Source organism: Durio zibethinus, chromosome 4, assembly GCF_047325235.1.
Source record: "Durio zibethinus cultivar Kanyao isolate XHJ-2024 chromosome 4, ASM4732523v1, whole genome shotgun sequence".
Classification (NCBI taxonomy): Eukaryota; Viridiplantae; Streptophyta; class Magnoliopsida; order Malvales; family Malvaceae; genus Durio; species Durio zibethinus.
In genome coordinates this window covers 12,390,201-12,462,289 of record NC_143165.1, presented here as the reverse complement: position 1 = coordinate 12,462,289, position 72,089 = coordinate 12,390,201, and the positions used below count along the sequence as shown (strand labels likewise).

The following is a 72,089-nucleotide window of genomic DNA, read 5'->3' as shown; positions in this document are numbered from 1 at the left end:
TAGGATTTTTCGGACTTTGGACTTCAAGGATTTTGGATTTCGAGCGGTTTTGGATTTAATGGATTTTGGATTTTTAAGGGTTTTAAAAACCTAGGATTAAGAAATAGCGCTTAAGGTTTCGTTTTTAAGAAAATACGAACATCTCTAAAAATCCCCAACATCTAGGCGGATTTTTGAAGCAAGTTCGATTTTAATAATTTTTTGAAAATTAATTAAAAATTTCTTATGTTTATTTATTATTAACAATAATTCCCCAACATCTAGGCAGAATTATTGTTCTAGAAAAATATTTTTATTCCCTCCAACATCTAGGCAGGGAAAATTATTATTATTATTTTAAAGCATTTTAATATATTTTAATTATTATTTGTTTTTAATTTTATTATTATTAAAACGATTAAACAATTATTCTAACAAATTTATAAATTTATCATGCAAAAATATAAAAATATATTTAAAATAACAAAAAATAATAATAATAATAAAAAAAATTAGAAAAAAAAAATTTTTTTTTACCTAAACCGGACCGGTCAACGGGCCGGTCAACGCTGGTCCGGGCGGTCTGACCGGTTCGGCGGTTGGATCGGCGGTTCGGGCTATCTGACCGGTTCGGCGGTCGGATCGGCGGTCCGGGCGATCTGACCGGTTCAGTCCGGTCCACTGCGGTTCGTATGAACCGGTTCAAGGCTGGCTGGAACGGGTCGTTGGGTCGGGTTGCGCGGATCTCGGGTCGGGTTCGGGTCAACGTGCGGATCCTTCTTTGGTTAAAACGGCGTCGTTTTGGGTTTTATTGAAACGACGTCGTTTTGGCCAATGATAATTTATATAAAAGTCAAAATTATTTTTTTTTCCGTCATTTTTTTTGATCTTCAGAAAAAAAAAGAAGCCCTTTTTTTTTCTTCTCTCTTCTTCTTCAACCGCACACCGGCCGGCCGTCGGTATCGCCGTCGTTCGTCGGTCGTCGGTCGTCGTCTCCGATGGTCGGAAAAACCCCAAAATTCTCCCACGAACTCTTCTCGACTCCCTGAGCACAGATCTGACCTCTTTTTCACCGAAAACGGCCTTGATTCGCGTAGATCGGGTTTTGAAGTTTTCGGTTTTTCTTCTCTCTTTTTTTTTCGGTGAAACTGATGATTTCTTGGCTTTTGCAGGTGGCTCGCGCTGAGGTTCCTCGCCTACGGCGAGGACTGTGTTATTTTTTTGGTTTTTGTTTTCGTTTCTGTAGATTTTTTTTTTTGGCCGTTCTTTTTTGGTCCTCCCCCTCTTTTCCCTCTGGTTTGCAAGCTCTATTTATAGAGCTTGTTTGAGATTCAAATTTCAGATTTTCTGGGATTCGAAAATCATACCTACCGTCCGTGATTGGTGGCTTGTCAGAAGGCCAGTTGGGTAATTGGTCGGACCAGTTCGGCGCTGTACCAACCCCTTGACTTTTATCTTATTTTCATTTTTTTTTGTTTGTTTTGTTTGTTTTTGTTTTTTTGTTTGTTTTGTTAAATATTATTATTAAAAATCAAACGGTAGACCCGGACAAAACCGGTGTCTACAGCTGCCCCTCTTTGCACATTACTGAGAATCAGGAATAGGGCAAAGACAAAGACAACGATTTTGTCCGAAAGTGAATTCTCTTGGAAAAGCTCCTTTCAGCAGAGGCTCAACGACTTTAAAATCTCATCTTAAAAAGCTCATCTCAGCAGAGGCTCCACAACTTTAAAATTCTCATGAAAAAAGTTCCTCTCAGCAGAGGCTCAACAACTTTAAAATCTCATCTGGAAAAGCTCCTCTTCAACTGAGGCTCCACAACTTTAAAATTCTTTCTTGAAAAAGCTCCTCTGCTCTCAGCAAAGGCTCAACAACTTTAAAATTCTTTCTTGAAAAAGCTCCTCTCAACAGAGGCTCCACAACTTTAAAATTTCATTTTGGAAAAGCTCCTCTCAACAGAGGCTCCACAACTTTAAAATTCTTTCTTGAAAAAGCTCCTCTCAACAGAGGCTCCACAACTTTAAAATTCTTTCTTGAAAAAGCTCCTCTCAACAGAGGCTCAACAACTTTAAAATTCTTTCTTGAAAAAGCTCCTCTCAACAGAGGCTCAACAACTTTAAAATTTCTTCTTGAAAAAAGTTCCTCTCAGCAGAGGCTCAACAACTTTAAAATCTCATCTGGAAAAGCTCATCTTCAACTGAGGCTCCACAACTTTAAAATTCTCATCTGAAAAAGCTCCTCTGCTCTCAGCAGAGGCTCAACAACTTTAAAATTCTTTCTTGAAAAAGCTCCTCTCAACAGAGGCTCCACAACTTTAAAATTTCATTTTGGAAAAGCTCCTCTCAACAGAGGCTCCACAACTTTAAAATTCTTTCTTGAAAAAGCTCCTCTCAACAAAGGCTCAACAACTTTAAAATTCTTTCTTGAAAAAGCTCCTCTCAACAGAGGCTCAACAACTTTAAAATTTCTTCTTGAAAAAGCTCCTCTCAACAGAGGTTCCACAACTTTAAAATTTCTTCTTGAAAAAGCTCCTCTCAACAGAGGCTCTACAACTTTAAAATTCTCATTTCGGAAAAGCTCCTCTCAACAGAGGCTTCATAACTTTAAAATTTCATTTTGAAAAAGCTCCTCTCAACAGAGGCTCTACAACTTTAAAATTCTCATGAAAAAGCTCCTCTCAACAGAGGCTCCACAACTTTAAAATTCTTTCTTGAAAAAGCTCCTCTCAACAGAGGCTCTACAACTTTAAAATTCTCATTTCGAAAAAGCTCCTCTCAACAGAGGCTCCATAACTTTAAAATTCTTTCTTGAAAAAGCTCCTCTCAACAGAGGCTCAACAACTTTAAAAATCTCATTTGTTTTCAAATTTGAGTTTTCATCCTTGAACAAGTAAATTCCTCTCTTTTGAATTCCTTTGTTTGATCATTATCTTTACCAAAATCTTGTTTTTTTCATTAAGAAAAGGAAAATTTCTATCTTTGCTACAACTTCTCATGGATGCATGTACTGAGTGCTCATGATGCAATGCATGTAATGCAATCAAAATCATTCATTGTAGTAAAAAGGTTCTCAAAATCTCTCGCTTTCAGCTTCTTTTATCCAAATTCTTATATGACCAATCTGTCTTCAACATCTGACCATAATATTTTTTTTCTTCAAAAGTCTGCAACCTCAATGTCTTGTCATGCTTTTCTCATCCTTTTTCATTCGCCTTTGTCAACGTTAAAAGTAATGCTGAGATCTTTCATGTTTGTTTTTCTTTTCATCATTTTAAGTTCAAGACAAATAAAATGCAATCACACATTTCTCTGATGGATAAAAAATATCAAATAAGGATAAAGGAAAGGATAGGCATTATTTCAAATGAAGGATAATGTATTTCTTATGGCTGATAACAAGTGTATGTCAAAGTGTTTGAATTGAAATAAAGGTGTTAAAAGAATGATCACAAGATAATCATGAACAAAATATTCTCAGATTCTTTCTCTAAAACTAAATCAGATGACTTCCTTGATTATTCAGAGTTCATCAAACTACACTTGCCCCTGCATTGTGAGATCTTTTCTTGATGATGCTTTTACTTCACATCTAAGCCGCCTTTTCAGGTTTTCAACTTAGATAAGTCATCATTTTTTTCTTTTTTCTTTTTTTCTTTTTTTTTTAAGCAAAATATTTCTTCACAACATCTGAATTTATTGGGGCAGGCAAATCACCTCCGTCCATTTCTGTCAAAATCAATGCCCCGCCAGAAAAAGCCTTTTTCACCACATACGGGCCTTCCTAATTTGGTGTCCATTTCCCCCGATTATCATGTTGATTTGGAAGGAATCTTTTTAGCACTAAGTCTCCTTCCCTAAAGCAACGGGGACGAGTTTTCTTGTCATGTGCTCTCATCATCCTCTTTTGATATAATTGACCATGACAAAGTGCTGACAGTCTTTTCTCTTCGATAAGGTTTAACTGCTCGTAGCGATTTCGGACCCATTCTGCTTCCTCTAACTCCACTTCCATCAGGACTCTCAGTGAGGGAATTTCCACTTCGACTGGTAGCACAGCTTTCATACCATATACCAAAGAGAACGGTGTGGCTCCAGTAGACGTTCTGACTGATGTTCTATAAGCATGCAAGGAAAAAGATAACTTCTCATGCCAATCTTTGTAAGTTTCAGTCATTTTCTCCAGGATTCTCTTGATATTCTTATTCGCAGCCTCCACTGCCCCATTCATTTTTGGACGATATGGTGTCGAATTACGATGGCGGATCTTGAACTGAGTGCATACTTCATTCATCATTTTGTTGTTCAAGTTTTTGGCATTATCAGAAATAATTGTCTCCGGAAGCCCATATCTGCATATTATCTCTCTTTTCATGAACTTACATACCACAGATCGGGTCACGCTAGCATATGATGCAGCCTCTACCCATTTGGTGAAGTAATCAATCATCACAAAAATGAATCTATGCCCATTCGAAGCTTTTGGAGTGATGGGACCAATGACATCCATGCCCCACATTGAGAATGGCCAGGGAGGAGCTAAAACATGTAATGTTGATGGTGGAGCATGAATCTTGTCAGCATAAATCTGACATTTATGACATCTCCTAGCATAATCAATACAGTCACTCTCCATTGTCAACCAATAATAGCCAACCCTCATAATTTGTCTAGCCATCATATGACCATTTGCATGTGCCCCACAAACTCCATCATGCACTTCTTCAATAATCTTCTTTGCTTCAGCTGCATTTACACATCTTAAGAGCACTTGATCTCGACCTCTTTTGTAAAGGATATCTCCGTCAATGAAGAAATTCATAGCCAATCTTCTAATAGTCCTCTTATCATTTTCAGTTGCATGTTTTGGGTATTGCTGGCTTTTAATGTATTGCATGATATCATGATACCATGGCTTTCCATTAATTTCTTTTTCAACACTTGAGCAATGTGCTGGTACATCTTTCACATCCAGCTTAATGGGTTGGATTTCAGTATTTGCATCTATTTTGATCATTGCAGCTAGAGTAGCCAGTGCATCAGCAATTTGGTTTTCCTCTCTAGGTAGATGCTCAAACTGAACTTCTTTAAATTGCTTGACCAACTCAGAGATGTATTTATGGTATCGAATCAACTTAGAGTCTCTTGTTTCCCATTCACCTCGTAACTGATAGATGACTAAAGCTGAATCTCCAAACACATTTAACACTTTGATCTTCTTTTCAATTGCTGCTTGTAAACCCATAACACAGGCCTCATATTCAACCACATTGTTTGTGCAATTAAAATTCAATCTGGCTGTGATGGGGTAATAGTGTCCATCAGGAGATATCAAAATTGCCCCAATACCATGACCCAAAGCATTAGCAGCTCTATCAAAATACATCCTCCATGATTTTTCAACAGGTTTATTTTCTTCAATGGCCATCACATCCTCATCAGGAAAATCTAATTTCATTGGCTCATAATCTTCGACTGCACGATCAGCAAGGAATTCAGCTATTGCACTCCCTTTAATAGCTTTTTGAGTCACGTAAATGATATCATATTCTGAAAGCATAACTTGCCATCTTGCTATTCTTCCTGTCAATGAGGGCTTTTCGAAGATATACTTAATAGGATCCAACTTTGCTATGAGCCAAGTAGTGTGATAAAGCATGTATTGTCTAAGCCTTCGAGCTGTCCAGGTTAATGCACAACACATCTTCTCTAATGGTGAATACTTTGACTCATAATCAGTGAACTTCTTGCTCAAGTAGTAAATTGCTCGTTCTTTCTTATCAGTTTCATCTCTTTGCCCCAGCACACATCCCATTGAATTTTCATGCACTGTCAAGTACAAAATCAAAGGTTTTCCTGGCATTGGTGGCACCAACACAGGTGGATTTGACAAGTATTCTTTGATCTTATCAAAAGCTTCTTGGCATTCATCATTCCATTCTCCAGGATCATGTTTTCTGAGAAGCTTAAAAATAGGATCACACTTATAAGTGAGTTGAGAGATGAAGCGAGCAATATAATTTAATCTCCCTAAGAAACCTCGCACTTCTTTTGAGGTATGAGGAGGAGATAAGTTTTGAATGGCTTGTATCTTATCTGGATCAACTTCAATTCCTTTTTCACTGACTACAAAGCCCAATAATTTTCCTGATTTGGCTCCAAATGTACATTTGGCAGGATTCAACTTCAACTGAAACCTTCTCAACCTGTCGAACAGCTTTTTGAGACTGACTATATGATCCTTTCCTTCACGAGATTTTGCAATCATATCATCTACATACACTTCTATCTCTTTATGCATCATGTCATGAAAAAGAGTCACCATTGCTCTTTGATAAGTAGCACCAGCATTTTTCAACCCAAAAGGCATGACTTTGTAACAGAATGTTCCCCACATGGTCACAAATGTAGTTTTCTCCATATCATCTCGAGCCATCTTGATCTGATTATAGCCTGAGAAACCATCCATAAAGGAAAATGTGGAGTGCCTAGCAGTATTATCCACTAGAGTATCGATGTGAGGTAAAGGAAAGTTATCCTTAGGGCTTGCTCTATTCAAATCTCGATAATCAACACACATTCTCACTTTTCCATCTTTCTTAGGAACTGGCACTATGTTGGCTACCCATTCAGGATATTTTGCCACTTCTAAAAATCCAGCATCGAATTGTTTCTTCACTTCCTCTTTAATTTTCAGCAGCATCTCTGGTTTCATGCGCCTTAGCTTTTGCTGCATCGGCTTACATCCTGGTTTTAAAGGTAATTTGTGCTCTACAATATCAGTGCTGAGTCCTGGCATATCCTGGTAAGTCCATGCGAACACATCTACATATTCTCGTAGCAGCTCTTCTAGCTTCTGTCTTTCAGCTGGTAAAAGAGATGTACCAACTTTGACCTCTCTTTTATTCTCACCATCTCCCAAATTTACTGATTCAGTAATTTCTTGGTGGGGTTCAATTGGCTTATCTTCATGTTCTATTAATTTTAACAAATCAAGAGGCAGTGTATAGTTATCTGAATCTTCCTCACTATCAAGTTCATCAACATGAATTAAATTTTCAAAATCAAATCCGAGATTAATGCCATGATTATCCTCATGTTCATTGTTTGAGACCCTGCAAAAGGGTAATATGGAGAGAATATTGGCACACAAAAATGGAATGGCAAGAAAATGTAGGAAAGAAAAGGATGAAAGGTAAAACGAAGATAAAAATGACAGAAAAAATACGGATGCATCTTCTAAGTCTTTTATTAAAATGACAAACATAAACACACCATAAAAGATCTCCTAATACTCGAAGAAAGTAATTAGAGATTTTAAGTTTCACATTACTTTTCCAAAGTTTTAAAGGCAACAGGTAGCTCTGTAACTTTCCAATTATCCAACTCAAAATCTGAAGGACAAGGGTACACGAATAGCTCTTCACTTTGACTCTTTTTTTCTCCATCATCCACCATTTGAATGGCCAGCTCTGAAAATTTTTCCATGAATCCTGCACTTGGGGCTCTCGGTAAATCTGAATAAATGTATCCTCCCGAGTGAAAAGAATCATAAAGGTAAGGAATGACTATCGGCTCTGACTCCAGCTCATATCCCTTAAGATTAGCTATCCTCTTATCTCTTTTCTCATTCATCATTCTTACTCTGTCCCCTCTTGTTGGCTTATATCCCAAGCCAAACCTGTCTCTCTTTTCATATATGGCCGATGGCTTCGTAATTCCTTGTAGGTTCTTCCCAAGTCCGACTTCAGGTCGCCATCCCATCTTGGTAAGCTGTTTGACTACCATTTTAGTAGTCGCAGATAAGTGTGGTGAATATAATTTAGATCCTTCAGCTATATATGTTGCATTGGCAATCTCGAAAGATCTATAAGAACATTCTAAAGCTTCATCTGCTGATTCCACATAAGGAGTATTTATCGGTTGAGTTACCAATAAATCTTCTTCTCCTGCCACACATGTTAGCTTCCCTTCAACAATAAATTTAACTTTTTGATGTAATGAGGATGGGACAGCACCTGCCATATGGATCCACGGTCTACCCAATAAACAACTATATGAAGGAGAGATGTCCATAACTTGAAATTTCACGTTGAAAGTACATGGGCCAATCTGTAATGGCACTTCTATATCTCCCAACACTTCTCTTCTGGTTCCATCAAAGGCTCTCACTATCATATGACTAGGTTTCATATAAGATCCATCAACAGGGAGTTTTGCCAGAGTAGTCGCAGGTATAACATTGATGGATGAGCCATTATCAATCAAAACTTTAGCCATTATATGACTTTTACATTTCACAGTAATGTGAAGAGCCCTGGTACTTCCTCTACCTTCAGGAGGAATCTCTTCATCACTGAAAGAGATATAGTTTGAAATCGTCAGATTGCCAACAAGCTGTTCCACATATTCAACAGAAGCATTGTGAGACACATATGCTTGATTTAACACTTTCAGCAAAGCATTACGGTGTGACTCTGAACTGAGCAATAATGACAATAGCGAAATTCTAGCTGGCATCTTGTTAAGCTGTTCTACCACGCTATACTCGCTATGTTTTATTAACTTTAAAAATTCACCTGCTTCACTTTCAGATACTGACTTCTGCCATTCTTTTTCTAGGGTTGTGTCAAGATCACTATGACTTTCATTTTCTTCTCCTACCTTGGCTTTTTCCTTTCTAGCTTTTTCTAGAGCTTCTGGGGTATAACACCTCCCACTTCGAGTTATGCCTCCTACACCCATTATGTTGGCAGTATCTGGGTTGACTACGACATCATAATCGTACTTCCAAGGTACTGCTTTATCATTCTGATATGGAAAAGAGCCAGAAACTTTAATTGTCACCACTGGTCGAGAGACAGGTTTTTCTAGCTTCGATGTTGGCTTTTCATCATAATAGATAGTTACTGGTCTACGTCCAAACTTATACTTTGAATCAATGGTAGACACTTTCACCAACTCTTCTCTCTCTTGGTAAAACTCTATTCGACCTTCATCCATCAATTTTTGCACTTCTTGACGGAATTGGTGACAGTTTTCAATAGAATGCCCCAGAGCACCTCTGTGATAATGGCAGCTTTCAGTTGAGTTAACCGTTTCAGAGTAATTTTGAGGTTCTATCGACTTCAGCATGTCAGCTTTGACCAAGGTTTCAAACACTTTAGCCATATGAGTTTTGACCTCTTCTATTCTTCTTTTCACGTAACTTGTTTGCCCATCAATCAAAGCATTTATTGATGGTCTGGTATGATTTGGTAGAGGGTTTCCATTGACATTTGGAGTCCCTTGTTGGCTGGTATCAAAATTTAATACTCCTTCATTGATTAACCCCTGCACTTTATGCTTCAAAGCAATACAATGCTCAGTGGAATGACCTGGATTCCCATAATGATAATCACAATGTGCATTGGGGTCATACCATTTGGGAAACGGAGGTTTCAAAGGTTCAATAATAACAGGAGCAAGCAGATGTTTTTCAACAAGTCGAGGATACAAATCTGTGTACGTCATGGGAATTGGGTCAAAATGAGGTCTTTCTCGATTGTTATTATTCTGTGAGTTTCTTTGATTGCTGTTTGGGTAGGTTGGTCGAGTAAATGGTCGAGCTGGAGGTGCTGGGGTGTAATTGGATGGTTGAGGGCTAAAACTTGATCTGGGTAACGATTGTTGAGGGGCTCGGTAATGGTATGGTTGTTGAGAGATTTGGTTTATGGTAGAGTAGTAATGGGGGTGTGGGTTATATGAAACAAAAGGATGGTGTGGGGGATTTGTGTGAGTGACAACATGTGCCTCCTGCTCTTTCTTTCTTAATGTAGCTATCTTCTTTTCAGACCCTTCAATTTTACCACTTTTGATAGCATTTTCTATCATCTCCCCTGAAATTACCATGTCAGAGAAGTTTTTCGTGGCATTTCCCACCAATCTGTCATAATACGGGGCCTTCAGTGTATTGACGAATAGCACGGTTATCTCTTTTTCAGTCAGTGGTGGTTGTACTTGGGCTACTGCATCTCTCCATCGATGTGCGTATTCTTTGAAGGTTTCCGTCAACTTTTTCTCCATATTTTGTAATGACAGTCTATCAGGGGCTGTATCCAAGACGTGCTTATACTGAGCAAGAAAAACTTTGGCCAAGTTTTTCCATGAACTGATCTTATTTCGATCTAATTGCACGTACCATTTAGCTGCTGAACCAGTCAAACTATCCTGAAAACAGTGTATCAATAGTTTGTCATTATGGGTATAACCCGTCATCTTTCTACAAAACATGGTGATATGAGTAGATGGACACTTTGTCCCATCGTATTTTTCAAAATCTGGGGTCTTAAATTTTGGTGGGATAACCAAGTCAGGCACTAGGCTAAGCTCGTTGGCGTCAATAACCCCATAAGTGTCATTACCTTCAACCGCTTTAAGCCTCTCTTCAAGCTGGTCATATTTATCTTGAATTTTTGAATTTATAACAGGTTCTGACATTTTGTGAGACTTCTCTTGCTCAACAGGGTCGTCAAGATTTGGTACCATGATGGGATCGACTGGGATGGGTCCCGAATTGGCATTCAAGTGGGTCGGCTGCTGATTTGCAGAATGATTGACATAGGGGTACGGCTGCGCACTTGGTGGTGGTATGTGTATACCCCGAGGAACTTGAATCTGAACTTGAGGTGGAGTGAATCCCGGAGGGTATAATGGCTCTTCCATATTAACCTCATCTCCTGTCCTAGATACACCAGCGACTCCTTTTCCTTTCATTGATCCAATCAACAGTTGTCTTAATTCAGCCATTTGTGCTTCAATTCTTTGTTGTATTTCTATCACTCTTTCTTGTATCTCCTCCTGTACCTTTTCGACCCTTTCAAACCTAGCTGTATTCTCTTCTGCCATGGCTCGAGTCTGGGAACGAGTATTATATCTATGTGAAATTGACGGGTTGTGGTTCCTTGGCTTTGCTATCCTTGAACCTTAGTTTATCAACCACGAATTAGATCGCATGATATAATGTCGTTGATATTATTGTTAGTATAAAAATGCATGCATGAAATGAATGAAATGCAAATTAGGGTATTATCTTGGATGGATCGAAACAAAAAGAAACTTTCATTAACCATGGGAGTCTTTACACATCATCCAATCATTCTTGCATTAAAGCCATAAAAACATTTGATTTGAGCATATTGCTCCCTAGCTTCATGAAAAAAGTGCAATAATCTTTGACTGTGGCCTTGGGTTGGTACAATCTCTCGTTCCAGTGCTTTCGCCTTTTCAACCATGTTGCCTGCTTTTTGAACAGCCTTGTAGATTTGAGCAGTCAGGTGTTCGATGTATTGCTGCCTCCCTAAACTTTCTGCTCTCCACATCTCTCGAGCATCTACCTCCATATTACAAGTGCGAGCCCAATAATCTTCTCTATCTTGCCACTCAGTCAAAATCTCATTTATGTGCCTCTGATTGCTTGTCAATTGAAGCTCCAAACTCATTAATTCATGCTCTAAGGCTTTTTTCTTGCTTTGCAAATCAGAGTTCTTGCTTTGTTCCCTCATTAGCTCAGCTTTTAGCTTTTCACTTTCTCTTTGGTGCCTTGTTACCTTTTCAGAGGCCCCTGAAAGTTTTTCCTTCCATTCATGTTGCTCTTTGGTGAGTGTGAAGATCATTTCTTTGTTCTCTCGAGCTCTGTTCTTCCAATATTCCACCATGTCTCGTAGTTCTTCCACATCCTTCTTGGATCCCTTCAAAGGTCTACTATCCAACCTTAATTTCTTATTTTCTTGATGCAAATCTTGCAGATCCTCTTTCAATACTTTTCGTTCTTTAGTCAACTTCTGTACTACATCATTTTTCATCATCAAATCATATCTTAATTGGTTAACTTGATCCATCATAGCCACCCTTTCTTTCTTTAACCTTTTCTTTTCAATCTCAAACTCTCGTTGAGCGATCTCAAGAGTCGACATTACCGATACTGAAACAGGAGCCAACAACTTCTCTGAAACATCAGCTGGTAGAGGTCTAATTTCGTTAACTCTTTTCATCCTCCACGCAAGGTAACCTTCAGCAACATTATCAGCGAGTCTAGCTGGGCTCATTCGGTTGACCTACTTCCATGCTTTGATGATTTCACGAACCCTTCTCATATAACCGGGTGTTCCATAATCAAACTCGAGTGAACCAAGCCTATGAGTCATAGGGATGAACTGTCGTGAATCATATTGTCTTTGAACCATAAGGGGCGCGTAACTCACTGCCCCCCATATTCCTAACAGAGGTACCCATGACTCGTCTCCACAACTATATAAGATAGCCATCGGAAGCATCCATGGTGCCCTCCATGTTACATCTTCGCTAGTGAGCTTTAAAAAGAATGCCAACCACTGACTTTTTGTCCAATCTTTTCTCCATTCTTTAGTCATAAACTCCTTGATAGGACTGAAATGCACGGAGAATGGTCGAAACGATGTCTTCTCTTTTCCCCAAAAATGGCTTCTGAGCCAGATAAATAGTAACTGAGCACACCCCATAAATCGTCCTTCACCCTTTCTTCGACAAAAATTAAGTGATCTAATAGTTTCTGTCAAAATAGTTGGTGAAGGGTTAATACCTTTATCTAATTGCTCAAAGAAATCAACCACTGATGCTTCTATATGTCCTAAAACCTTAGGGAATATCATCAATCCATAGATGGCCAAAGCAAACACATCCGACCCCTGATCGGTATCAATATACTTTCTTATGTACTCGAGCAGAAAAGCTGATGGAATGATGTCAACCCTATTTTTCTCTTTCTTGTGCTTGTCTATCTCTTCAACCTCCACTTGCATGATCTTGGCTAATTTTTTTCTATATCCAGTGGTCTTATGCTCTTTCCAATAGATCTTGTCTTGATTGGTAGACTCTATCCAGAGTAAAGAAGAATATTCTTCGATCGTGGGAGCCAAGTCTTCTTGGTTGAATACAAAGCATCGATAAGATGGATCCCAGAACTGTATTGCGGCTCTCATTAGCTGTTCATCAACCTTCACAGACATAAGCAGTGCCACATCCCCGTATTTCTTGGAAAAAGATTCTTTTTTCTCCATTCTCCACTGCTTCCAAATGGCTTCCAATTCTGATATATTATTCTGACTGAGATCCACATGTACTGACTGTAGTAGCACCGATATGTGACCCTCAACTAAGCAATCTCCTTCTTTCCTCTGAATACCTTCTGAATGGCTCTTGACCTCTAAGTAGCTCTTACACACAGATGACATCCTTTAGGTTTTTTGAAAGTTTTTTTTTTTTGATTGGTCCAAAACAATACCCTTTTAAAAATGGTACCTATATGATGCATGTAACAAAATTGAAGACAATAAAACAAATCAATAATGTAAATAAAACAAATAAATAAAACTGAGTAAATGAATGAACAAGCATAACAGAATATACATAGTGTCCTAATTTAGGTAATCTTTTCACAAAAGGGACAGTATGGCTCTATCCTAAAGTTGGACTTTACGGCTCATTATATGCTGGGTTAAGATTTGCATGTCTAAAGGTTCCCAGACTATTCCTCACATCATCGTCCATTATAGACTAGTAAGGCTCCCCGATCCTCACCCATTACAGGCTACTAACGGAACGGGTTCAATCTGAGTGAAAGTGTTTCGCTAGCAAATGCGGAGGTTATCACCTCACGAGAGCGTAGCTACTTCACTTCCTCCTAAAAGGACGGAGCCCGGGTATAGAGCTCATGTATGCAAGTGAATATGCAAAATGTGTGCAAGGTAATAAATCAAAAACCAAAATCAAAATGAAGTAATAACTAGCACATAATTTATTTCATTTATTAACATGACTGTTTTCAGGAAAAAAAAATTAAAATAAAAGAAATTACATTAAATATCAAATAAAATCAATTAAATCCAACCATTGTCAATAGCGCATAATTAAAATTTTGGCCTGACTCTCAAATAAGTCCCCAGTGGAGTCGCCAAGCTGTCGTAACGGTTTTGAGACCGCCAGACGTAAAAACGAGTTGTTTTAAAATTAAGAAAGAAAAAAAAAAAAAAGAAAAAAAGAGGGAGTCGCCACCAATCTTTATTAGGGTGTGATTGGCCACCCAAAAGTTTATCTTTTTAATAAAACTATAAAAACGGGTTGTTTAAAGTTTATCAAAAAGATATATTTCGGTCTACGAAAAATCAGGTTGGGTCCGGGAGTCGGTTACGCGTGGGGAAGGATTAGCACCCCCACAACGTCCATAAATTGGTACCATTCAACTATGCGCTATTTTCAATGTCGGATAAAAATGGTTTTAATTTGAAATTTAACATTAATTTCCTTTATTTAAAAAAAATATTCTTTTTTTTTTTGCTAAAATTTTTATTTAGGAATATTGAGAAAATCTTTAAGTTAAAGAATTATCTTAAAATTCTCCAACATCTAGGCAGAATTTAAAGTAACCCTTTTCGCTTAAGATTTAACACAACAATCCTTAAAATGAAATAACACTCTTTACAGAAAATTGTTGGTGACTCTCCAACATCTAGGCAGAGTACCATGAGTAAATTAAAGAGAGAATAATGCAGACAATTATTGATGATAATACGATAACGTATGTATGCTAATGAATATCATGTAAAATGAAATGCAATTTAAGAGTTGGATTCTTAAATATAATGAGATCACCCCGACTCTCCAACATCTAGGCAGAGCTTAGGTGCGACTGTTTATATTTAAGATCTCAATTTTATTATACTTTTTATTTATTAATCTTATTTTTAATAAAATGCAATTTAAGAGTTGGATTCTTAAATATAATGAGACCACCCCGACTCTCCAACATCTAGGCAGAGCTTAGGTGCGACTGTTTATATTTAAAATCTCAATTTTATTATACTTTTTTTATTTATTAATCTTATTATTAATATGAATTATGAACTCGTGTGAAAAGACTTAATGAAGTAAAATTTCCTAAATACCCCATCATCTAGGCGGCATTCGGGAACAAATTGCTTCCAATAAAATTTTCACACGTGTCCTTAGGATTTTTCGGACTTTGGACTTCAAGGATTTTGGATTTCGAGCGGTTTTGGATTTAATGGATTTTGGATTTTTAAGGGTTTTAAAAACCTAGGATTAAGAAATAGCGCTTAAGGTTTCGTTTTTAAGAAAATACGAACATCTCTAAAAATCCCCAACATCTAGGCGGATTTTTGAAGCAAGTTCGATTTTAATAATTTTTTGAAAATTAATTAAAAATTTCTTATGTTTATTTATTATTAACAATAATTCCCCAACATCTAGGCAGAATTATTGTTCTAGAAAAATATTTTTATTCCCTCCAACATCTAGGTAGGGAAAATTATTATTATTATTTTAAAGCATTTTAATATATTTTAATTATTATTTGTTTTTAATTTTATTATTATTAAAACGATTAAACAATTATTCTAACAAATTTATAAATTTATCATGCAAAAATATAAAAATATATTTAAAATAACAAAAAATAATAATAATAATAAAAAAAATTAGAAAAAAAAAATTTTTTTTTTACCTAAACCGGACCGGTCAACGGTCCGGTCAACGCTGGTCCGGGCGATCTGACCGGTTCGGCGGTTGGATCGGCGGTTCGGGCTATCTGACCGGTTCGGCGGTCGGATCGGCGGTCCGGGCGATCTGACCGGTTCAGTCCGGTCCACTGCGGTTCGTATGAACCGGTTCAAGGCTGGCTGGAACGGGTCATTGGGTCGGGTTGCGCGGATCTCGGGTCGGGTTCGGGTCAACGCGCGGATCCTTCTTTGGTTAAAACGGCTTCGTTTTGGGTTTTATTGAAACGACGTCGTTTTGGCCAATGATAATTTATATAAAAGTCAAAATTATTTTTTTTTCCGTCATTTTTTTTTATCTTCAGAAAAAAAAAGAAGCCCTTTTTTTTTCTTCTCTCTTCTTCTTCAAATGCACACCGGCCGGCCGTCGGTACCGCCGTCGTTCGCCGGTCGTCGATCGTCGTCTCCGATGGTCGGAAAAACCCCAAAATTCTCCCACGAACTCTTCTCGACTCCCTGAGCACAGATCTGACCTCCTTTTCACCGAAAACGGCCTTGATTCGCGTAGATCGGGTTTTGAAGTTTTCGGTTTTTCTTCTCTCTTTTTTTTTCGGTGAAACTGATGATTTCTTGGCTTTTGCAGGTGGCTCGGCGCTGAGGTTCCTCGCCTACGGCGAGGACTGTGTTATTTTTTTGGTTTTTGTTTTCGTTTCTGTAGATTTTTTTTTTTTGGCCGTTCTTTTTTGGTCCTCCCCCTCTTTTCCCTCTGGTTTGCAAGCTCTATTTATAGAGCTTGTTTGAGATTCAAATTTCAGATTTTCTGGGATTCGAAAATCATACCTACCGTCCGTGATTGGTGGCTTGTCAGAAGGCCGGTTGGGTAGTTGGTCGGACCAGTTCGGCGCCGTACCAACCCCTTGACTTTTATCTTATTTTCATTTTTTTTGTTTGTTTTGTTTGTTTTTGTTTTTTTGTTTGTTTTGTTAAATATTATTATTAAAAATCAAACGGTAGACCCGGACAAAACCGGTGTCTACAATAACTATCAAGTTTAATGATTAATTGATATTATGTTAAAAAGAGTAAATATTTACTTTCTGTTAAAATAAATGTTACAAATTACTACAATTTCTTATGTTTCAACATTCATATAAGATCCGTCTTTTTTTGTGTGTGTTAAGTGAAAAAGTTTCACACGTCCAATTTTACCACCCATCTCAATCTCCTGTACAAAAACATATGTTTTTTGATAGGATACATATCAACTGCAACTTATTCATGCATATCAAGCCTGTTAATCAAGTTCAAAAATTTTGAATAATTTTAATATCATGTTTTTATATTTTAGCCTTTTAACAACACAATAATCTTAAACAGACGCAAATAATAAAAGCATTTTGGCCTTTCACACATATCGATCATGGCAACCAAATTCAGTTATTTGGACAAGTTTAATATCATGGATTAAAGCCATTCAAATTGTTAAAAGCCATCCAAAAGTTTAATTTGTATTTTTACCTTTTAAAGGCAAAACTAGTCCCAAATAGACATAAACGATAACTTTTTCACCCATATCAACTGTAGAAACCAAGTTCAATCAATCAGACAAGTTTAATATCAAGTATTGAAGCTATCCAAATTGTTTAAATAGAACAATAACAAAAAATTTGTTATTTTATAATTTTTTCATACATATCATCTGTCTCAACTAAGTTTAAAACTTTCATAAGTTTAATATCATGTATTGAAACTATCAAAATTATTAAAACAATACAATAACTATTAATTTGCAAATTTACCTTTTAACGGCACAAAAAGTTCATTCATTAGAATAAGTTTAAAATCATAAACTTACTATTTCTTTTTGCTTTCTTGTAAAACTTTTTGATACACTTATGTGGTTATATTTCCATTGCCTTTTGCTACCAATCCCAGTCTGTTCTCTTTCCTATCATAAAAAATAATTAGGTGTATCATAAAAATACAAATATTACTAACTTAAAGCATAAAACACTTTTATTATTTCATTCTACTATACAAAGTTATAAATTAGTACCTTTCTTTTTCTTGAGAATCAAAATCTAACTAACTGTTCATATTGCCAGCTAATCATATTAGGGGGTAGATTTTTCATTGTCGTCTCTACAATTATATTTCGATTGAAATACTTATTCTTCAAATTATGCTTATAATCTTTCCATTTCTTTCCTAATGACTTAAGCACAAATGAAGTTGGTATTGGAAGTATAAAACTTAACTGTAATAATTCAAAAAAAAAGTTTTAATCAATAAACCTAATTTAAAATAATTAACTTTTTTTATATGCAATTAATTATACTAATACCTCAATAAAGTTTAAAGCATCGGCCTTTACTTTTGTTGGAACTTTATCCAATGTTTCATAATGAATAGGCAATTTCATTCCATTACAGGCAAGTATGCCTAGAAATCCAACCAACAGTTGTGCCTCTTCACCAATTGGTTGCCTATCAGAGTTTGCAGACACTACAAGATGTGCGTTCGGAGGTAGTGCAAACAATTCCTTCAAAATTGTTCAGCCTCTGGTCCTCCATTGACCATTGTTATCAATTGTAAAATTAAAAAATAAATTTGTAAAATGGTAATACTTTTATCATTATAATCGATTTCTAAATATGGGGTATATGCAAATTTAAAGCATAATCAATTGACGGGATACTATTTAAACTTAGACCTTTCGTATAACCAGATCTAATATTAGTTGAAGGGTTAGAAGTGACTGAGTTAGATCTGACAGTACGTTTATTCTCTTCCAAAGAATTCAGTCCATCGCCAATATCAATTGGTGCCACAAATGGTTCTGAACTAATATCTCTAATATGTATTCCTTTCAATTTACTCCTTTGCATTGTAGCTTATCTGCATCATAAAAGTGAATATATAAAAGATATTAGTTTAGAACATATATAAAGACATTGAGAATTTAAGAAATCATAACCTACGATACAAAAAAAACATATCAATTTAATTAAATCAAAAGATAATGTATGATTTGTAATACAATAAATATACAATAGCGAATGTGACATTAATTACATACAATCATTTACTACATTATGTCTTAAACACTTAAATTACAAAATATAGATGATCCATCATGGTTCATTAATGTCTTTATTAACATCTTCGCGGACCCACTGAACGTAGGTACTAGAGATATTTTCATCAAGTTTTGTTCAGCAAAAGGATAACATTCAATTTCATGTTTAACATCATCTCCTGTATCTAACCTCATATCAAATAAGTCTCCAGGTGTGTTTCGAAGAACAATAAACTAACCTAATTCTTTGGGATCTTCAAAATAAAAAACTTGTTTGACTTGAGATGAAAAAACATAAGGTTCATTATGAGTTGTTGTCCAGTGTGAATTAATCGAGAAAAATTCACAAGTGTAAATCCATACTAAATTTTCTTAATTCCCCTTGCACTACTCACATCAGCCCAATCACACCAAAATAAGATAACTTTCCACTTGCCATAATAATCCAACTCAATGATGTCATTAATCATGCCATAATAGTAACATTTTCCTCTAAAGGGTTTGTGTTCCTAGCACTAACATAGCTAGTAGTTAATGAAGTAACAACAATTTCTAAATTTTATGTACTGTTAAATCTCTCACGGGATTTAGTGTAAAATCTAAATCCATTAATGATGAAACCTTTGTATCATTTCACAATCCTGTTTAAACCTTGTGAAAGACACTTCACCTCTTCACTAACAAGCCTTCCACTCCAAACCTATAAAAGTGGAATAAATATATATATGTTATTAATGTTAGTTATACCATAAGCATTCTATTTAGATTTCTCATAAAGGGAAGTATGGCATTACTTACAGTTACTCCTAACCATTCATGAAAGTTTTTTTACAAACAACTTATTAAGCTCTCGAGGGTTTGATCGTCAATAATGTGCAAGAGCTCTCAAATTATTTCTATACTCACTATAGAGCATCATAATAAGTATTAACAATAAAAAAATACAATAAATTATGCTTAATGTAATGAATAATTTTCTTGCTAAAAAACTTACATGCAAAATGATTCAATAGAGTTATGATGAAAAATAACATATCAATGTACTTATGCCCAAGATTTATCATCTAACTCCACCATTTTAGCTTTGCCTATTGGTTGTCCAATACTTTGAAAAAGATAACTGTAGGCAGAGTCATGATGCTGCATACCAACATTTTTCGATGGTCTATTAAATCTCATTTCAGTATCTTCCAAATAATGAGAACAAAATGTCATACACTCTTCTGCTAAATATCTTTTAGCAATAAAACCTTTCAAATAGCATTTTGTTATGACAATAAGACTTTAACTTTCCCAAAAAACCATCTTATAAAACATTAATCATATATCTTTTTAACTAAAGTGGCATGATCATCAATAAAAACCTAATCAATCTATTAAACAATAATACATTTTGATAGGATACATTCATCAATAATAAATTGGCCCATCGACTTTTGCTTCATATATAAGGTGGATAACCAAATGCATCATAATAATGAAGAAATTTAGAGGGAAAATCGTTTCTAAATGGCAAAAAGTAATCATGGCTTGATCTTAAAGTTTTTCAAGCTCTTTCATATTCATACATTTCTCACATAAAGATTTAAATATATTACTCAATTTAATTACCATAAAAGTGACTTGCTTTGACATTGATGAATGTAAAGTAATTGAAAGTAAGTCTTGCATCAAAATGTGATAATCATGTGACTTCAATGAAGAAAGTTTTTGCTCTTTCAGATTCACACATCTCGATATATTTGATGCATAGCCATTTGAAACTTTGACATTTTTCAAAACCTTGCAAAACACATCTTTTTCAGCTTTAGAAATCCCAAAACAAGTAGCAGGCAATCAATATTTGCCATTAGGAAGCAACTTCGAATGAAGGTGAGGGTAAATCCCTATATCAACTAGATCAAGCCGAGTCTTTAAGTCATCCTTTGATCTTTTATTCACATTGAGAATTATTCTGATAAAATTTTCAAAAACATTCTTCTCTATGTGTATCAAATCAAGGTTATGGCATAATAAATTATATTCCCAATAAAGCAACTCAAAAAAGATACTTTTTTTTTCACAACTTAGACTTATTAGGGTCATCTTCTTCATCACTATCTTTATCACTTTGAACATCAAGATCAACAACGTCAGTATCAATATCACCAACTTGCGTAATATGAGGCCAAACATCTTCAAAGATGCTCCTTACTATTTTCCTTGATGGAGTTATTTTTTCATAAGTGAAATTGATATCTTTTAACTTTAACAAGATATTAGACCCATTAATGGGTAAATGTGATCTCTTCAACTTTTCAATTCCATCAAAAAGATGTTTTTAGAATCTAAATCAATGATAATCTCTAACCATCGATGATGTCCCATATAACAAAACTTCCTATCATTACATAACCACTTCGAACATGTCTGTGCAGTACAACATAGACAAGCATAATGACCTTTTGCACTCTAACTAGATAAATTTGCATATGCAAAAAAAAATCATTGATAGTCCATAATAAAACAACACGTATATTGAAGTTTTTTTTTTATGCATCATAAATCTCAACTCCTTCTCAGAATTGCTTTAACTCTTTAATAAAAGGTTGTAAGTAGATGTTTATATAATTACCCGAACTTTTTTTCCCAAGAATTATCATAGACAATATAAATGATTATTGCTTCATAGTAATCCATGGTGGCAAATTGTAAAGAATCAATACAACTAGCCAAGTACTATAAGAAGTACTCATAATTTTGAACGGGTTGAATCCATCAGATACTAGTCCATGCATAACATTTTGAGGATTAGATGCAAAGTCTGAAAACCTAGAATGAAATGATTTCCATGCCAAAAAATCTGTAAGATGCCTCAATGATCCATCATCTATCCACTTCTAATGATGCCACCTCATTAAATCTGTAGTTTTAGAAGACATGAAGAGTCATTGAAGTCTTGGTATTAATGAAAAATAGCATAAAATCTTAACAGGTTTCTTTTTTACATTGACCTTATCACCATCTTCATTCAACCTTTCATCAGGGTTTTTGTCCACCCAACGAGAAATACCACAAGCATGACAAGATTCTTGATTTTTTCTATCACTCCAATACAACATGCAATCATTGGGACAACTATGAATTTTCTCATATTTGAGACCTAAATCTTTGATCATTTTCTTTGATTCTTTACAACATTAAGGGATTTTTGCAAAAAAAAAATAATTTCTTTCATAAACTCTAATAATAAAGTCAGAAAGTTTCTCGTCCATCCACATAAGCATTTTAAGTGAAAAAGATGAACACAGAAAGATAACCTTAAATGCTTTGATCCCTCATAAAGTTCTTCATTCATATCTTCAAGCAACTTATAAAACTTTGATGCTTCTCCTCTAGGTTATTGGTCACCTACACTTATCCCAAGTTCACTAAATTCATTCATTTCAACATTGGACTAATTAAATCCATCATTTTAGGGAGAAAGATTACGAAAATACTGGTTATGAATATTAAAAGCATCTCACTATATGCCTTTAATGTCATCTACTATAAAAGGATCATGTTGGTGTTTGAGAGTCCTTGAAGTTAAAGAAACTCTAGTGGAAGACCTTGATGGTACAGACTTTCCATGAAAATACCAATTGACATATCCTGGGAGAAATCCAATACAAATTAAATGTTCAAAAACAACTTGACAAGCCAATCTATATTAGCACACTTCACACATGGGCATAATATCATATTATCTTCACTTGTATTCTTAAATGCAAAATTAAGAAAAATTTTCACTCAATCTCTGTACTTTTAACTTAATCTTGACTTTTGCATCCAACTCTTATCCATTTAGTACTTGTTACATTATCAAACCAAATGTATATAAATAATTTATATGAAAACAAACATGTAAAATACTTAAGTTTACTATATTTTAAAGAAAAGATAATAACAAGACTAGTACTTATAAAAAAATGAGAACTCCTTATTATGAAGTATTTTATCAACTACCTGATATTATGAATGTTAAAATTTGCTTCTAACGTAGATAGTACCCAAGAATTTTTTTAGTTGCGGTTGAAATAAGGTAAAACAGGTATAGAGAAAACCCCAAAAAAGAAGAAAATGAAAGGGAAAGGGAAATGGATGATGGGTTACAAAAGGATATTTGAAAAAGATAAGTTTTAGAGAAAATTATTTAAACCAAAAAGAAAATCGCCAATTGCAAAAGCTAAAGGAATAGACGAATTAAGTAAAAGCTAAAGTAAATAACTAATGAATAGTCAAAATAGGGTTCTAAAAGACAATGCTCGAATACTAAAAGCTGAAGGAGATGGAAAGTAAATTGTAGTTGATCTGGAAAAAGAAATAGTAAAATAATGAACATGAAGCTTGAAGTTAGTGATTGGATGTGCCAGGTTTGGGGACAATTTTGTTAGACCGAATTGTTAAAGCCGTTTACTAAGAAAAATGCCTTCAATAATTTCTTCCTAAATATGTTTTGAATATATTATAGGCATCTTTAACAGAATCATAATAGAATTGTTTGGGATTATTAAAGGCGTTTACACCTCAAAAACGCCTTAAAAAATTTCATCTAATTTTTATAGTGTATTTAATAAAGACATTTTTTACATAATACGCCTTCAATAATTCCTTCCTTTTTATTTATGAATATAAATGAAAGTAGTTTTCTACTAAAAACACCTTTAATAATTTCATTTTAAAAATTTTTTGAGATTATTAAAGGTGTCTTCCAATGCAAAACACCTTCAATATTCTACTACTTAAATTTTAAGATTGTTAGTGAAGGCGTTTGTTCTAAAAAAATGCCTTCACACATAAATTCCTTTTAATTTACATACATAGTTATTAAAGGCATCTTTTTAGAACAAATGACTACAACAATTTCCTTTAAAAAATTTTTAGAATTATAAAAGGTGTCTTTCAGTGCAAAACACCTTTAATATTCCACTACTCAAATTTTAATATGGTTAGTGAAGGCATTTATTCTAGAAAAATGCCTTCACACATAAATTCCTTTTAATTTACATACATAGTTATTGAAGACATTTTTTTAGAACAAATGCCTTCAATAATTTCCTCTTAAAAGTTTTAGGATTATTAAAGGTGTTTTCCAGTGAAAAATACCTTTAATATTACTGTACTCAAATTTTAAGATGGTTAGTGAAGGTATTTTTCTATAATAAACACCTTCACTAATTTCTTTTAATTTTTGTACATAATTATTGAAGGTATTTTTTTGAGAACAAATGCCTTCAATAATTTTCTCTTAAAATTTTTGGGATTATTAAAGGTGTGTTCTAGTGCAAAACACCTTCAATATTAAACTACTCAAATTTTTATACAGTTAGTGAAGGCATTTATTCTAAAAAAATACCTTCACACATAAATTCCTTTTAATTTACATACATAGTTATTGAAGGCCATTTTTTAGAACAAACGCCTTCAATAATTTTCTTTTAAAATTTTTTGAATTATTAAAGGCGTCTTCCAGTGAAAAACGCCTTCAATATTACTATACTCAAATTTTAAGATGGTTACTAAAGGCATTTTTTCTAGAATAAATGCTTTTACTAATTCTTTCTAATATTTGTATGTAAGTATTGAAGGCATTTTTTAAGAACAAATGCTTTCATAGTTTCGTCTTAAAATTTTTGAGATTATTAAAGGTGTTTTCTAGTGAAAAATGCCTTTAATATTCTACTACTCATATTTCAAGACGGTTAGTGAAGGCATTTATTTTAGAAAAATGCCTTCACTAATTCCTTTTAATTTTTGTACATAATTATTGAAGATGGTTTTTTACTAAAAATGCCTTTAATAATTTTTGTTCAAAATTATCAAAGGCATTTTTTAAGGAAAAACACCTTTAATAATTTCCTTTAATAATTTCCTTTGAAAATTATTTTTTGGATTACTAAAGGTGTCTTTAGTGAAAAACACCTTCAATAATCTCCAAGTAAAATTTTAAAAGGATTATTGCAAGCATTTTTTTTAAAATGCCTTTAGTAATAAATTTTATATTCACTCCCCTGTCTTAAACATTGGAATTACAAACTATTAGTACACAGAACGATTAAAAGCTACATTAATCAACCAAACCAAACCCATAAACACATTTCTCTTAGACTTTTGGTTTTTTTATCCCTATCGTCGCCACTGACCTTCAACAAACCAATGGCACACACCTCTCTGTTTATCAGTATGTCTTTATTTATTTATTTATTTTATTATTATATCATTCGATAGAGCTATTTTTTTTTGTTCCTTACTATTTACATATGCATATTTATTTTTATTAATTTCACCTAAGCATAGTCGTCCAAGGGGTCATTGCATGTATGCTGTTTTTGTGTAGTTTTCTATTAATATTATGGTTTGCTAAACCTTATTGTGTGATATTGTTTTGCTAAATGGTATTGTATGATATTGGTATGCTAAATTGTATGTTGAATCGTATGCTAAATGATTTACTAAATGGTGTTTTTGAATGGTTTGCTAAAGGGTGTGTCTAGGCACATTGCTGATTGGTTTGCTGAATACTATTTTTGTATGTAGTATGGTATTGATTGTATTTAATTACATACAATGCTAAATTTAGATGGTCATTTTATGTAATTCATATAATTATGATCAAAATCACAAGTACTATAGAATCGAACAACATCATTCTCCTTTCGAACAACATCATTATTTTTTTATTGAATATGCATAAGACACACCTATAGGCCAAAAAAGAAAGAGAGGGGGCCCAAATAAACAAATTAAAGTGAGTGACACAAAGATCCATGTTGACTTCCAGCAAAATGGACAGCCTATGTTTAAAAAAGCTATCAAGTTGGCTACTCATATCGGAGCCATCACCCATCGTACGATTTCCATTACGTATACCAATTGGCGACGAGTTCCTGATGATCTGAAGGATGATATATGGCATTTGATTATGGTATGTTTATTTAACTATTTTGTAAAATTTGTTAAATGATCATTTAATTAAAATTCAATGTGTTCATACTAATTGTGTTAAATTATTTAGGAACGGTTTGATGTCCCAATTGATTGTAAAACGATTGTGTTGCAATTTGCTAGGAAAGCATTCAGAGACTTTAAAAGTAGATTCACAACCCAATATATTTTATCACTGGCTGATTAAGGTGATGTATTAACTATTCCACCTACGTCATATGCAAATGTGATAAGTGTTGAAGATTGGATAAATTTTGTTCAATATCGACTTTCAGAAGATTTCTTAGTACATAAACCCTTTACCAAAAATATTGTTTATAAGTCTTTATGCAATATAGCTTTTGATCTTCATATGTGATTGATGTAATTTCTTTTTTTTTTATAGAAAATAAAAAAAAACCAACGGAACATTCGAGCCAAACAATAATATCACCATTGGACAGCGAGAAAGGGATATGCAAATGTGAAGTATAAGCTTATATGTATTCACACACTTATTTATACTCATTAATGAATATTTATGAACATTCATTTCATACATTTTGATTCTTATATTGTGATAATTTAATAGGAATCAGCAAGTTCTAGCATTGAAGTTTCTAGATGGGATGTCTAAAAACAAGGACATCTACGGAATGATGGATCCTTTATAGATAAAGCAACTGAAAAAATGGCAAAAAAGATTGTATGTATAACTACTTTTTTAATATAATGTATGATTGGCATTGTGGTTGTATGCATGACTGTGTATTAGCTTGTAGAGATTTATTGATATAGCCTATCTTATTATTATCTTTCATGATGATTATGCTACCAAAGTCAAATCTGGTGAACTAGCAACCTAGTATGGCAAAGATCCATTGTCTTTTGCATTAGGCATTAAAAAAAAGCTTGATCGGGTTCGTAGGGTTGGTAAATTTGTCTTGCCATCAAAGTTTTTTAACAATCAACCTAAAACCTTGTGAATGAGAAATGCACAATATGAAGCAATCATTGCGTAACAACAACAATGAATTGATGACCAGGAGCAATGTCTCAATGAGCAACAGTAAAGACTCGCTACTTTAAAGGCCATGTTGGCAACAATGCAGTATGACATGCTAGTAGGTTGGTATGATAGCATTGTCCACGTAGGACAAGCTTTCATTGCAAGTCAGAAAGCAAAACCAACCTCCACTACCACCCATAAAGTATGATTTTGTTTATAAATTTAATATTAATTTGTTTATTATATTTACTAATTTGATTTTAATACTTATATTTCATTAAATATTATAGTAGGATGTTGAGACTCATAATATAACCCTTGTTCAGGCTACCATGGATGAGTTATCAAATTATTCGATCGAGCATTTATATGAAGGAAACTTTATAACCATTAAGTCTGAGGAATGGTTATTTGATAAACCATCATTTTCTTTCATTGGTGCGGAGAAGGTTAAAAAATTTTGTGAATTGTATGAATTATCAACTATTGATATTGTTGCTTATATGAGGCTAGCTTCTAAATACAAATATGCACATTCAATATGTATTAATCTATCTTACAGTATAATACTGACTAGCAGTGTTGATTGTTATCGTGTAACTTCTTATATAGAGAGCTCAATGGGAGATAGTGGGCCAATAGATTTAGATTTGTTGACCCTAACTTCATTAGTGAGCAGAGTGGCACAATCACTTATTGTGCTAATCATGTGATTGATTGCATGAAAAGATTGGCTGATTATTATTTGCTCATGTATAATGCACAGTAAGTTATATTCCTACCTTAATTATTTCAATCTTACCCAAATCTGATTTGATGCATAATCTAAGTATATCATTGTTATTATTTTGTAGTCATCATTAGGTGCTTATTGTGATTGACACCAAATCCTTAATGGCACTTACTTAATTCAGTTAATCCAATGGCAATGCCTAACCCCGATATTCAAACATTTATAAAGATGTATTACACTTTATTATATTATATATCTTTTGTTTCTTCTTCATAAGTAATTTTATTTATGTATTAAGTAATTTTTTTCTTTTCAATTTAGGGTAATATTTGCATTCAATAAAAAAGCAAAGAAACTGAAATGGGTGTCATTACTAGTAAATGTGAAATTTATTCTTTTATGCTAAGTTTGTGTAGATAAATGTTTCTTAAACCCATTTAATGTAATTTTTAGGTACCTCATCAAACCTGTAGTACTGAAGGTGAATATTATGTCCTTCGTTTTATGCAAGAAATAGTTTTATATGATTTTATGACCACACCATTCAAGGTTAGTATAAATTTCATAAACTCATTATATCTTCAAAAAAATAAAAAGCTAAATTATGTTCTCATTTATTAACATTTACTTCTGATTTTTTTTAGTAGGAAAGTAAAGAAAGCTCCATGGTAGAGGAATTGGATGAAGTCTGTAAACAATGGTGCGAGTATGTATTATCATTTATCAATGTTGATAAACCTTGAGGTTAGACATTGTTGGTTGAATGTAAATATATGAGGAACAAATTGTTATAATGTTTTTAACATGCCATGTTGAATGGAAACTTTAAGTTTGTATGTTGGAGTATTCCTTTAATATTATTGGTATACTTAATATGAATATACTATGTGTACTTAATATATTATTGAGTACAATTATTTCAAAAAAATATATTAATATGGTAACGTTATCAATTTTAATTTCAGATGTGTGGTCAATTTATTGAAATACAATAATATTCATTATGTAAATTTCAAAATGTAATTCGTGGTATCACATATATAAATCAAATGTTTTTTGGGCATAAATAAACAACTGACTTCAAATGTTTTTTGGGCATAAACTTATAACTAACTTGATATATACAATATCAAAAAAGTTTTTTGATAGGATAAATGAATGTGTTTTTAGCAAGAAAATGACTTGAATCATCCTTAACAAAATGTTATTATAGGCATTTTTAATCAAAACTACCTTAAAAAATCCCACCTAAAAATATATTGTGTGGAATATTAAAGGTGTTTTAGGACAAAAACACCTTTAAGAATCCGTTCCAAATATTATGTATAGATTATTGAAGGCATTTTTGACAAAAACCACTTTCAATAATTTCCATTAAAAATTTATTGATTGGATTATTGAAAGCGTTTTCACCAAAAAATGCCATCAAGAATCCATCTCAATTTTTTCATGTGGATCATTAAGGGCGTATTTAGTAATAAAACGCCTTCAATAATCCCTAACAAAATGTTATTGAAGGTATTTTTTTTACCAAAATTACCTTCAATAATCCCACCTAAAATTTTATTGTGTGGAATATTAAAGGCATTTTGGGCAAAAAATGCTTTCAAGAATCCGTTCCAACTTTTTTGTATGGATTATTGAAGGCATTTTAAAAAAATTACCTTAAAAATACCAATTTAAAATTAATTGAATAGATTATTAAATGCATTTTTCTACTGGTAATGCCTTGAATAATTCCTAACAAAATGTTATTGAAGGCATTTTTGATAAAAATTGCCCTTATTAATCCAAACTAAAAATTTATTGATTGGATTATAGAAGGTGAATTCAACCAAAAACGCCTTTAAAAAGTGATTCCACATTTTTCTTATTGATTATTAAGGGTGTTTCTTTGCCAAAAAACCTTCGATATTCTCTCTGTCATAACGTCTAGATCCGGGGATCTATCGCTAGACATTGACTTAAGGGAGTCGCCACCAATCTTTTTTATCTAGGTGCGATTGGCCACCTAAAGAATCTGTCATTTCAGGGAACACCTAAGTTTAAGGGTCCCTAAAAGAATAGGTTCAAGTCTACAAACCAGAACAGGGTTCGGGAGTTCGGTTACATGTGAGGAAGGTTATAGCACCCTCACAACGCCCATCAAAAGATGGTACCAGCTAAAATTTGTGTTATCCAATGAGCCTTAAAATTTGACCGAGTAATTAATTATTAAAAATTATTCTCAATTGACTCTAATACTTTTAGCAGAAAATTGAGAAAATTCCCTCACCTCAAGAGTATGCAAGAAAAACTACTGTTTCATTTGCAGAGGCTCCGTCGTCGGATTAGTTAAAGAAAGATCAAAATCAAAATCAAAATAGAAAGGAAGGAAAGGATGGTTGTTCTTGTGTAGGGAAAATTGATACTTTCAACTTTTCCCCAAAAATATTTTTTTTTTGGAAACTTTGATTTTCAAGGAAAATTGATACTTTCAACTTTTTCTCAAAATCCCTTTTTTTGAAAATTTATTTCTAAGAAAAATTGATACTTTCAACTTTTCTCTAAAAATACTTTTTTGGAAATTTTGATTTTCAAGGAAAATTGATACTTTCAACTTTTCCCTAAAAATATTTTTTTTTTGGAAATTTTGATTTTTATTTAAAGAAAATAGAATAATAAATAAAAATAAAGAAAAATAAAAAATAAAGAAAAGTAAAACAAAAATAAAATAAAGATAAAAAGAATATTAAATAAACATAATCTAATAAATAAAAAATGAAAATAAAATAAACAAATGAATGAAAAAAAAAAAAAAAAACCTGGAGCGGCTCGGATCGCGGCTCGGCTCGGCTCGGCTCAAGGAAGAAAAAATGGCTTGGAGAAGCGGCTTGGGAGCTCGGCTTGGCTCGGAGGGGGGAAGGCACGCGCGGGTCAGGAAGCGGGTCGACGCTCGGGTCGGGTCGGATCTCGGCAAAACACGCGGATCCTCTGGGTTACTTAAGGCCAAAACGACGTCGTTTTGAGAGGGTATAAAAGGCACTTCCCTTTGTTTTTCGACAGAACGCTCCTCCCCTCTCTCTCTCTCTTCTTCTTTTTTTCTCTCCCTTCTCTCTAAAAGCTGAAGAACACCGGTGGAATTTTCGTCGAATTCTGGAAAATGTCGTCGGAATCTGGAAATTTCGTCGGAGGTTCACCGGAAGTTGGCCGAAAGATCACCGATTTCTGGGATTCTTCACCGAAAACTGGGTTGGTCGCCGAAAACTTCAAGGTTGGCCGAAATTTTCACCGAAAAATTCAAACTTCACCGAAAAATTCAACCGGAATCTGAAATTTTCCAGAAATTCCCAGAAAAAAAAATTTCGAAAAATTCCCAAAATTTTTTTTATGATTCATAGAACTTTCTTAAACCTTTTCTTAGCCTTCTATACTCTTCTCTACACCTTTTCCTCTCAAATCAGTAGCTCTGGCTCACTGTTTTCTTTTCTGTGTCTTGCAATCTGTTCCAGGAGTCCTTTATATGAGGATTGATCAGGAGTTTCTGATCAATCCCAATTCCTCTTTGGACGGGAATTCAATCTTTGAATCCAATCTGGACTCTCTTGATTGAATTCTCCTTTCAAGTGGGATTCTTCAACTTTCAATCCCAGCCCTCAAAAAAGAAAAGAAAAAAAATGATAATAATCAGATAAATAAAAAAATCAGATAAATGAATGAAATAAAATTAACAGATAATTAAAAAATAAAATAAAATAAATCCAAAAATATTACCAGAAAAAAAAATAAATTATAATATAATAATAAATATATGACCATATAAATAAATTACATATAAATATTAACAGAAAAAAAATAAATAAATAAAGATATACATAATAATAATAATAATAATAATAAAATACATAAAATACAAAAAAAAGAAAAAAAATACAAGGTAAAAAATTGAATTGGGCTATACCCATTTGGGCCAGGCCCAATTGATCTGGTTCTGGACCCAATTGGGTGTCTACACTCTCCAAAATTTTTTAAAACAATTGGTGATAGCATTTTTGCCCAGAAAATACCTAGAATAATCAATTACAAATAATCTCTGAAAAAATCTAGAAAAGGCTAAAGGGAGGGATCGAATCTACTACCTTATAGTTAACATCTATACAATCCTAAAATTTTAATATGATATTTATTGAAGGTATTTTTAACCAAAAACGCTTTCAATAAGTCTGTGAAATTTTTTGGTGGAATTATTAAAGGCATTTCTTGTAGAAAGCATCTTCAATAATCGCATACATTTTTTTTTAATGAGATTATTAAACACGTTGTCTACCAAAAATGCATTCAATAATTCTCTATCAATTTTTTTAATGAGATTATTCAAGTCGTTTTTTGCCAAAAATACCTTTAGTATTCACTCAAATTTTTAAGACATGATTATTCAAGGCATTTTAGTCGATAAATGCCACTAATATCAAGTTTTGAGTGACGTTTATAAGTAACAACACCGTTATTTGAATATTTAGTGACGTTTTGATAATAAACACTTTAAGTTTTATAAAAACACGAAAGCTAGCGGTGTTTATAAGTGAAACACCGCTACAAAATTGTCACTAATCTTCCATTTTCTTGTAGTGATTGTTCTGTAACTAAAAAATATAATATGATGACATAATATAAATATAATACAAAAAATAAAATGTCACAATTTAAAATTTTAATAATAAGTTTAACAAAATTAAAAATATATATTTTTATTTTTATGACAATACAAATTGTGACACATAATTTTTATATAAAATATGATATGAATATATAAATTTCAATATTTTATACAATACAAATACACAAATCGTTAAATCTATTAATCAAAATCCATCAATTCAATCCAAAAATTAAAAATTTTTAATAAGATAAGGCGTTTGAGTGATTTTAGTTGGATACAAAGAAAAAAAAATAGTTTTTACTAGGAGGGACAAATAAAAGTAGAGCTCTAAAATTTAAGCTATTCAATTTTAAAAATATCCATGGCCTGGTGGTTTGTTAAGACCAAATTTTCAATTTCGGATCAATTTAACTAGATGTGATGTCTTATTTAATTAATAAAAATATTATAAAAATAAAATTTTTAACATTTTTAACAATGTTGGACTTACTAAAGTTTAACTTAATTGCATCTTGAATAAAATTTTCAAAAGATCAATCAATTCTAAAGAAATAGGATAAGCAACGTCATGGATTGTATGTTGTAATTTTTTAATTGTAAAAACGAATTCAAAGGATTAATTTCATTCCTAATCATCATTGTATTTTCGTCCTGAATACATATTCCATATGGGGATAAGGCCGGGGGGCAAAAATTTCAAACATTGTAAAACATTTGGTTCATGGCCTCACCTTTTGAGTTTCAATTAAACCATGAAACACATATCTTTACCTTTTAATTTTTTTTATTCAAAATTTATAACTTCAAAAAATCAATATAAGAAATTAACTTTCAAAGTGCCAACAGTTGAAAAAGTGTATCAATTTCCATGGATTTTGTCTTTTCTTTCTTTTCTTTCCATGCTCTTATCCAACTCCAACATTCACTTTAAAAAAAAAATCATTTTGAATAATAGAAAATAAAATTTTTTTAATTTTTTTTTAGATTTAATAATTTATGTAGTTATATCATATCTTTTTTGTAATAAACATGTACAAAAAAATTATTTTGTTAAAATTTATATGGTAAACCAAACGTTAAGTATATATTTTTTATTTTTATCAAATTTATCTATTGTTTTTGTCAATTTTTAATCGTATCATTTAAAAAAAAAGAAAATTTCTTTTTTTTTTATCATTTTTATTTCATATTTTTACTCAAATCTAAAATGATCATATTTATTTTTTTTAAGATGAGAATAATTTATTTGCATTTATATAAGAATATTGGCAATCTTTATTCTTTTAAAGCTAACAATTACTAGATTTGTTTTACTTTATTTTTTTAAAAGACAAAGTTTTATTAATAAGAAAGGGATAATATATAATAAACACCTAAAAAACCCGAGGTAAGCCCATCAAGAGATCGAAGGAAAGATCAACAAGGCCCCAAAACAAAACAAAAAAAATCCAATAACCACATGACAACACAACCACAAAGACAGAATTACGAGGAAATTAACTACAGCTTCAAGCATTCAACCTGGAAACAGGTTGATAAGCAGAGAATATTCATTTGTTGACATATTTTATACTTATTTGTTACCCTTCCTTAAGATGCAGCTCTGATTTTTCTTTTCACTCTTTAATCAAATTGGGATTGGATCAATCAACAGGGAATTGATGGTAGTTTTTGCCTCTCCACCGCCTTGTGTATATGTGTCTTCGTCCTTATAAAAGAGATCAATAACCCTTGTGAGGTTGAGAATACGATTGAGAGCTGCCACTGGCACTACTGTTGGTTTCAAGAACTCTTCATTTATATCCATCCAAGCATCCTTGATTTGCTTTTTAAACTCATTGTATGCCACTTGCTCTGATAGCCCATATTGTTTCATGTAGCACTCGATGGCCGAGGGAATATGCCCTCTCTCTTGCTCGAACTATAAGCACAGATTTTTTGAATAAAAATTACAATAAGCAAAATTTTAAGGTAATCTTATAAAAAGAATTTTTTTTTCCGAAATTACAATGAAAATTGTCCTATTCACAACAAATAATTAAAAGAATTAATAAGTTTTTCCATTGGGTTTTTAACCAACTTTGCCATATACCAATATAGCTTTTTATTGCAAATTATCTTGATTTCAACTCTTTTGGTACTTGAGATTGTCAGAATTTGAATCATGATCACTAGAATTAAAAGTCCAACATTCTACAAACAAACCATATAATTGTTTGCTGATTTCATTTTTTTAATAATCGAACTAATTAATAATCATTACCTTGTGGCCAGTAATATCATCCATCAGCCTGAAGATAATTGTTGAAGCTCTAAGAATCTTTGGGTCATTAAATGCCCAAATGAAGGTCTCTTTTGTTATGGTATCTTCCATGCCAACAAAAGATGCAATTGTAAGCATCTGATAACCACAAGTAACTAATGCAATTGACATATACTCCTCTAGAGTTGGTGTGTGATTTTCATGGAGCCATTTGGCCTCAACATAATAGGCTTGACATTGTTGTTTCATCTAATGAACAAAAAAAAATCAGCAAACACATAAAATTCATATAGTTAATGATGATTGCAAAGTATAGTGTCCAAGAAAAAATATATATCATATATACCGCTTCTTTCACAAGTTGAACACGGTATAATTTTCCTTTCTCGGCCATCAAATCCTCCATTTCTTTATAAACATTTAGGAGTTCACTATAGCACAATTTCATGTAATCCGGAAGTTGATTGATGCAATTGATATCCCACCTACGAGTCATCCAAATCAAATGGTTGTGTCTATAATTCAGTCAAATTTTACTTCCAATAATTTGAAGTAAAGGTGGGTATGCTTTGAATAACCTGTGAATTGCTTTTGTAAAGATTTTAAGTTCTTCATGTGTGCCATATGCATCATACATATCATCCAAAATTGATGTCAAGGCTAAAACTTTTGTCATGAATGTTCTAGCAAAGCCGTAATGGGGTTCAAAGTACACTCCCACCACCCCCAAGTAACACTCCACCAATCTATCTCGTATAAAAGGAAAATTTTTTGCAACATCTAAGCCTTTCCACCACCTGAAATAAGATAACTAATTGATTAACACAACCATGGCATAAAATCAACGAAGGGAACACACCCAATGGTGTATTTAGGATTTTTTCGGGGTGTCCACTTATTGCAGTGAGTGTCTATGGATGCTGGGTATTAGCTAACTGTGACTGTGGTTGGGTATTGAGTAATAGCGGTGAGTATAGTAGTTAGGGAATTAAGAAAGATATGTTTAAGAAAAAATTTTGAGAGTGTCCGAGGAAAATTTGTCTAGGGAAAATTTTTTTCAAACTTTCCTATTTTCTAGACCTATTAATTTGCATCTTCCACTGAATGCATCCGCAAAAAAAAAAAAAAAAAAAAAACCATATAAAACTTGAGAACACCTTCAGATTTGATGTATTATAAAAAAAACAAAACAAATTATATTAGAAAATATATCGCACTATTAATTACCTGTATATCTCACTTATTTCCTTCTTGTGCAAATGTTGTACCATCTTAAAATCTAACTTTGCAAATTTCATTAAATTTTTGTCTTGGGTGCCATATCCTTCATATATGGAAATGTAGCTCCGAGCAACCAACCTTGGCAAGCTCTTGCGAAGGGGTCGGTTTAAAGCATTAGCAACCTGCTTTGAGAGAGGACAGTCTGCCATTGTTTCTACCAATTTTAGATGAGAGGTGGTGAAAGCAAGAGCTTCTTCAAGGATATTTTCTCCGTGCACTCGAAGGTTTGCAGCTTCATACAATTCTAGCAAGCCTTTCACATCACCAATCAAGGATTTCTTGAAGTTTGCTTTCTCGTCTTTCAACTTGTTGAATAAGTCTGCTCAATCACCACGTCAGCAAGTCAACAAACACATTAGTAAATTTGACCTACGAATTATAATGGAGTTAACGATTGAATGAGAATTATCAAATCAATTCAGTAAGAGAATTGCATTTTTATGAATTATACTAGAGAGATTAAATCTCAAATTTCGTTGAGTACAGTGATTGACAGCATAAATTGACCTTATAATTGAGATTTTTTCAGAGAAATTGATCCATTGAAGATTAAGGCATACCACAATGAACATTGAAGCCATGCTCTCTTAGCAATCGAAATCGAACAGATGTAGTGTAGAGATCATCATCACTCTCAATATCATTGCAATCAACATGATATATATTTTCTAAGGCATCCTCTATCTCTTTCTCAAAATGGTAAGCCACACCTAAACGTTGGACTGCATCTATTAGGTGCAATTTTTGGGATGGTTTATCTATAGTTGTGGCCAACATTCTCCTCACCTCTTGCTTCAATTCTTCATACTGTAGTTGAGTTTTAGCATCCATATCCTATTGAAGTGTGAAAACCTTTCAGTTAATTAATTTTAAAAACTTACTGTGTTACTAAAAAAATTGGGAATTGTTAAGCATTTAACTTAAACCAATCAATTATAGGTGATAAACATAAAAAGGGTAACACATACGAGTAATAAACAAAAAAAATAGAACAAAATATGGATTTTGATACCGTGTTAAGTGTTCAATGTAAAATCAATTAACTATTGATAAATGAGTCCAACTTGAATTTAAAATCACAAGAAATAAAAAATGTAGTGGGACAAGACCACTTTAATAGAAGTTCCTCAATACTATGCATAAAAATTAGAGAATAGAAGTAATAAGAGAAGAACGAAGAAGCAATAGAAATAAAAAAAAAATCAAAATTTTTGCCAATAGTATGACAAATTAAAAGGCAGCAAATAATATTAGTCGAACCTCACACAAATACATAAATTGAAAGAGGTTTTCTTACATACCATTTCAGAAGGAAAAGAGAGAAAAATGTCCCCCCAAAATTGAGGATTAAATTTGGCCAAATGGCGACTTTTGTTGGACATGTTATCACCATGAGTTGAAACAGGATTTGCATAAATTTGAGAAGACATTTCTTTAGGAGATTTTGTTTATAACCTTTTGATGTGCTATAGCTCTTAGAGTTTTGTATGATCCAAATGTATTTGAGTTACATGTATTTATAGGCTTTCAACTGATATCCATCAAGTCCAATACACACAATAGTGCTGTTGAATAGTATTGGCCCACATCAATCTTGAGTTTCACGTGACATTTTGTTCAATTTTGAGTTTTTTCATCTATTGCAAATTGATTTTAGATGAAATTCCTAATCTAAATGAGAAAGAGTGTTGAGTAGTATTATCTAATATCGATTAAATCTTAATTTTCTTGTAATTTTATATTTTAGTTAGATTTATTTTTATCTATTCACTATTATCAATTGATTTTAAATTAAATGATTGATTTTAATTATACCATTTTTAAAAAGGATAAGAACATGTTACTTCAACCTACCTATCCCTTAAGATCCTTCGGAAGGAATCTAATATTGAGCAAAGAGGATTTATTTTAATATGAGCAAAGAAGATTTAAATTCAAAGTTTAGCTTAATTGATTTATACAATATTTGTTAAAAGCTTAGCATATTGCACCAATAATTTAATTGCAAGTAATGCTTTTGCTTTTTTGTTATGTTAATTAGTATATTATATTATATTATATTATATTATATTATATTATAGACGGAAGTAGATTCGTGGATGGATATGATTTCTCTCTTTTGCTAGTATTTAGTGTTAAAATAATGAAATAATTCATGCTTTTCACATGCAATTATAACTTTTATTGATTTCTATTATTTTAGTACCCATTACAACTATTTACGGATTTAGAATCTTTGATTTTTTTTTTTATAGTCTCTTCGATTCTATTTTGTAGCAAGCAATTAACATATGGATATGAAAATCTTAAGAATTCATGTACCATAAAAATCTTAAGAATTTCTACACATGATTTTTACTTTTTTAAGGAAGGAATTAAATTTTGCTTTAATCACTTGAATCTCTTAATTCAATTTACTAATCCAACCAAATGAACATGAAAAGAAATGTCAATTTGAATTTACAGCTTAATCTAAATGGTTATCCACTTCCCTCAAATGGTGGATCAAGATTATTGCAAAGTTTGGGTTTAATTCTCGATACTTGTAATTTCCCTTTTCTTTGTATTTCTACTAGACTTTGATCTTCTTTATAAAAAATAGTGAATTTTAGAAGTCATGTGAGGCATATGTAAACAAGTATTGTAAGTATATAATTCTTGCTTTTGGTATCAAGATATCTTAGGCCTAGTTTAGCATTGATATTGAAAGTAGTTTTTGCGTTTAAAAGCTGTTTTTGAGAAAATCTCAATGTTAAACAAAAAAAAAAAAGGCTTTTTAGATTAAAAAGCCCAAATCAAAAAGTTACTTAAGAGGTGTTTTTGCGGTGAAAAATACTTTTGAGATATAAAATTACTATATTACCCTATATTTCTAATATTTTATTTGTTTATGTTTTTTTTTAAAATATTTCAGTTATTTACAACAGTTAATAATACTAAACATCTAAAATTTTTAACCATACTTTTCTTATCACACGTTAAGTTTAACAAACAATGTTAATCTAGTTTAACGAAGCACGAGTTTAAAATCTAGTTTAACAAATAATGTTAATCTCCTTCATAAAAACTCAAGACAAATATAGATTGTTTCAACCCCCGTATGAAACCGAAGAGAAGTTATTTTAATTAATCTTAATCTCCACCAAACAAATCTATTTGATTTTTCTTTTTTTTTATTTGTTCAGTTATATTTCTTTTAAAAATAATATTTTAAATGTAATTATATGTAAATTAATTGAATTAAATTTTAAATTCTCCAAATTTTGCACAAACTATGTGCAAGCAGACATATATACAATTAAGTCTTTCTTTTTGAAAAGATAGGGCATAGTTCTAACCTATGATATGATGACAAAAAAGTGGGTCGCTTAAGAAAGATTGATAGTAATAATAATAATTATTATTACAATATTTAATGAATATTTTATGTTAAAAAAATTTCTTCTTGACTATAACACAATTTTTTCATGAAAAATGTGGATGGTAGATAGACATTCAATTATTGGACTACGATTTTACTTCCTTGGACATCACTTCCATATTTTCTTCATAAACATCCTTACTCGAATTTCATTCTATTGAAAATGCAATACAATGGCTATGTCCAATGTCGAATATTCTGAAATTCAATGTAGATGGATCGAAAAGGGGTAAGCCTGGCACATCTGGATGTGGAGGTGCTTTAAGGGACTCCAAAAGTAACATTAGAAGACTTTTCTATGGTCCTCTTGGTATTCAGGATTCCAACATGGCAGGCTGTAAAAAAAAACATCAGAGTTGTTCAAAACTTCACAGTCGTACAAGAAAGAAGCTCTAATCATCGAATCAGATTCCATAGTGACAATATCTTGGATCTACAACAGAGGAAATAGACCATGGGGATTATGGAGTACACTGGATGAAATTAATAGTTTGAAGAAAAGTATTGGAATGGTGGGTTTTGTGCATGCCTTCAGGGAAGCAAACTCTTTTGCAGATGCATTAGTCAAATTGGGGGTTAATTCAAATGAGTTTTTCGTTGCTTGGTTGTAGTGTCTTTTTGTTAAAAACTTGGCTGAGTTATAGGGTCCAGGATGTGTCTTAGAGACTACTGGTAATTGCGTCAAAGATGGGAAGTGTGGGCATCACATCGTTAAAGGTCTCCAGCACTTCTAGCACCTCCAAAGGAGTGTCAGACTCGATTCCCTAGGTTTCTCATACTTTAGGGTAGCCAACAAGGTGTCTTCATTCTTGCTCACCACCTCAGTGAATTGAATGGTCGATAGCACTTTGGTCCCAATCTTGGACTCGTGCCTCAATGGTACAAGGCATTGGCATCGTTCATCCAGAATGCATGTACAGTTTGCAAAAAGCACAAGGAAGGCGTTAATCTGAATAAGGAAATCTAACCCAGTCACAAACTCATAATCATCCAAGGGGATTATCTCGATAGTTTCCTTACCCTTCCAGTCTCCAAGCTATAACTCCACTTTGTGTGCCACGTCAATGGCTAAAACCTCCTTAGAGTTGACTATATTGATGGTACTAGTTCCCTTGTGCACCTTCAAGCTGAGTTTTTGAGCTCCATCATTCAAATAAACAAATACGAGGCACCTGTGTCCACCAGTGCACTCACTTTCTTACCCGTAACCATCAGATCTACAAACATCAATCCTTTTAGCTTACGATTTTCCTTACCTTAGACAACATTGAGCACAATTAAGCCAATCTTTGTTGTTCCATTTTTTGCTTCTCATCTGACTTCTTATCTATGGTAGCTAGCTTATCCTTCTTTGGCCAGTCTCGTATCCTATGTGGCTCTCCACATAAGTAGCAAGAGATCGACTTTCGATCTTCCTTGGCCTTCCACTTCCCTACTAGTGGTTTGCCTTGGCCGTCCTTGTCCGAATGGTCTTGGTCTCTTTCTTTGGACTGTTGATCACGGTCTTTACCCCTGGATGGTCATTCCCAGTCCTCCTTATCCCTATCTTTCCCCTTGGGCTTGGTAGACTCTGACTTGTTCTACAGCTTTAACTCCACCAAAAACTTAGTAGTGGTCATGGCTTTTGCTAGTTCACGAACTCCCTCTTTTTGTAACTCGTGCTTCACCCACAGCTTGAACCCATCCATAAAGGCAAACAGACCCCTTGGTCTCACTCAAATATGAAATCTAAAACATCAATTTAGAGAACTTCTGGACATACTCCCTTATGTCCCCCTACTGAGTAAATCGACGAAACTTTGCTCGTGCCTCATCGTTCGTGTATTTTGGGTAAAACTGCTCTTTAAACTCTTTTTGGATCTCCTTTCAAGTTCCAATCAAGGCACCTTCATACTTGATATCATCACACCTGTGCCTTCATCACAATAAGGTAACATCAATAAGATACATTAAAGTGATGCTTACCTTAGTAGATCATCCTGTATGCCCGTAGCCCAAAAGTACTACTCTATCCCTCATAGGTAATTGTCTATTTCCTTAATCACCCTAGTCCTCTTGAACTCTTTAGGCTTGAGAATCTCCACATAGGTCTTAGACACTCCAGCAATCATGCCATTCCTAATGGCTATCTTGTAAGCAGCGAGCTCCCCCTTAAGCTCATCTATCTCCTTGCGCACGGTCTCCCCCTAGGCCTCCAGGACTTCATTTCACTAGGTGATCATGTCGATGACCTCATTCAGAGCAGCTAACAACTCACATTTGAGCTCCTCCTCTATGGAGTCTAATGCCTCAATGTGAGTCTCCACCTCATCAAGCTTTTCCTTCACATCGCCCACTATCACCTCCGCCTTGGACAACCTCCCATCCATGGTAGACCAGATGTCCTTCGAACTAGCTTTCTTCCTTCTTTCCACGGCCTTGCTCCTGGGTCTCTGGTTGTTGGCTAGCAACATCACTTTAGGATGCCATCTCCGTAACACTTTAGATGCAACCTGAACACAAACAAGTAAAACATGCTTTAATACCAATTGTCATGGGCTCTAGTCTTAAGCCTAATTCAGCACGGCCTTGAGCTAGGAAACGAACTCCTTAGCCTATGTTCAGCCTATTAAAGAAGCGTACGAGCAAGCAAAAATAAGGAAATGCAAAATACATAAGTTAAAAGAGAACACAACCGAATGTTGGAATATACTCTGTATATTACTGAAAATAAGTATTTGATGATGTACAAATGAGGGAGGGGTGGCCTCTTTTTATAGTCCCAGCATCGTATGACTACTTCTAAAATTGAAGGATTACATGATCCCTAAAAATAAGGGATTACACATTAATACACAGATTACATATAAGGGTCAACCAGATCCCACATTGAGTGTTGCTGATCCTGGGTGCTCCTGGAAGATTTTGGATCAGTCCAACTCTCCTGGGCCCATCAAGGTGCAATGCAGGCATGGCCTTGGTTGTGCGGGCAGGCTTAAGTGGTGTGCGGGAGGTCTGAACTCTTCTGCCAAGCTCATTGTGCAAACCCTCACAACTATCCCTGGTGCTCGAGCCTTGTTCGCTAATGCTCGAACCTGGGCACCTGGTGCACCCTCCCAGGGCATGACAAAATGACCAAGACATTTCTTCAGACATCATAGAAAAAAAGGAATAATTAACATATGTTTTTACAATTCAATTGTTGTTATACTGATATTGATGCTTACATTGTCAAGAACAGCTTCTAAGTCCGTCACAAATCTTTCAACTATGGGTATAACTTGACCAGACCGACTACAAGTGCACGTAGTTGAAGAAAACACAATGAATAGTTATCAATTCTTAGAAGATAATATTCTTTGAAGAGAAACTATAATAGGTAACTTAAAATATTAAAAGAACAGAAAGGATACAAAGTTATTTCAGTATTAATGCAAGCCACCTTCCCATTCCCACCTCACACATTTTTAGGAAGTTACGAAAGCAATATAAATACCTAATCAACGAAGTTCAATAGATATATGAAAAATATGGTTAGCTAATTGAAATAAATCAATACCAATCATAATGTCTTAGGGATATAATCTATGTTCTGCGTACTAGCACTTTAAAACAATTCATTTAGTTGACAAACAATATTAAATTATATTAGATTGAAGACATATATTCCTGCAATCCTGCCTTCTACTAAAAAGAAATCCAAGGAAATGTGAACAAATGTTATTTGTTATGTAATTTTATGATTCAAACATATGCCCTATATCCGTCATTACTCATGTTAAATCTTGGTATGAATTTCTCATTCTTAGAGTTAATTTGAAACAAATTGAATCTTCTCCAAACCAAACCAAATATTACAAGTAGTTTAGAGTAGATTTAACTGGTTACTATCTTTTTCTTTTTCTTTAATCCCCAATTTGAGGCAAGTATTTAACAATGAAGATTGAGATTAGCAGACAATTCAAACATGAGACACGGGTGACTAATGTACATATGAATGAAAGAGTAGAAGGATCAGCATTTATGATGTGCAAGTGCACGTATGATAAAATTGAAATGTACCCAGTAATTGCTTAACAACCAAGAGCAATAATCAAATAACATCAAAACAGAGAGAAAATTTATGCCAATAAGTATAATTTAGAAGCAAAGTAAAAAGATGGACATAATTGAAGGCATACCTTGAATGCTTATGTCGTTTTAAAATTATCTAAAAGAAGTAAATATGCCTCAGTGTTCTTGACTTCTTCAAAAGACTTTGTGCTAGCCAAAGTTCCTTTGCCACCTTCAAAAGTTTAGGCATAAAATCATTTATATATGAACAATAATAAAATATCTCTTAAAGAGTGCAGCAACAAGAGACAGGCTCCTAAGACAACGTGCATACAGATCATGTCAGTCACTATTAGTCGCTTGGTCGTTAATATCATGAAACACACCTCGATTTAGCATTTTAAATAAAACCATCTGAGTTCTCAGATCAATAACCTGTAAAACAGCATCATCAGGAGCTCAATCTTCCAAAAGAATAACCATTGATGTACACAACAATAAAGGTGTTTCACTTATAAAAATTCTATAGTCTTTACTTTATTTTTTAATAATCTCTTTGATTCTACTTTTTAGCGAGCAATTAACATATGGATATGAAAATCTTAAGAATTCATGTACCAAAAAAAATCTTAAGAATTCCTACACATGATTTTTACTTCTTTGAGCAAGGAATAACATTTGATTTAATCATTTGAATCTCTTAATTCAATTTACTAATCCAATCCAATTAACATGAATAAAAATGTCAATTTGAACTTATAGCTTAATTTAAATGGTCATCCACTTCCCTCAAATGGTTGATCAAGATTATCACAAAGTTGAAGTTTGATTCTCGATACGTGTAATTTTTGTTGTGAAAAAGTACTTTTGAGGTAGAAAATCACTATATTACCTTTTATTTCTAATATTATTATTTTATGTATATTTTTAGATATTTAAATTATTCACAATACTTTTTCACAACAATATTAAACATTTAAAATTTTTAATCATACTTTTTAAATGCACTTTTTTCAACTCAGATTTTTTCTAATCGTAGCAATAATACTAAACTCGGCCTCAATAAATAACGATGGTACCCTATTAATTTGAAAAATATGTAATTTAATAAATAATGCTACTCCCTTTCATAAAAATTCAAAACAGATATAAATTGTTTCAACCTTCATATTATACTGTAAAGAAGAAAGAATAATAGTAATAATAATAATTATTATTATTACAATATTGAAAGAATATTTTGTGTTAAAAAAGTGCTTTTTAATTACAACACAATTTTTTTCATGGAAAATGTGGATGGTACATAGACATTCAATTATAGGACTATTATTTTACTTCCTTCTATATTTTTTCATAAACATCCCTATTCTAATTTCATCCTATTGAAAATGCAATACAACTTACATTTTCTACTTGAAATTTCATTTAAAATAGGATTTTATCTAAACCTATATATGTTAGGAATTCAATCAGTGACAGATTAGATTTTTTTTAGAGTATCCACTTATAATATAAATAAAAATCCATCAACAGGTTTATTAATTTTATCAACGTCAAAGATAATAATGGAAAATTTTTAGGGTATCTAGTGAAAATTTTTCTAATTTTTTTTATTTTTTAAAATTTGAGATGTCCATTGAAAATATTTTAGAGTGTCCAGTGATTTTTTTTTTTATTTTTTTATTTTCAAATTCTGAGGTGTCCAAAGATGTCCTAATTGATAAGGTGGATCGCCACTGAATTCAACATGACAAAAGGAAACACTAGACAGCTTAGTCTCATGCCATGAACAACCATGCACGTTTGTTATTCCTTGCCGACTTTTTTTTTAGCCATTTTCCTGTAAAAGTTTAAAATTTGCAGGAAAGAGTCATATTTTAGGTTTAGCATAACCCCCTTCTAACAAATAATAATAATAAACAAGCACATTTGGAAAGAGAAAGATTTCTGTTTTCTATCAAATCTTCCTTCAAAGTCTCAAGAATGAGGCCAAAAAGAAAGCCAAATTTGATGGCCAATTCACTTGTCCTGGCCGCACTAATGTTTCAAAACTTTACTCAGACCAATCAATTAAGAAATTGATATAAGGTCTTGCTGAAAATAGTCTTTGTGTTTATCTACATGTAATGTTAAACAATAAAATAATTTAGCTTTTCAGCTCAAAATTTTAATTTTTCATCTCAAACAAAAAAAAAAATTCTTCAAAAAGTATTTTTGCAGTAAAAGGTACGTTTGAGATAAAAAATTATTTTATTATCTCTATATTTATAATATTTTATTATTTTATATATATAGGGTTCATTTAAAAAATATACCCCGTAATTAAGGCTGAAATGAAAATGAGTTTTGAAGTTTAAAACATGATAGTTAACTACCCTGTGATTTATTTTATTAATTTTTTATTCAAAAACATTATTTTTTTTTTATTTTTTCCTTCTTCTTCATCTGAATTCATACATTCACTCTAAAAATTCATTCTCTCTCTTACAAAACCAAACCCCTCCAACTTCTCTCTCTTACAAAACCAAACCCCTCCAACTTCTCTCTACCAGTTTTAACCTCAAGAACAAAAACCAAAAATCAATTAAAAACCACTATCTGCTTTGCCATTAATCATTAGCCTTGGTCTCCTTCCTCCTTTGTGTGGCATTGTTCCTCTATTTCCTTATCTGCCTAACACCCAACAAAAACTCAGTATCTGATAAAAGCTGCCGCTACTTTTTATCGCTATTTAAACATTCCAAGACACAGACCAAAATCTAAAACCTTTCAAATTGTCCCTACAATCGAAAACAATATTTTTTTATTCTATTTCAAAATACCAGAGGAAAGAGCCCCACAAAAAAAAACAAACTGAAAACTCTTATAATAAAAACTTTTTATTTTCTTTTCAATTTTTTCTGCGGCTGTTTTACTGCTAATTTGTGTGTCTATGATTGCTTGTTGATGAGTGATTGTTGATTTTGCATTGTCGAATGGGTCTTTTTTGGATTTGGTTAATTGCCGATTATGGGTTCATTGATTGCTGATCTATGTTAAGGCTTTGTTGGTGGATTTTTTGCTGTTTGTTTTGTGGATTTTAGCTTTGAATTGCTTGCTAGTTATTTTTTTTTGGGTTGTTGAATTCGAATGAATATTGACTGTTGACTTGCTTGAGATTACTCACTGCCCATATTTCTTCTCTTTTGGTTCTATGCATGTTTGCGTTTTGCCCTATTTGCTCAATTGTCAAGCTTGACTGAATCAAAAATATTGTTTATTGGGAATGGCCTTGACTGAGTTTTTGGATTTGCAAATCATTCTCTCTCTCTAAAACCAAATCAATTCTCTAAAATCAAATCAAGCTAAATCGTTAGAGAAAGAATTGGTTTGATTTTATAGAGACATAATGAATTTTTAGAAAGAAAATATGAATTGAGATTAAAAAGAAAGAAAAAAATAAAAAAAAAGAAAAAAGTAATAGAAAAAGTAACATTTTTTAATAAAAAATAATAAGACAAATCATAGAGTAGTTAAGTGTTACATTTTAAACTTCACAGATAGCACTTTTATGTCGAAGTTAATCACAAGGTATATTTATGAAGTTTACTCATATATATATATATATATATATATTTAAACATTTCAATTACTTGGCATTTTCTCACAACAATACTAAATATTTAAAATTTCCAATGACACTTTAAAAATACTTTTATCAATCCAAACCTTTTTTAACCACATTAATAATATTAAGTTAGTCCTAATTAGACTCGATAGGCCTCTAAATTCAACTATTACGACTCACCAAAGACTAATCAATAGATTTGACAATAAAAAATATGACACGGTGACACAATATGAATATAATACAAAGAAAGATATGAAGGTGACACAATTTGAAATTTTAGCAATAATGATATATGGGTTTAACAAAAATATATATATTTTATGTTTTTGTATCGATATAAATTGTGACACATAATTTTCGTGTAAAATGCAGTATAAATATATGAATTTCAATATTTTACAAAATACAAATATAAAAATCGCCAAATCTACTAATCAAAATGCATCAATTCAATCCAAATTTTGAAAATTTTGAATAAGATAAGGCATTTGATTGATTTTAGTTGGATAAAAAAAATAGTTTTTACTCGAAAAGAGAAGCAAAAGTAGAGCTCTAACATTTAGGCTATTCAATTTTTAAAATATCCGTAGCTTGGTGGTCTGTCAAGCCCGAATTTTTAATTTTAGGATCAGCTTAATTCAATGTGATATATTATTTAATTAATAAAAATATTAAAATATTAATATAAAAATAAAATTTTTACATATTTTTAACAATGTCGGACTTATTCAAGTTTAGATTAATTGCGTCTTAAATAAAATTTTCAAATGATCAATAAATTTTAAAGAAGTAAGATATGTAACGTCATGGATTATATGTTGAAATTTTTTAATTCTAAAAATAAGTTTAAAGGATTAATTTCATTCCTAATCATCATTATGTTTTCGTCCTAAATACATATTCTATATGGGACAAGGTCAGGGCATAAATTTCAAACATTGCAACATTTGGTTCATGGCCCACACCTTTTTAGCTTCAATTTAAGCATGATACACATCTTTGCCTTTAATTTGTTTATTCAAAATTTATAAATTTTAAAAGTCAATATAAAAAAATTAACTTTCAAAGTGCCAACAACAGTTGAAAAAGTGTATGAATTTACATGATTTTTGTCTTTTCTTGCTTTGCTTTTTATGCTCTTATCCAACTCCAGCATGCACCTTTAAAAAAAATCATTCTCAAGAATAGAAAATAAAAGAAAAAGAATAGATTTATATTTTTTAAATTTATCAATTCATAAACTCGTATAATTTCTGCTTTATATTAAACATATATAAAATATAAAAATTATTATGTCAAAATTTATATCGATACATCGATTACGAAATATATATTTTTTATTTTTATCAAATTCATATACGAGTTTTTTCAATTTTAAACCATATCATTTTTATCTTTTTGTTTCATTTTTATTTTTTGTCATTATGTCATGTCTAAAATTATTAGATCTATTTTTTTAAGATGAGAGTAATTTATTCGCATTATAAAAGAATATTGGCAAATTTTATTCTTTTAGCATGTGTTTGGTTCGCAAGATTATGATAGGATAAGATAAAATGATATTATGAAAATGATTAGATTAAATAATGACATCCTATCTTGTATTTAATTTATGCAAGATTAAGATATGATAATTTATTTATTGATTAAAATTATTCTTCCTTAAAGTTTATAAAATTTAAATTATTGATATAATTTTTAAAGGTATAATAAGATATGTAAGTTCAATCCAATGAATTAAAAATAACCCTCTTCAGTTTGGAAGGATTGAATCATCTTATACCAAGAGGATAACTAATACTCGTTGTAATCATATCCCTTTCTTTAGATACAAACTAAAAATAATATATGATGATTATCATCTTACCCTATCCATTAGCTTATGTACCAAACATGATCTTAGAGCCAATAGATACTAAATTTTGCTTCTTTTTTTTTTACTTTAATTTTTTCAAAGGCATAATGTTTTATTAATATGAGAGGGACAATACATAATAAACACCTAAAAACTCAAGCTAAGTCCATCAAGAGATTGACAAGAGGATCAACAAAACCCAAAACAAAACAAAAAAAAATTCCAAATGAATGAAACTTACCCCTTTTTTTTTTGTAATTTTCCAACTTGAATACATTTGGAGGTTTTGAAACACAACAATTTGATTATTTACTGCATTTCATTGAATAAAATGGAGTATTTGACTAGTAATAAATTTCTTTTATATTATTGGAAAGGAAATTAATATGTCTTGCAATTACTGCATTTTTATGAATAGAAATGCAATATTTTAAGTCATAAATTTTGAAAATTTTGTGGGCATATGTTATTTAGTCATAAATTTACAATTAACGCTTGTAAGACAATTAATTCTTGTAAGGCAATTATGATTGCTGATGTACATGGACATTAATATATATTTTGTAATTATTGTGTTTCTATTCATAAAAACAAGGTATCTAAGTCATAAATTTGAATTATTTGTGGGCATCTGTTATTTAGTCATAAATTTGCAATTAATATCTGTCTTGCAATTACTGCATTTCTATGAATAGAAATGCAATATTTGAGTCATAAATTTAAAATATTTGTGGGCATTTGTTGTTTAGTTATAAATTTGCAATTAACAGTTGTAAGACAATTAATACTTATAATATAATTATGATTGCTAATGGAATGGAAGGAAAAATTAATATTTGTCTTGCAATTATTGTGTTTCTATGAATAGAAATGTAGTATTTGAGTAATATTTTTAAACCTTTTTCCTACTCGAGTACTGCATTTTGAGTATTTGAAACGCAGTAATTATGGATTATTTTTTTGACAAATACGTTATATTTGTTATGTAATGAAGGACATTATAGTAAAAATACATGATTAAGTAATTTAACTTTTCTCCCAACCAAACATAGGAATCTAACAATCTCATGCCATGAAGAATCAATTTTTTCTAGGAATCCACACTTTTTCAGGGATCACACTTTTCTCCAAAATCTAAAATTCTGTGAACCAAACACCCTCTAAGGATTTAATGAAAATTGATCAATCTTATTCTACTATTGAAATCATGGTAATTAGCATGCGCTTTAAAAAATAATTCATTATAATAGAAATTGCATATAAGTTTCTACTTCTAGGTACATATACAAAAAGAATCAGGGATAATGTTAAGAATGATTTATGAATTATAGTGAAATGTTCAATGTGATACCAAAACTTTAAAAATCTCTAATATAGTACCTGAACTATGAATTTGTTAATTAATATGATATTCGGAGGGTTGTTTGTGTGCCACATTTCATCATTTAGAGCTAACCACATTAAGGGTAAGAACCATATTAGTTAACAAATTCATAGTTTAAGTACTTCATTAGAGATTTTTAAAATTCAAATACCACATCGAATATTTTACTATAATTCAAAGATCATTCATAACATTAAACCAAAGAATTAGTATTAGAGATTTAATGTCAAATTAATATAACTCATTGCTATCTAAATGTATTTACTTATTTAGATTTCCTTTTCAAAATAATTTTTGGCCCGATAGCACCTTCATTTAGTTAATGAAAATGATTCCTTTACTTTTTTTGTTTTGTCATTGATCCCTTTAAAACCTAAGTTTTTAGTGATAGCGTACTTTTTAAAACATACAAATATAAACAAGAGATAAAAAAATTTATTGTTTATTTGATTTAGTATATTAAAAATAATTTATTTTCCATTTATTGTTATTTTGCAAGTATTACTTTTTTAATAAATTAACATAAAAAATAGAATACAAAGAGTTATCATATTTATCTATATATATAATTAGATTTCGAATAATAAATATGCTCATTAATGATGTGTATATATATATATTATATTAAGTTGTTAATTCAATATTTATTCGAAGTCAAAAATAAAATGCGATAGCTTAGAATATTTATTTTTTCTTTTTTTACATTTTAGTAATTAATTATTTAAAAACAAATACTTAAAAAGAGAACAAAATATATAAATCAACTTTTCAAACTTTCATAATTTTCTACCACCAATACAAAATAAAATGATAGAAAAAAGATAATTTATAAAATATTATCATATTAGTTTCAATCTTTTCATAATCAATTTATATTTAAAAACTTTTCATATTCTACTAACAATTGAATTTAGAAAAAATGATAAAGATATGAAAAGTCATAAAAAATATTACACTAATTTTAACTGAGGGATCAAATTACATAAGTATAAAATTAATTTGTTTTACACCATTTTCTAACTTCATATACGATTTTTTTTTTATAAATCGACAATTAGATTTAATAATCTATTTGTACCTATTATTCACATAATATTTCAAGTCAATTCAATATTCTTATCATTTTAATTAAGAATAATATCATTTCAATATATACTAATGATTAACATTTTATTATTATCACAAGTACAAATAGTTATATATTTTACATTTACTTAAAATTTAGCATGCATTTTTTATTTGAGCAGTGCATAAAATTTAAAGGTTGGATTATCAAATATAAAACATATAAAAAGATAGAAGATAGTGTAAAACTAATTTAGTTTTACACATGTCTAAGTAATGTCATAACATATAGATCCGAAAATCTATAGCTAAACTTAACAAATTAATGGAGTCACCACCAATCTTTTTTATCTATGTGTGATTGGCCACCTAATGAATCTATCCCTTTAAGGAGTTCATAAGCTTGACTAAGGGTCCCTAAAAGAATAAGTTCAGGTCTACTAACCAGAACAGGGTTCGGGAGTCGATTACATGTGGGGAAGGTTATAGCATCCCCACATGCCCATCCAAAGGATAGTACCATATTATTTCAAACTTATCCTAAGATCTTGAGTCTAATGGTTTTCAATTTTATGTTAAATATTGGAAATAATTTTTAAGATTCTCCATCAATCTAGTAGAACTCTTAAAAAATACTTCATCACCTCAAGAGTATTCAAGAATCTCATTTGATATCTTGAAGAGGCTCCGTCATTGAAAAAAATTTTGTTAGTCTTATTTTTTTGTTGAAAATATATCTAATTATTCCACAATTTGGGCGTATTTAGAAATTTTTTTTTTTTGGAAAGAAAATAATATGACCATTATTTTTATTGGAATTTCATCTAAATTATTCCACCATTTGAGCCAAATTTAGAGAAAATTTCTCACATAGAGATTTCTTTGGAATTTACCATTTAAAATTTCTAAAAATCTCACCCTTGGGAGTTTCTCACATGTTTTCAATCCAAATTTTTATTTGGGAAAAGAATACAATTACTTTTATTGAAACTTCATCTGAATTATTCTACCATTTAGGCCAAATTTAGAGAAAATTTCTCCCCTAAAGATTTCTTAGAAAATTTACCATTTAAAATTTCTAAGAATCTCATCCTTGGGTAATTTGTATTTAAATCCAAAATTTTTTATATTTTTATGGTTTTTTACTTTTATTTTTTTTGTTTGAAAATAAATATTAATTATTGCTATTGAAATTTTATCTAAATTATTCCACAATTTGGAACAAACTTAGACAAAATTTCTCACATAGGAATTTTATAGAAATTTACCATTTGAAATTTCTATAAATTCCATCATGGGATAATTAATATTTATTCCCAAAATTTATTATTTGTTATTTTTATTTTTTCCTAAATTTAATCATGAAAAAAAATACTAAGAAGAAAAAAAATACTAAATAAAATAAATATAAAAAAAAAAAACAAAAAATGGCTTGGCTGGTGACTGGATCAATGCGGCTATAGACACAAGAAACGGTTGGAAAGCTAGCTCGATGGCTCAATTTGCGGCTCGACTCAACTGGAGCCAAAGGCAGGGACACAAGTTAAAGCGGGTTAAGCGCTCAAGTTGGGTCGCCCAGTGGTAAAATGCGAGGATCTTGGGTTGAATTAAAACGTCAAAATGATGACATTTTGGAGCTGGTATAAAAGGCTAAATCCTTTCTTTTTACCTCAGATGTCCTCTTCCCCTCTCTCTCTTTCCTTTTCTTTCCCTCCCTTCTCTTTAGAAACTGATGAACTCCAGTTGAATCTTCACTGAATTCTGGAAAAAGTCACCAGAATCTAGGTTGGTTCACTGAAAGTTCGTCAAAAAATTCAACCGGCACTGGAACTTGGTTAGATTATGGGAAGCTTGTCGAAAAATTCAACTGTCACCAAAAAATTTATCAAAAAATTCAATCGATGCCGAAAAATTTCGTTGGAATCTGAAAATTTTCCAAAAAATTTCTAGAAAAAAAATGCCAAAAATTCAAAAAAAAATCCTAACAATCCTAGGATTCCCATAGCCCTTCTAAACACTTCTTGCCCACTTCTGCTTTCTGTTTTCCTTATTTTTTTGTGTTCTGTTTTCTGTCCTCCGTTTTGTTCAAGCCTGGCCTATATTTATACGCATTGATCAGAAGAGTTTCTGACCAATCCCAATTCTTTTTATGATTGAGATTCAATATTTGAATTCAATTCAAACCCTATTAGCCCCATAGTCATGGCAAAAACTTTCCTTTTAGAACAAAAATAAAAAATAATAATAATTAAAATAAAATTTAGAACAAATAACCCCAAAATAATAATAATAATAAAAATAAAAAATAAAAAAGGGCCAATCTGCCCCATTTGAACCAGATTTGAGCTAAGCCCAATGGCTTAGGCTCAGACCCTGTTGAACCAAGTGCAATGGGCTTGGGCCCTGACAAATTAGGGTGTCTACAAGTAAATCCCTATTCATTTTAGGTTTTCATATTTCATTATTTAATGATTTGAAAATAAATCTTTGAAAAGAAAAAGAAATATAAATCAACCTTATTTAAAAAAATTTTCATGTTGCTAATTTTTAAATTTAATTAATAATAGAGAGACAAAAAGTAACAAATCATTATTATATTAATTTCAATCTATACATATTCTACGAATTAATGATTTGAAAATAAATCATTTGAAAATAAAGAATATAAATAAATTTTATTGATTTTTCACTTTTATTTCTTTTATAGGTTTCATGATTTCATTGGTTCTTCATAATAATGTTTTTTTAATATGATTGTTATTTTAATTTTTTGGTTTATTTTTTTAAATATAGTTTGTTTTTTATCTTAATTTTTATTTCAATAAAGAGAAACTTTTAGAATGTAGAAAACTTATATGTGTGTGTGTGCATATATACATATGTACACATATATATTTATGCATATATACATTATTTAAATATTTTTAAAGATAAAAACATTAATCGTACGAAACGGATAAAAAAAACCTAATATGTACAAAATGGCAAAGAAGAAAAATAATATGAATAGAATAAGGTCATTTGTTTATAATATATTTGCATAATTGAATGGAAGTGAAAAGTATCATCTTCAATGTTAAATTTGAAAAGACATGTATTTAATCTTAAACTATTGGGTTTGAACATTGAAATATTTAACTTCAAAAAAATCTAGAGGTTGAACATTTTTTCTAAATAAAGTATACGTCACTTTTATACTATCATAAATTGAATTTAGCCTTTATAATTAAAAATCCAAGAGGTTGAACATTTTTTTTTCAAAATAAAGTATAAGTCACTTTTATACTATCATGAATTGAATTTAGCTGTTATAATTAAAAATCCAAGAGGTTGAATTTTTTTTTCTAAATAATGCACTCGTCACTTTTAGACTATCATGAATTAAATTTAACAATTAGAATTAAAATTCCAAGAGTTTGAATATTTTTTTCTAAATAATGCATTCGTAACTTTTAGACTATTATGAATTGAATTTGGCCATTAGAATTAAAAATCTAAGAGGTTGAACATTTTTTTCTAAATAATGCACTAGTCACTTTTAGACTACCATGAATTGAATTTAGCCATTAGAATTAAAAATCCAAGAAAGAGGTTGAACATTTTTTTCTAAATAATGCACTTGTCACTTTTAGACTATCATGAATTGAATTTAGCAATTAGAATTAAAAATCCAAGAGGTTGAACATTTTTTTCTAAATAATGCACTCATCACTTTTAGACTATCATTAAATAATGCACTTGTCACTTTTAGACTATCATAAATTGAATTTAACAATTAGAATTAAAAATTCTAGAGGTTGAACATTTTTTTCTAAATAATGCACTCGTCACTTTTAGACTATCATGAATTGAAATTAGCCAGTAGAATTAAAATTCCAAGAGGTTGAACTTTTTCTTCTAAATATTGAACATTTTTTTCTAAATAATGCACTCGTCACTTTTAGACTATCATGAATTGAAATTAGCCGTTAGAATTAAAAATCCAAGAGGTTGAACATTTTTTTCTAAATAATGCGCTCATCACTTTTAGACTACCATGAATTGAATTTGACCAATAAATTAAAAATTCAAAAAAAATCCAAAAGGATGAACATTTTTTTAAAATAATGTACTTGTCACTTTAGTCTACCATTAATTGAATTTGACCATTAAAATTAAAAATCTAATATTAGATTAACATATCATATCAATATTGTCCATAAATGCTACTCCCTAGAGACGGATCTACATAAAGCATATGGGGTTGTTGCCCTCACTAAATTCTTAAATTTCTTTTGGATTTATTATAAAAAATTTTAAAAATTTTAAAAATTTAAAATTTTGCCCCCATTGAAAATTTTTGTGATCATATTTGTCCTAACTAAATTAAGGTTAATACAATAAATTTTTTATTGTTTATCTAGTAATTAAACATTAATACTTTAAATGCTAAGCAAATTTATTATAATATATATTTATATATTTTCAAGTTTGTAAAAATTGAAGTAAATCACTTTTAGAGAATTTGAAATTGTTTAAACTTTTAATTTTTTTTAATAATTTGTTTAGATTGATGCAAGATGATCTTATTGGGGTAATGAGACTTGGAGCTTGCATTACTTAAATGGTTTAATCACTTTCTAACACCACAAAATAACATATAAAATATAAAATAATAAAAATAAAAATAAATAATCATCTTTAACTAATATAAATTTTTGTCTTCATTCTTCTTTTTATTATATGTAAGAAAAGAATCACTTTTTATTCTCCAAATTAAATTGAATAAAAAATCAAATATATTTGTTTATTAAAAGAAAATAATAAAACTAATATATTAAAAGTAAATAATAAAATTAGATATGTTAATTTTATTTCATTCTTTCACATATTATATCTATTTTTAAGAAATTTGTATGTAAAATTTTATTAAATTAATATATTTATATATGTGTGTGTGTGTCTATTATGAAAGATCATTTATCTAAATAGTGATTAGGCTATATTCATCAAAAATATATAATTAATTATGCAAATATTATTTATATTGCAAAATATTTTTTTCATATACAAAAGTATTACACATGCTAATTTTATTTTTAATTTTTAAAATTAATTTATATTTCAATGAAAAACATTTTAAATTAACTTAAAATATTTGCCTACACTGACCATAAATCCTAATTTTATCCCTGCTCCCATCATCTCATTTTTTTGGGTCCATTTTTTTTAATATCCTAAAATAATTTGTTTTTCATTTTTATACACCTAATACTCTTATTTTTCTATATTTCAAATTGATATTTTAACCAAAAAAAAATGGCAAATTGAAACTAGTATAAAATTGATAATGAAGGCAAATTTTCCAAAATAATCAACATCCAACAATTGACAGATCAATTGAAAACAAATATTTACCTTTTCTTTTCTAACAAGTATTTAAACTGTCAAGAGAATTGAAAATAAGTGACATTTATCTAAAGAAAAGTTACCTTTTTTTAATCTTTCAGTAAATTCAAACCCAAACAGTAAAGAAATGAGTAGATTTAAGATTCAACTCAACTGGAAGACAAACTGAAGTCAATGCAGAACCATTACATAAATCATCAACATAGAAGTGGATGGAATGCAAGCCATAACACTATCTAACATTCTACATCCATGGAGCACCTGTTCTTCTCCTTTCCAATGCTGTTCACTTTTGTTATCTTCTTGTTCATGTTGCTGAAACTGGGGAAGAGGTTCAAGACCAACAACTTAAGTCAAAATCTACCACCAGGGCCATGGAAGTTGCCTGTCATCGGGAATATGCACCTCCTTGCTGGTTCTCTACCCCATCATTCATTAAGAGATTTGGCCAAGAAATTTGGCCCCTTGATGCACCTTCAGCTTGGAGAAATTTCAAACATCGTTGTTTCTTCTCCACAAACTGCTGCAGAAGTGATGAGAACCCATGACATCATTTTCGCGAATAGGCCTCATCTACTTTCTGTAAATATTTTAACTTATAATTCAACAGATATTGCATTTTCACCTTATGGAGACTATTGGAGGCAGCTGAGAAAAATTAGCGTGTTGGAGATGCTAAGTTCAAAACGTGTGCAATCTTTCAGTCCAATTAGGGAAGAAGAGGTATCAAAGATGGTTAGAGCAATTTCTTCAAATGGAGGCTCACCAGTCAACCTTAGTAACATGCTGTGTTCTCTCACATATGAAATTGTTTCAAGGACTGCTTTTGGTGGGAAATGCAAAGATCAGAAAGATGAATTCACATTACTTTTCAGGGAAATTACACGGTTTGCTTCAGGTTTCACTCTTGTAGACTTGTTCCCTTCAGTCAAATTTCTTCAGTTCCTCAGTGGATTGAGGCCTAAACTTGAGAGGCTGCATCGAAAAGTAGATAAGATTCTTGATATTGTCATCAATGAACATAAAGCTAGCAACGAAATGCCAAAGAATAGTGAGAGGGAATTGGATGATCTTCTGGATGTTCTTTTGACCCTTCAGGAGAATGGTGACCTTGAATTTCCTTTAACAACTGACAACATCAAAGCAGTAATCTTGGTTAGGAAGTCTATTTCAAATATACTTTTTATTTTGCATTTTAAAATTTGCTTGATTAATTAATGATCTTCTGAATTTACTTGTTATCATTATCTAATCTAATGGGATTGGTTGAATTGATAAGATTCGAGTGCTTCACTTGTAATGTTTAGATTCAAATCCTATTGCCATAAGATCCCCTAGACAATCTGTAAATCTAAAGTACATACTCTCTTAAGTTTGCGATCTGTCCTGACCCTAGAATGCTAACGCCTCTCCTCCTCACCCTAAACTTTCTAGCACAAAAAAAAAAAAGAAAGTTACTATTTGTCTTGCTATACTCATGAAGCAAAATTCACAAAATTTAATCCTAATTTTTTAATAATTAATACCACTTCAGGATGTTTTTGTTGCTGGGAGTGATACATCACTCGCAACATTAGAATGGGCAATGTCAGAAATGCTGAAATACCCAAGAGTTATGCAGAAGGCACAGGCAGAGGTGAGGCAGGTTTTCAATAGAAAAGGGAATGTTGATGTTGAAGGGTTACATGAATTAAAGTACTTGAAACTTGTCATCAAAGAAACTTTAAGATTGCACCCTCCTCTTCCTCTGCTACTTCCAAGAGAATGCTCACAGAGATGCAAAATCAATGGATATGATATACCAGTCAAGTCCAGAGTCATCATCAATGCATGGGCAATTGGCAGGAATTCTGACTATTGGAATGAAGCTGACAGATTCTATCCAGAGAGATTTGTTGATAGTTCAGTTGACTACAAGGGGGCTGATTTTGAATTCATCCCATTTGGTGCTGGAAGAAGGATGTGTCCGGGCATGGTGTATGGTATTGCCAATGTTGAGTTACCTCTTGCACAGCTGTTATATCATTTTGACTGGAAACTTCAAGGTGGAAAAAAGCTTGAAGATCTTGACATGGATGAGGTTTTGGGAGCTTCAGTTAGAAGAAAAAATAATCTGTGCTTGGTTGCAACCCCTTATTCTTCTCTTAACAACTGAGTTGCATTGAGACAAAAAGAAAAAAATTGTATCAGAATTGGGTACTGACAGTGAACAGCACTCAAGGTAATAAGAAAATATCATTTTGAATTGTGCTTCTTGGTTGTGTTATTAAAGATGTTGAACAAACACCAATATATCAATTATTAGGTCTATATACATCGTAACCACTACACCTAATGCTTTTTGTACAAGTTCAGCAGATAATAAATATAGCAGCAAGTAGTTTTATTATGCAATTTTCTTCTCTACTTTCCTTTCTTTTTCTTTTTTGTTTTTTTCATTCCTTGCCTCAATGCTACAACAATGTATACTAAAGGTGTGCCTTGAATTTGATATGTGTGAAATGTACAAAAACTGGTTTTTTAACCATGCAAATGCACGGGATTTTTATATTTATAATAACATTTAATTTAATTCATTAAAATTCTGCATAAAATTTTTGTAGATTCAAAATTTTGTTTTTATCGTTAAATATTTGTATCCTCTCTCTTTTTATTTTTATTAAATTTATATATTCAATATTAAAATCTTTGATTTAATTTTTAATTTCATAAATTGAAAGTATAAAAAAATATAATTTATCAGCAAAAATTTCAAATAACTTTTCAACCTCTATCTTAATATAGTAAAGTATGTTAGTAAATATTTAACACATTGAAAATTTTAATTAAATTCATTTCATAAAATTTTTTATATAAAAAAAATATTTACATAAAATCCAAATGCAATAAGTATTTATAAATCTTTGGAAATTATAAGAAAAATCGAGGATAAAGTGCAATTGAAATTTAATAATGAAGCTGATCAAAAGAGTAGACGAATTTGAAATTGAAGACAAAAATATGATTTAAGAATCAAATCGAGAAAAATTCGTCAAATTCTAAACTATTTCTAAATCCCCTAAAAATTTATCTTCTCTATGCATACATATAACCATGATCATAAAGTTTTATTCATTACAAAAAAAAAAATTAGAAATCCAATTTAAAATTTTTATCATCATAATAGAATAGAATTTAGAGTATGAGCAATAGAACTAATAGATATTAACCAAAAATTACATAAAAATAAAGAAACAAATACCTTTTTAAAAATAAATCACATACCTCAGGAAATAAAAAAAGACCTCAGGAAAGAAAAAAAATACTTCTTTGTTTTTTTTTAAAAAAATCCATTGTTTATTCTTATTGATCCTACAAATCATTGTAAAAAGAAATATCTAAAGAAACTATCCACTAAGCATCCATGTAAATAAACTTGATCTGGTTTCAATGTATATTATAATATAATATTAGATATGATATGATTCCAAAACATTTGGAACTGGCCAAGTAATTAAAAGAAGATAAAAACCTGAACCTGTATGCTAAATAATTGCTGAGCTTTGCCCGTGAGACATGTTAGTTTTTGGATGTATTTTAGCAAAGAGATATCATAAAAAAATAGCCTGAATGTGATTCAAAATATCATGCAAATATTTGATGAAAAAGATGATCTGGCATCTTTTGATTTTTTTATTCCTTTATACATCATTGACATTCATTTCTATTATTTTGTTCAATTTAATTAGTATGTGGATAGGTAGGCTTTTAATTTTCAATCCTTAAACTAGCTAAACATGTGTTACTCTTTGCTTTGATTTTAAGTTAGTGATGTAAATAAGGATCGACAAATGTGTAGAAAATAAAAATAATGAATGAATTCAAAACAGTTAATTCATACAATTATCTTTATTTTAAGAGGTGACATCCAATAAATTTAAATTTCAAATTTTAGTATCTGTAATCCCTTATCTTTAGATCTTGATATCTTTTGTAATAAAGATAAGAACAATAATAAAAAAAAATCTTACATGGGAATTTTTTAAAAATCTTAACCCATCTTATTGACAGATACTCTGTTTGGCTGTATTCAAAATTTTATTGTGAAAAGCTATTAGTCAATATATAGAAAATAGCAAAGGAGAGAAATAATGTGAACAGTATAAGGTCATTTGTTTATAATATATTTGCATAATTGAATGGAAGTTGAAAGTAACATCTTCAATGTTAAATTTGAAAAGACCTTTATTTAATCTTAAATTATTGAGTTTGAATACTAAAATATTTAACTTTGAAAAAATTTAGAGGTTGAACATTTTTTTAAAAATAAAGTACTTGTCACTTTAAGACCATTGTGAATTGAATATGATTATTAGAATTAAAAATTCAATAAGTTGAACATTTTTTTCTAAATACATCACTTTTTTATTATCATGAATTGAATCTGACCATTAGGATTAGAAATTCAATATTATATTAACATATTATATCAATGTTGTCATTAAATGCTACTCCTAACTAGGGACGGATTTACATAAAAGCATACAAGGTAGTTGCCTTCACTGAGTTCTTAAATCTCTCTCTATTTTATTATAAAAATTTCAAGAATTTAAAAAATTTAAAATTTTGCTCTCATTGAAAACTTTTATGATCATATTTGTCCCAACTAAATTAAGGTTAATATAAGAAAATTTTTATTGTTTATCTAGTAATTGAACATTGACACTTTAAGTGTTAAGCAATTTTATTATAATATATATATATATATATTTTTTAAGTTTGTAAAAAATGAAGTAAATTACTTTTAGAGAGTTTGAACTTGTTAAAATTTTTTTTTTCTAATAATTTGTTTAGATTGATGCAAGATGATCTTATAAGGGTAATGAGACTAGGAACTTGTACTACTTAAATGGTTTAATCACTTTCTAAAACCAAAAAATAACATATAAAATATAAAATAATAAAAATAAAAATAAATAATCATCTTTAACTAATATAGATTTATATCTTCATTTTTTTTTCATTATGTGTAAGAAAAATATCATTTTTTATTCTCCAAATTATATTGAATAAAAAATCAAATATATTTATTCATTAAAAGAAAATGATAAAACTAATATATTAAAAGTAAATAATAAAATTAGATATGTTAATTTTTATTTCATTCTTTCACATATTATATCTATTTTTTAAAAATTTTGTAAGTAAAATTTTATTAAATTAATGTATTTATATATATATATGTATATCTATGCGTCAATTATGAAACACGATTTATCTAAATAGTATTTAGACTATATTTGTAAAAAATCATATAATTAATTATGCAAATATTATTTCAATTGTAAAAAAATATTTTTCTCATATACAAAAAAATTATACATGCTAATTTTATTTATAATTTTTAAAATTAATTTATATTTCAATGAAAAAAAATTTAAATTAACTTAAAATATTGGTCCCACTAACCATAAGTCCTAACTCTATCCCTGCTCCCATCTTCTCATTTTTTGTGTCCATTTTTTTAATATCCTAAAATAATTTGTTTTTCATTTTTGAAACACTGAATACTCTTATTTTTCTATGTTTCAAATTGATTTTTCAAAATTTTTTTGCTTTTTTCACAATAAAAAAAAAAGAAAAAAAAAAGAAAGAAATTTCATGGGAACAAAAAAATAAAAAAGAAGTATCTATATTCAAATTATGCTAAATTCTATGAATTAGTAATTCCATCCAAAAGTACAAATTTTAGATTAAAAATTCTAATTGACCAATTAGTGCATTACAAATTTTAGATTAAAAATTCTAATTGACCAAATAGTGCATTGAACGTAATAATCAAATAATTACTTAGCAGTTGGACAGAACATTTGAAACTAATATAAAATTGATAATGAAGCCATATCTTCCAAAATAATCAACATCCAACATTTGACAGATCAGTTGAAAACAAATATTTGTTTAGATTTTTAAAGGAAAACTCTTTTTTCTTTTCTAACAAGTATTTAAAATGTCAAGAGAATTGAAAATAAGTGGCCACAAAAACCAACTTAAGTATTGAAATCCAACAAATTGACATTTATCTAAAGATAAATTACCTTCTTTTAATTTTTCAGTAATTGAAATCCAAATAATAAATAAATGAGTAAAATCTGTTTGTTACTTTAACCAATCATCTGTTGGTTGTAAACATTTTTTTATGGATTCTCGAGCAAGAAGTACAATATAGATTTATAGCATAATTCAATTGATTTATATAATTATTTTTCTGAATTGACATTCAACATAAATAAAATTTGAATTTCATCACTTACAAATTCTTTTATAACTAGAGCAGCATCTACTGTAAAAAAAAAAAAAAAAAATGGACATGCAGCCGAGAAGATTACATTAAGTAATTTAACTACTGGCCGTAAAGAAAAAGAGATGGTAAAAGTCTTGGAAAACAGCCTGACCATTGAATTTTTTTATTCCAGGGCTTTTTTCACCTCTAACCTGACATGGTTTAAACTGACAGACCAAACATGTTTCAGAAATACTGTCTTGGAAGATATAAATAATACTTTAAGAGAGGCATAAAACTTTGTTAATGTTAAGATTCCACTGAACTAGAAGACAAAATGAAGTCAATGCAGAACCATTTCATAAATCACCGACATAGAATGGATGGAACGCAAGCCATAAGACTGTCTAATATTCTACATCCATGGAGCACCTGTTCCTCTCCTTTCCAACGCTGTTCACTTTTGTTATCTTCTTGTTCATTTTGCTGAAACCAGGGAAGAGATTCAAGACCAACAACTTGATTCAAAATCTACCACCAGGGCCATGGAAGTTGCCAGTCATCGGCAATATGCACCTGCTTGCTGGCTCTCTACCCCATCATTCATTAAGAGATTTGGCCAAGAAATTTGGCCCCTTGATGCACCTTCAGCTTGGAGAAATTTCAAACATCGTTGTTTCTTCTCCTAGTTTCTGTAAATATTTTATCTTATAATTCAACAGACTTTGCATTTTCACCATACGGAGAAATATGGAGGCAGCTGAGAAAAATTAGCGTGTTGGAGATGCTAAGTTCAAAACGTGTGCAATCTTTCGGTCCAATTAGGAAGAAGAGGTATCAAAGATGGTTAGAGCAATTTCTTCAAAAGCAGGATTTGTTAGGAAAATGGGGTCCAACCCCATGTAAGTGGTTTTGGACCAAGTAAAGGCCATGGGCTTTGATTTTTCATTTTACACAAAGCCCTAGCTACTTAATAAAAAAGAGGTGGGGTTGTTTTAATGGGGTGTCGAAAACCAAGTAGAGAAAGAAGAAAAGCCAGAAAAAGCAGAGAGAAAAAGAAGAAAGGAGAGTTGATTGAATGGAAGTCGATCCGTGGTCCGATTGAGTTAGAACCTTGTCAGGAGGTTTATGATTTAGAGTTCTATATTCTGAACGGTGAGGATTGGATTTGAAGCTCTCTAGGAACAAATCCAGGGTGTATTTGTTGAGTCACTTATTTGGTAAGATTTCTCCAATTGTTTCTCTAGTTGTTGATTAGCTCTAGTTTTAGCTAGAGAAGAACTTTGTATACCTATTATTTGATAGTGAAGATTTTTCTGGTGGTCCGTGGTTTTTTCCCTCTACACTAGAGGGTTTTCCATGTAAATCTTGGTGTGTGCTTTATTTTTCATGCGTTTTTTATTATTAATTGTTGTCAATTGTTCTGTATTATTGTGATTATTGCTTCAGGCACAACAAGTGGTATCAGGCGAGGGTTATTTTGAGACATCGATACAGAAGCAACCCAGGATAGAAGTAAATTCTGTTTGAGATCATGGAGGGTGATACAGGTTCCATGATAAAATAGACAGCATCGAATTATTCAATTTGAAAGCCTATGATGAAGGATTATCTATACTGTAAAGATTTGTATGAGCCAGTATTGGGTGATTCGGCTAAACTAGTATATATGAAAGATGAAAGCTGGAAGAAGCTAGGTAGAAAGACGCTGGCTACAATAAAAAAATGGGTTGATATCAGCATGTTCCATCATATAGCACAGGAGTCAGATGCTCACATTGTTTGAGAAAAATTGGCAGCATTGTATGAGAGAAAAACAGGTATGAATAAAGTTATGCTTGTTAAAAAGCTTACAACTTTACAGTACAAGGATGGATGATCTGTTACAGAGCACTTGAGTGATTTTCAAGATATATTTAATCGGATGACTACTATAGAGCTTAAGATAGATGATAAAATGAAGGCGTTATTTCTTTTAGGTTCATTGTCAGACAGTTGAAATACTTTAGTTGTGACTATTCTTAATTCAGCTCCTAATTATAAGGTGACATTGGAGATGGTAAAGGACAATATGCTTAATGAAGAAGCAATGCGAAAAGATGTAGACCCTGGAAATCAAGCTCTGGTCACAAAGTACAGGGGTAGAAACATCGACAGAGGTCAGGACTCAAAAGGTTATGGTAAGTCTAAACATAGACCCAAGTCTAGAGGTAAAATAAAGTGTTTCTATTGTGGTAAGGCAGGTCATATAAAATGAAACTATAAAATCTTGAAGCAAGAGCGAAAAAATGAGAAAGGCAAAAGTTCAGATGATGGCAATGTTGCAGCAGTGAATTCATATAGTGATTCAGTTACTTTGATTTGTACACATGATGATTATAATCATGTTAGTGATCCTGGCATTGAGTGGATAGTTGACATAGGAGCGGCATATCATTGTGTTCCTAAGAGAAAGTTGTTTACGACTTACAAACTAGGAGACTTTGGTTGTACCAAAATGGGAAACAAAAATGTGTTGCAGATTGTTAGGATTGGTGATATTGTTGTACAAACTAGTACAGGTTACATGTTGACTTTGAAGGATGTCAGACACATTTCAGATATGCGAATGAACTTGCTTGCTATTAATGTCCTTGATAAAGAGGGATATGCAAGCCGACAAAAGAATGGACAGTGGAAGCTTATCGAAGGATTTATGGTAGTTGCAAGGGGAAAACTATGCTGCACAATGTATAGGACATGGATGCAATTGAACGGTAACCAGGTAAATACCGTTGAAAATGATGCTTCAGCAAACTTGTGGCACAGGAGGCTAGCACACATGAGTGAAAAGGGGTTACAGGTTTTGGCAAGGCAATCTCTTATTCCCTTGACCAAAGGTATGTCTCTCGATTCATGTGATTATTGTTTGTTTGGTAAGCATCATAAAGTTTCTTTTCATAAAAGTTCTCAGAGAAAAGAAAATAGATTGGAATTAATTTATTCTAACGTATGTGGTCCTATTGAGGTTGAGTCATTAGGTGGTAACAGATATTTTGTTACTTTTATTGATGATGCTTCACGTAAGATTTGGGTGTATATGTTGAAATACAAAAGTCAGGTACTGCAGTATTTTTAAAAATTTCATGCCATGGTTGAAATGATGACAGGGTTACCTTTAAAATGTATTCAAACTAATAATGGTGGGGAATACACATCTAAAGGCTTTGAAGAGTATTATTTAAAGCATGGGATCAGGCATGAGATGACAGAACCTGGAACACCGTAGCATAATGGTATAGTTGAAGAATGAATCGTACCATTGTGAAAAAAGTCAGATGTATGTTGATGGCAAAATTACCAAAGCCATTCTGGGGTGAAACGGTTAACACGGCTTGTTATTTACTTAACAGATCACCATCAGTTCCTTTGGGCTTTGACATTCGAGAAATAGTGCGGACAAGAAAAGATACTTCATACTCTTACTTGAAAGTTTTTGGGTGTAAAGTATTCATGCATGTGCCGAAAGAATAGAGATCAAAGCTTGACAGTAAAGCCACACAGTGTGTGTTTGTAAGATATGGTGATGAGAAATTTGGTTACAGGATATGGGATCCAATAAAGAATACGACAATCAGAAGTAGAGATGTGTTCTTTAATGAAAAAAAAAAACCATAGCAGACCTTGAGAAAAATGAGAAGACTACACGGGTTGTTGTTGAGTGTGATGTTTCAACACTGATAAGGATTCCACAGAAAAGAGCCACAGATAGTGGAACCAAGCAAGAAACAGAACTTGGGAATATGAATAAGCTAGCCACACTTGATGATGAGCCAGATGCAATTAGTTTTGAGCAAGGGATGCAATTCTTTCTACCTGAGAGTGTTGAGCAAGGGGAGCTACCTTTGGCATAAGTGATGTAGAGTCTCAGCCCAAGAGATCTACTAAAGAGCGTAGGCTATCTACTAGGTATCCAAATTCATATTTTATTTTAGTTACCAGTGAAGGGGAGCCAAAAAGCTTTCAAGATGTGCATGTTACTTCGGATAGAGACCACTGGTTAAAAGTAATGAAAGAAGAGATAAAGTCATTACGAAAGAATGGTACTTATGATCTTGTTAAACTTTCAACAGGGAAAAGGCCATTAAAGAATAAATGGGTGTTCAAGTTGAAAAAAGATGGTGACAAACTAGTGAGGTACAAAGCTCGATTAGTAGTAAAAGGTTTTTCTCAAAAACCAGGTATTGATTTTGATAAGATTTTTGCTCCAGTTGTAAATATGAGTTCTATTTGAGTGGTACTGGGATTAGTAGCTAGTTTGAATCTTGAGCTTGAGCAACTTGATGTTAAAACTGCATTTTTGCATGGTGATTTATAGGAGGACATTTATATGAATCAGCCTGAGGGTTTTGAAGTGAAAGGAAGAGCAAAAACTTGTATGGCTTGAAACAAGCTCCGCGACAGTGGTACAAGAAGTTTGATTCTTTTATGGTGAGTCATAGCTATAAAAGAACAGCAGCGAATTCTTGTGTATATGTTAAACAATTCCCTAATGGTAACTTTATTATCCTATTATTATATGTTGATGATATGTTGATTGTAGGACAAAATGCTAGTATGGTTTACAAGTTGAAAGAACAATTGTCTAAGTCCTTTGATATAAAAGATTTAGGTCTAGCAAAGCAAATTTTTGGTATGGATATTATCTAGGATAGGAGAGCTGAAAAGCTGTAGTTGTCACAGGGAAAGTATGTTGAATGAGTGCTTGGTAGATTCAACATGCAACATGCTAAATCAGTTAGCAGTCCACTTGCCAACCATTTTCATCTAAGTAAGAAATTTTATCCAGTGTTTAAGGAAGAGCAACTAGCTATATCTAGTATTCTTTATTCTTCTGCAGTCGATTCTTTAATGTATCTTATGGTTTGTACAAGGCCTGATATTGCTCATGCAGTTGGTGTAGTGAGCAGATTTCTTTCTAATTCGGGGAAGGTTCACTGGGAAGCAGTGAAATGGATTTTTAGATATTTGAGGGGTACCTAAAAAATGTGCTTGACTTATGGAGTTTCACAACCAGTTCTAGAAGGGTTAATGATGCTGACATGGCAGGTGATCTTGATGGTGGGAAATCTACTTCAGGGTATTTATTCACTTTTGCAGGAGGAGCTTTATCTTGGCAATTTAAGTTGCAGAAGTGTGTTGCTTTGTCAACTACAGAGGCTGAGTATATTGTAGCAACCGAAACATGTAAAGAAATGCTTTGGATGAAACATTTTCTTCTTTAATTAGGGTTGAATCAAAAGGAGTATGTGATATTTTGTGATAGCCAGAGTGCTTTAGATTTGAGTAAGAATGCCATGTACCATGCTAGAAAAAAACACATTGATGTTAGATATCATTGGTTACGTTCAATGATTGAAAAACAACAAATGTTGTTAAAGAAAGACCATACTGATAAGAATGTAGTAGATATTTTGACTAAGATACTTCCTAAGGAAAAGCTTGAGCTTTGTAGTAACTTGACCAGAATGAGTTCCCTGGCCAAGGTAAGTTCCAAATGAAATTGCTATGGTGATGAATCTCCTCCTAATAGGGCTGGAGGGGAGATTGTTAGGAAAATGGGGTCCAACCCCATGTAAGTGGTTTTGGATCAAGTAAAGGCCATGGGCCTTGATCTTTCATTTTACACAGAACCCTAGCTACTTAATAAAAAAAAGGTGGGGTTGTTTTAAGGGGGTGTTGAAAACCAAGTAGAGAAAAAAGAACAACCAGAAAAAGTAGAGAGAAAAAAGAAAAAGGATAGTTGGTTGAATGGAAGTCGATCCGTGGTCCGATTGAGTTAGAACCTTGTCAGGAGGTTTATGATTCAAAGTTATACATTCTGAATGGTGAAGATAGGGTTTGAAGCTCTCTAGGAACAAATCCAGGGTGTATTTGTTGAGTCACTTATTTGGTGAGATTTCTCCAATTGTTTCTCTAGTTGTTGATTAGCTCTAGTTTTAGTTAGAGAAGAACTTTGTATACCTATTATTTGATAGTGAAGATTTTTCTGGTGGTTCGTGATTTTTTCCCTCTACACTAGAGGATTTTCACGTAAATCTTGGTGTGTGCTTTATTTTTCCTACATTTTTTATTATTGATTATTGTTTATTGTTTATTGTTTCTGTATTGTTGTGATTATTACTTCAGGTGCAACAGGATCACCAGTCAACATTAGCAAGATGCTATATTCTCTCACATATGAAATTGTTTCAAAGATTGCTTTTGGTGGGAAATGCAAAGATCAGAAAGATGAATTCACATTACTTTTCAGGGAAATGATACAGTCGAGTTCAGGTTTCACTGTTGTAGACTTGTTCCCTTCAGTCAAATTGCTTTTGTTCCTCAGTGGATTGAGGCCTAAACTTGAGAGGCTGCACCAAAAAGTAGATAAGATTCTTGATATTGTCATCAATGAACATAAAGCTAGCAACGAAACGCCAAACAGTAGTGAGAGGAAATTGGATGATCTTCTGGATGTTCTTTTGACCCTTCAGGAGAATGTGACCTTGAATTTCCTTTAACAACTGACAACATCAAAGCAGTAATCTTGGTTAGTAAGTTTATTTCTAATATACTTGCACATTTTGCATTGTAAAATTTTCTTGATTGATTAGTGATATTCTGAATTTACTTGTTATCATTATCTAATCTAACGGATTGATTGGGTTGATAAGGTTCAAATATTTCAATTGTAATGCTTAGATTTGAATTTTGTTGCCATCAGATCCCTTAGACAATCTGTAAATCTAATGTAAATACTGTTATGAAGTGTGGGATCTGTCTGACCCTGGAACGGGAGTGCCTTTCCTCACCCTAAACTTTGTTGCAAAAAAAAAAAGTTACTATTTGTCTTTCTATACTCATGAAGCAAAATTCACATAATTTAATCTTACTATTTTTTAATAATTAATACCACTACAGGATGTTTTTATTGCTGGGAGTGATACATCATTCACAACATTAGAATGGGCAATGTCCGAAATGGTGAAAAACCCAAGAGTTATGCAGAAGGCACAGGCAGAGGTGAGGCAGGTTTTCAATAGAAAGGGAATGTTGATGGTGAAGGGTTACATGAATTAAAGTACTTGAAACTTGCCATCAAAGAAACTTTGACATTGCACCCTCCTCTTCTTCTGATACTTCCAAGACAATGCTCACAGAGATGCAAAATCAATGGATATGATATACCAGTCAAGTCCAGAGTCATCATCAATGCATGGGCAATTAGCAGGCATTCTGACTATTGGAGTGATGCTGAGAGATTCTATCCAGAGAGATTTTTAATAGTTTAATTGACTACAAGGGGGCTGACTTTGAATTCATCCCATTTGGTGCTTGAAGAAGGATGTGTCCTAACATGGTGTATGGTATTGCCAATGTTGAGTTACCTCTCGCACAGCTGCTGTATCATTTTGACTGGAAACTTCAAGGTGGAAAAAAGCTTGAAGATCTTGACATGGATGAGGTTTTTGGAGCTGTAGTTAAAGGAAAAATGATCTCTTCTTGGTTTTAACCCCTTGTTATTCTCTTAACAACTGAGTTGCATTGAGACAAAAAGAAAAAAATTGTATCAGGATTGAGTACAGATGGTGAACAGTACTCAAGGTAAAAAGAAAATATCACTTTGAATTGTGCCTCTTGGTTGTATTATTAAAGATTTAGACATGAATTGTTAGGTCTATTTATGTCTTAACTACAACACCTAATGTTTTTCGTATAATTTCAGCAGATAATTAATATAGCAGCAAGTAGTTTTTTGTAATTTTCTTCCCTACTTTCTTCTCTCTTTATTTATTTATTTATTTTTTCATTCCTTGCCTCAATACTACAACAATGTACACTAAAGGTATGCCAAGAACTGCTCAAGTAATCAAAAGAAAATAAAAACCTGTAAGCTAAATAATTACTGTGTTTTGACCAGTGAAACGTTTGAGTTTTTGGATGTATAGCCTGAATGTGATTCAAAACATCATGTAAATATTAGATGAAAGAGATGGATTGGCAAGTTTTGATTTTTTTAGTTCCTTTATGCATCATTGACATTATTTTTCTATTATTTTGTTCAATTTAATTAGTATGTGGATATCAATCCATCAGCTTTATCGTATTGCTAAACCAAATAAACATATGCTGCTTGTAGATACCCTATTTGGTCCAAGCCGAAATCAATTGAGTCTGGCTCAATAGAATCCAACTATTGAGCCCAGCTATTCATTATTTTGTTTTATATTTTATATTATATTTATTATTTTATTTGTTTGGTTTATCTTTGGTTGATCATTCACTTAGTTGTTTTTTTTTTTGTTTATCTTTGATTTTTCATTTTTTATTTGATTTATCTTTTCTGTATTATCAAATTAAGATGTTAGGATAATAACAAGATAATAGTGATAATAAAAAAAGTAAAAATAATCAAAATAATAAACATTTAGCTGTGAATGGGCTTGGCATAATTATAGAGGACTATAATTAGTATAGGATAAAGTTTATGCTTGGTGATAATATAGAGATCCTGTCAAAGGTGGATTCATAGTTAATCAGAAACTTTTCTGATTATTTCCTATAAATACAACCCTGAATCAAGTAGAAGAAACAAGTAGAAAAACAGAAATAAGAGAAACACAAATACAGAAAAGTAGAAAGGAAATCACGTAAGGGAAGCCAAAAACAGTCAAAAAATTTTAGAAATTTTTTTGGGTTAAAAGGTAGATTTTTTTAAAAAAAATTTTCAAATATTTTTCAGTTTTCTATTGAATTTTCAAGCGATATTTGAATTTTTCAGTGACTTTCCAACGAGATTTCTAGATTCCGATGAATTTTCCAGTTTTCAGCATTAGTTTTCTAGAAACTAGTGAACTTGGCGAACATCCAGTGACTTAACCCAGATTTTGATGAGATTTTCATAATCCAATGAAGAATTCAACCAGATTCATCAATTCTAGTGAGAGAAGGAGAGGAAAAAAAAGGAGGAAAGAGAAAGGGAAGGGAAAATTTAAAGGAAAAAAGATAGAATTCGATCTTTTATACCATCCCTAAAACAATGTCGTTTTTTAGTTAAACAGCCTCAAGATTCGTGTGTTTTTTGTTCAAGCCAATCCGACCTGAGCACTCAACCCACCTTCGACCCACGGACCCATTCTTGGCTCAAGCCGAGCTGTGAGCCACGTTGTTATAGCCACTGTTCCTTCTTGAAGTGAAGCCATGTCGCAGCCATTGAGTCGAACAGATCATGTTTGGTATTTTTATTTTATTTATTTTATTATTTTATAAGTTCTTTTTTTACATGACTAAATTTTAGGAAAAATAAAAAAATATAAAACAAAATAAAATATTTTTTAGAATAAATAATAACTATCCAATCATGAAAGTTTTAGAAATTTCAAATGGTAAATTTTTAAGAAATTCTTAGGTGAGAAATTTTTTCTAAATTTCTCCTAAATGGTGGAATAATTTAGATAAAGTTTCAATAACAATGATTAATATTTATTTTCAACTTAAAAAATAAAAAAAAAATTTTAATAAAAATTTTGGAATTAAATACTAATACCCAATGATGAGATTCTTAGAAATTTCAAATGGTAAAATTTCTAAGAAATC

The 72,089-nt window shown here is 31.5% G+C and overlaps 2 protein-coding genes and 1 pseudogene across 3 annotated transcripts; 2 read left to right on the top strand and 1 right to left on the bottom strand.

The window, feature by feature from the left end:
• Positions 1-33,357: 33,357 nt before the first annotated feature.
• Positions 33,358-36,884, bottom strand: LOC111288053 ((+)-delta-cadinene synthase isozyme A-like). 2 transcript variants are annotated; one of them, XM_022878804.2, is made up of 7 exons: positions 36,756-36,884; positions 36,015-36,288; positions 35,401-35,773; positions 34,752-34,970; positions 34,520-34,658; positions 34,174-34,422; positions 33,358-33,831 (listed from the first exon to the last, which is right to left on the bottom strand). In XM_022878804.2, the coding sequence occupies exons 1-7, from the start codon at positions 36,882-36,884 to the stop codon at positions 33,538-33,540; spliced, it is 1,677 nt and encodes a 558-aa protein (XP_022734539.2). In that variant the 3' UTR covers positions 33,358-33,537. The 2 variants fall into 2 exon arrangements, with proteins under 2 accessions (XP_022734539.2, XP_089615791.1); XM_089759665.1 differs by having other exon boundaries at positions 35,401-35,776; positions 36,018-36,288.
• Positions 36,885-56,461: 19,577 nt separating this feature from the next.
• LOC111287715 (premnaspirodiene oxygenase-like) lies at positions 56,462-58,591 on the top strand. Its single transcript, XM_022878387.2, has 2 exons — positions 56,462-57,364; positions 57,744-58,591. The coding sequence occupies exons 1-2, from the start codon at positions 56,462-56,464 to the stop codon at positions 58,362-58,364; spliced, it is 1,524 nt and encodes a 507-aa protein (XP_022734122.2). The 3' UTR covers positions 58,365-58,591.
• Positions 58,592-62,605: 4,014 nt separating this feature from the next.
• On the top strand, positions 62,606-70,031 carry LOC111288870 (desmethyl-deoxy-podophyllotoxin synthase-like; annotated as a pseudogene).
• The last annotated feature ends 2,058 nt before the right edge of the window (positions 70,032-72,089 follow it).

Coding starts and splice junctions, on each gene's coding strand:
- LOC111287715 (XM_022878387.2), top strand. CDS start 56,462: ATGGAGCACCTGTTCTTCTCCTTTCCAATGCTGTTCACTTTTGTTATC. Junction 57,365..57,743: donor ACATCAAAGCAGTAATCTTG/GTTAGGAAGTCT, acceptor ATACCACTTCAG/GATGTTTTTGTTGCTGGGAG.
- LOC111288053 (XM_022878804.2), bottom strand. CDS start 36,884: ATGTCTTCTCAAATTTATGCAAATCCTGTTTCAACTCATGGTGATAAC. Junction 34,971..35,400: donor GAAATAAGTGAGATATACAG/GTAATTAATAGT, acceptor ATCTTATTTCAG/GTGGTGGAAAGGCTTAGATG. Junction 34,423..34,519: donor TTCAACTTGTGAAAGAAGCG/GTATATATGATA, acceptor TTTGTTCATTAG/ATGAAACAACAATGTCAAGC.